Source organism: Rutidosis leptorrhynchoides, chromosome 11 (assembly GCF_046630445.1).
Source record: "Rutidosis leptorrhynchoides isolate AG116_Rl617_1_P2 chromosome 11, CSIRO_AGI_Rlap_v1, whole genome shotgun sequence".
Lineage (NCBI taxonomy): Eukaryota > Viridiplantae > Streptophyta > Magnoliopsida > Asterales > Asteraceae > Rutidosis > Rutidosis leptorrhynchoides.
Window position 1 is genome coordinate 384,083,777 of NC_092343.1, and position 72,089 is coordinate 384,155,865.

The 72,089-nt window shown below is 33.2% G+C and overlaps 3 protein-coding genes across 4 annotated transcripts in view; 2 read left to right on the top strand and 1 right to left on the bottom strand.

Moving 5' to 3' along the window:
• Window positions 1-27,807: 27,807 nt before the first annotated feature.
• LOC139876004 (uncharacterized) lies at window positions 27,808-29,144 on the top strand. Its single transcript, XM_071863302.1, has 3 exons — window positions 27,808-27,822; window positions 28,276-28,281; window positions 28,383-29,144. The coding sequence occupies exons 1-3, from the start codon at window positions 27,808-27,810 to the stop codon at window positions 29,142-29,144; spliced, it is 783 nt and encodes a 260-aa protein (XP_071719403.1).
• Window positions 29,145-34,299: 5,155 nt separating this feature from the next.
• Window positions 34,300-34,954, top strand: LOC139876005 (uncharacterized). Its single transcript, XM_071863303.1, has 2 exons — window positions 34,300-34,536; window positions 34,607-34,954. Exons 1-2 carry the CDS (start codon window positions 34,300-34,302, stop codon window positions 34,952-34,954), a joined length of 585 nt encoding a protein of 194 aa, XP_071719404.1.
• Window positions 34,955-71,593: 36,639 nt separating this feature from the next.
• Window positions 71,594-72,089, bottom strand: part of LOC139877336 (uncharacterized) — a 13,244-nt gene continuing 12,748 nt past the window's right edge. For both annotated transcript variants that reach the window (XM_071864754.1, XM_071864753.1), the window contains one exon: window positions 71,594-72,089. This exon is cut by the window's right edge and continues 388 nt beyond it. In XM_071864754.1, coding sequence (XP_071720855.1) covers window positions 71,743-72,089 — 347 coding nt within the window. In that variant the 3' untranslated portion in view covers window positions 71,594-71,742.

Here is a 72,089-nt window from a genome sequence, read left to right on the forward strand (position 1 = left end):
TTACTGTAGCAAAGTCGTTTTCACTGTAGCAAATAGTGTTTTACTGTAGCAAAGTCATTTTTACTTGTATATATATATATATATATATACATACATATAATTGTTCATGAATCGTCGAGAACAGTCAAAGAATAATTGATTACATGAATATAGTTCCAAAACTTGAGACTCAACGTTACAGACTTTGCTTATTGTGTCAAAAACATTTAAATCATTTAAAGATAAAGTTTAAATTTGGTCAAAAATTTCCGGGTTGTCACAGTACCTACCCGTTAAAGAAATTTCGTCACGAAATTTGGTTGGGATGGTCATGGATGACAATAAGTACGTTTTCATGACTCATACGAGTTGAAAATTAGAGTTTTATTATCATTGAGTAATATGGATAAAACAATTTGTTTATGTGAAGTGTACGAGTGAAGTTATCACAAAAGAGTGAAATGAGAAAATGTAAGTTTCGTCATATCTTTTGACGTAGATGGGTTGATTTCCGGGATTCAAGAGATTTGGAGAAAATCTTCGTAATAAGATTTGATTCTTCGGTAATTAAGGAAATTATGATTCTTTTCGATTTAATGCGATGATCTGTCTCGATTTTCCTGTCTGATATTATACTATAAATCTACCCCCTTCGTTTCCTTATTTTCCACAGCTCATACATTTTATTCTTTCTCCCTCAATTCTTATTTTAAAGCATTCGTCAATATGCTCCATCCAGTTCTGATTCTTGATATACTTCTAACCTTCATATCCGTCATTCTTCTTTTCCATCTACCGCCAGAAGAATCTATTCACTTCTACTATAGTCTTGGTTTTATAGTTATTTTAGTCCTCCCTTGTCTTTATATTGCTATATTCATCGATATATACGGTTTATAATTTCTGGGTGGTTGTTGAGTTTTATATCTTCCCTTATATTTCGATGTCTCTGCTTCTGTCTTTCCATAATCATTGACATCCACAGTTAATACTCTCTCCAATTTAGTGTGATTTATATATACTCCCATTGATATTTTGAAGCTTCATGCTTTTGTTTTATCTTCCCGACTTTAAATCAAGCGAATAATGGTCCAGAATTCGTAGGTATGAAATTAGGAATGAACATAATTAATATTCTAAGAAAGAAACGGTAATAGCACAATCTGACTTGTCAAATTACCAGAATACCTCGAAAAAAAGACCGAATCATTAAGAAAATATTTTCTTAATAGTTTAGAGGTTAAATAGAATGAAAGAGTTATGTAACATGGTTCATGATGAGGGTGGGATCTGTGAACCTTTATCACGTTCCATTAGAAACTCAGCATGACTTACTGTAATATAATTACGTTGATCAAGTGTCATTATATTATACTAACTCATGCTTCAATTCCCAACATTACTTCAAAACATCCATTTTTCGAATTTTTCAGATTTTTGAAACTGAAATAGTTTCTTTTATGATGTAACACATATAGTGCGAAGAGATTAATGGTTTCAGATAAGAATAATTATGAAAATATCTTCAGAAATATGGAGGATATTTAAAATGGAAGATACGATGATATCTTAGAATATTTAAGATAAGATGATGATGAAGAATATTGTCCGCAAGGGTTTTAGAGTAAGGAGCAAGATATTTGCTAAGGATTTCAGCAGACACTGAATCATTTGTATTCTTTGAAGGTAGATTTCGTCTTTGTGATTTGTCCACAGCCTCCTTCATGGTCTGCTTAATCCGTTTTCCAGTTCCAAACCTTCTCTTTACTCAGCTTTACTACCATACTATTCTTTATCATCACACTTTTGACTGTTAAGGTCGTTTACAGTTTTTTCTGCTTCTTCAGCATTTTTCTGAAACTCGAAGAACTAGTTTCGTAGTTTGGGGTGTTTTTCAGAAACTTCACATTCGAAGTATGTAAGTCTAAAAGATAGACATTATATGTATATATAACTGTTGGCGTAGAATTGCTACGAAATTCGAAATACTGATTGCTAATTCCCAGTAGTTGGCATGGCAATTATTGTTACAAGATGTAGGTGAGTACATGATGGGGTTTTAATGAGTATAATGATTTTTTAGAAGGTCATAGATCAATGAAGTTGTTGGTAAATTTACTGCTAATGTGGTGGAACATGAAAGATTCCCCAGTAACAAGAACATATATGTCAAGGTTATAATAAGACTAATATGAAAAGTTGAAGTTGACTGGTTGAAAGTGTGGTAAAAGTGGATACTTTGAAAAGGGATTGCAAGATTATTTTCGGTAATAACAATGCTAAAGGATCTTTCACATTTTTGAAGTCAAAGTATAGCTTTGAAAGATGTAGAGATCTAAGAATGATGTCACCCGTTAAATCTTGACTTGGATTCTGATCCGTCAATATCAGAATATGTAATTGAATTTGTATGGAAACGATTGTATATCGTTGTGAGCATAGTTAATAATTTTTGAATCAAAGTTGAAGAATGTACAGTATAACATATTAATTGTGAACTTATATATTTTCTGGGAATTACCTACCCGTTAAAGATTTCACAAGTAATATTTTGTACAAAAGAACTCTCATTACAGTCTTTATGAAAATATATGTATGTATATTTCTTCAGATGTAATACGGATTTAATGAGTTAATATCATATTAAGCTCATTTGATTTTTGGCTTGACTTAGAAATGATTAATCTCTAAAACATTAAAGATTACATAATCTTTGCGGAGTTTTTCACTAATGAAATCAATACTTCATTATTTATTCTTATTGATATTCCCCGGTGAAGGATGTTGGTGCTCGTGGAATTTTTGTGAACCTTACAAGGCACAGATGATGTTTTCTGGAAAGTTTCGAGTATATCGAAATTGAAAATTTAAAATCAATTATGTAATTGATTAATACACTTGCTTTATTATGAAATGAAATTCATTGGGTTGAAACAGAGATTGTAATTAACAATGGTTAAGTTGTTAAGGAAGGATGTACATCATTGCATATTAGTAATATGAACGAACCGAGTAGTACCTACCAGTTAAGATTCACATGTAATAGCTTAGTACGAAAAGATTTATTTTGATTTTAAAATTCATATATATTAAATATACATAGGGGAAATGAGTTAATACTTCATCGGTTATTGTTGCTGGTATTTCTTGGTAACTACGGTGCGTATGACGTTGATGTTCGTGGAACAGATTGTGAAGTTGAGGTTTGCGATGCGGATGTTGTTGGTGGTGGTAATGGTACTGTTGGTGTTGTTGTCGGTGGTACTGTTGATGCCGGTGATGCTGCTGGTGCTTGTAACCATTGCACCATATTCTCCAAAGCCACTACCCGAGCGCGAAGCTCGTTGACTTCTTCTACTACACCGGGATGATTGGCGGTTCGGATGAGCGGATGAATAAGATCCAGAATTTGAGATAGTATATTATCGTGATGAGATACTCTGGAAATGAGAGAGAAAATGGTGTCTCGAACAGGTTCGCCGGTAAGTGCTTCAGGTTCTTCGCCAAGAGGGAAATGTGGTGGATGGAATGGATTGCCTTCTTCTTGTCTCCAATAATTAAGCAGGCTACGAACCCATCCCCAATTCATCCAGAATAGGTGATGGCTGATTGGTTGATCCATTCCGGTTACACTGTCTTCGGAATTCAGGTGAATATCTATATCGGAATAGCTGTCGGAGTTTAAGGAACTTGAACTAGATACGGGATCCATCTTGTATAATTAGAGAGATGATTTTTGATATGAAATAGATTATAGAATTTAGATTGGTACTCTTCAATACATAATTTACATATGTATATATGATACCAAAATTCCATAAATCACGGAGGAATTTTTGGAAGATGTCAGGAAAAGTTTACAGTAACAGATACGCTAAGATATGAATTTTGTCTATACACTATCCATGCAATCAATGCAATAAGACGCGTTTAGATTTAAGATGATAAACATGTAATTTCCGACAAGGAATGATAAGCAAAACTTTTAACATGCAGACACGGTCGAAGTCCAGACTTACTAATGCATCCTAACCACTATCAGTTAGACACACTCATGCAAGACCTGGTTTGCTGAGACCAACGCTCTGATATCAACTGTGACGATCGCTCCAAATCCATATGGATGAACACGTCATTCATCGATTTCATTGCGAGGTATTTGACCTCTATATGATACGTTTTGTAAACATTGCATTCTTTTAAAAAGACACATATAAATGAATATTTAAATCAAAGGTTTTCGATAGTTGATGATTTCTACATATAGACAATCACCGTAAATAATAGTTTACAATAGTACTTCCGTTGACAATGCAGTCAAAATAAGATACATGGTGATGATTTGGTGAATCCAACGTTTCCATGAAAAATATGCCATGTAAGACTCCATGCACATAGCTTGTCTAACATATAAGCGAACAGCGGAAGACTTCTAGGGAACCTGAGAATAAACAAGCTAACAAGTGTCAACACAAAGGTTGGTGAGTTCATAGTTTTAATGTTTTGCATAATCTGTACATAAAGGTGGATCATAAGATTTCAGTTGTTTCATCCAGAAACGTTTATCAAAATATCCTACGAAATTGAGCACCCTGGTAACTAAACTTAACGTATATATAATTTATACCATTTGTATAATCATCTTAATAATACACGCAAACCAACGTGTATGCTTCTCAAATAGCATACGTCCGTTAAAAGGCTAGTGCTCTAGCTCGGACGGGGATATCAAGCCCTATGGATCCATATACTACTACTCGCGCCCACCAGTTCTTATAACCGGCAGTTACTAGTTACCAAAGCTAAGGGATTTTCGGTTCAAACTCAGTATAGAATTTAGTATGTACTTGTGTCCATTGTTTTTAAAATAAAGTGCATGTATTCTCAGCCCAAAAATATATATTGCAAAATCATTTAAAAGGGGAGCAAATGAAACTCACCTTAGGCGCATATAAAGTCGTTCACCAAAATGTGACCGAAACTCGGATTACCAAATAACCGTAGATCTCAACCTAGAGAACATATGTTGGTCAATAATTGTTTATCAAGCTAGGTCAGGTCATAGTGTATCACAATCCTAATGCTCGAGATCAACATACAATAGTTAAATGATCATGGCAATCGAATCATTTTAATATTTCACATAGTTTTCCCATTTTTGTAAAATTAATCTATAGTTTTTATAAGGCTTTAAAATATGATAAAACAATCAGTTTTGACAATTGTTCAACAAAACGAGACGTGCCTTATATAAGATTTCAGTTACTCGGCTGGTAATATTTAAAAATCCATTTTATCAATCTCGTAAACAAGTTGTTTAAATCTTAATTGCAGATTCAAAAACAATTTCAATTAACGTCAATCATAATTCAGTTGATCATATCATTTAATCCGTTCATCGAAACTATTTGATATCTAAATGAAAAGTTATTGATTTTTCGCCAGCTTTCCAAAAACATGTAAATCATATACCTTTTACCATTAATATTTGTATTTAATTCGTGATTCATATAACTGTTTAACGACGAAATTAAGCATACAAGCATGTATAAATATATATACTCGAGCACTGGACATGGATATACAATTAATATATAAAAGATAAAATATGAGTGCTTACGTATCAATATTGAGATTCAATATTGTAGGAAAGTACGTAAACATAACGGAGATGATAAACACTAGGTTTGACTTTACGAGCATAATCCCCAAATCATACCCATAACCTCCATAGCTATAACCCATAATTTTCTTAGCTCTATCCCGCTCGAAAAACCATTTTGAAAGTGACACGCTCATGACCTCGTCGTAGTATTTTATGTATAATACAACTAATAATAATAATAATACTAATACGAATATTAATAAGATTAATAATAATCTTAATAATAATAATATAAATAATTTAAATAATACTGAGTAAAATAAATAATGAAATAAACTAGAACCAGATCGAGCTATTTATACTACCTGGCCTGAAACAGTACCCCATGCGATCGCATGAGTTTTCAGTGTTTTTGCCATGCAATCGCATGGCCGCCTTATCCGTTTTTGTTTGCTAGTTCGTCGACATCAAATAGTGTTTACTGTAGCAAATAGTGTGTACTGTAGCAAATAGTGTGTACTGTAGCAAATAGTATTTACTGTAGCAAAGTCGTTTTCACTGTAGCACTGTAGCAAAGTACGGTTCACTCTAGCAAATAGTGTTTTACTGTAGCAAATAGTGTTTTACTGTAGCAAAGTCATTTTTACTGTAGCAAATAGTGTTTTACTGTAGCAAAGTCATTTTTGCTTGTATATATATATATATACATACATATAATTGTTCATGAATCGTCGAGAACAGTCAAAGAATAATTGATTACATGAATATAGTTCCAAAACTTGAGACTCAACATTACAGACTTTGCTTATTTTGTCGAAAATATTTAAATCATTTAAAGATAAAGTTTAAATTTGGTCACAAATTTCCGGGTTGTCACAATTATCATTTTTATTATTTTATTACTAATATTACAATTATTATATTATATTAAAAGTATTATTATTAATATATTTTAATATTAATTATTAATTATACATATATATATATATATATATATATATATATATATATATATATATATATATATATATATATATATATATATATATATATATATGTATATGTAAAAAAAAATCTGATACTAATCGTAATCTGTTTCATATCCTTTTCAAAGCTGTAGTGATTTGTCCTTCTGTCCAAATAAATTGTACAAATCACTGCTTAATCACAAGAGTAACTCCAAAATCTATTTCCAGTCACTTTCATTTTTTTTTATTATATTATTTGTCCTTTTGATTGACTCCTGTCTCCGATTAATACTTAATCCATTCAATGCAAACAAAATTCGTTAGCTATCCCTATTATCTTTATATTTTATTTGTTTTCTTCTCCTTGGTTCGAATAAGATTGTCTGACTGCTTCTAATCTATATAGCAAATGATCACTTAAGTTGTTAAAGAAATTCAATCGAATTCTTATCATTTTCCACCCTATAGTTCAACCTCTAATCACTATCTCTTGATACTTAATACAAACACAAACCCGCCACAACCATCATATTCATGAAACCCATGAAACATACAGCTGCTATAACTATTTTTTCTTTCTGTTTACGCTATATCTGCTTCCCATTCTGTCAAACAGACACATCATCGAACATCACATATCCACTTTCGTTTCCAGCCTATCGATCACCATTGCTGTACTGTTGATTGTGACACAAAACACCACCACTAGTCGCTACAAATTCACTTGCAGCTATAATGGGACATTGTGAACTACTGTACTACTTTGGTGTTTCTATTTTAATCGCCATCGAACCACCACCTTCTGCAGCTGCTATTTTTCTCTAATTGCTGCCATTCTCGTTTCTATTCCATTTATAACCTTCCCTGGCTCCTTCTATCTGTCACGAGCATATATGATCATGATCATCGAAACCACCTACAATTTATTTTGAATTATGTATAGGTTGTTGTTGTTCCAAGACAAAAGCAAATTCAAAACATTCATGAAGGTAACAAATTATATTAATTGTCCTTTGAACCAAGGCATGCGATTGGAATTATTAAAGCAAGGAGTATGACCGACATCTTTTTAAAAAAGCAAGTATTACCTATCTATTCTTTTATTCATTAGTGGGTTAGTATTACTCATTAAAGAATTTTACACTTAATAAAGACAACTAGGAGGGTATCGGCCAACATATCATTGTCTACCTTTATCTATCACATTTTTTTTTTAAAGTAATGAGGACATGATGATGTAATGATAAATGTTGAAGGTGGCCATGATAATGATGATCATATGGGGCGAAAGAGGTTAGAAATGTTGAGAGGGTGAAGATGAAATGAATCTGTGAGATTATGATGTAATGGATGAATAATAGATTAGATGATGAATATATATTAAAGGTGGTGACGATATAATGATCATGGAAGATGATGATTATGATGTAGATGATGATTAAATGATGCTGTATGATGATGATAAATGTTAACTGACGATATAACAGCAAAGATTATAATAAAGATTAGGATAGATGGTGGTTACGTGATGTTATGGAAGTTAACAATAGGATTGATGGGTGATGAGGTAATTGATCTAACAGTGTATAACCAGAATGAACGAACGGTTTGTTAGGCGTTTGATTAAGTAATAGGTCCTGAGTTCGAGCCTAGTCTCCTCCTGCAGCCTTATTTTTTTTTTAGCAACCTGCTTATTTTGTTGGGCCAGAATTGAGAAGTTGGGCCGAGAACTAGTTCTTTTCAGTTGGGCCGAATACTGAATTGTTTGGGCCGTGAATATTGAATTAAATGTTGGGCCAGATTATTTAGATGATGGATTAAATATAGTTGGGCTACGAAATTTAACAGAAAAACAAAAATGGAGGAGTGGTCTTGGAGTATTATTGGTGAGCGAGAGGTCACGGGTTCGAGTCCGGTCCCGGGCGTTCCTTTTTAGAGACCCTTCTACAAGGGTATACCCTTTTATTCTATTTCCATTATTATTATTATTATTACTATCATTATTAGTATTATTGTTAACATTTTTATTATTATCATTAATATTATCTTATCAAATAACTATTAAGTTAGGTAAAACTATATTTACTACCTATAACATAACTATATTAATATCCTTATAATAAATATTAATATAAATAATTTAGTAGATTTTTAATGAAAAACATAATTAAAATAACAATTAAATCACTAATAATATATAAATTTGTTCGATTACCATTATATGTGTTAATATATATATATATATATATATATATATATATATATATATATATATATATATATATATATATATATATATATATATATATATATATATATATATAATGTTATAGGTTCGTGAATCCGAGATCAACCCTACACATGTTCAATGTCGTAATATGTATTTGTACTATAAAATACATTAGGTGAGTTTCATTTGCTCCCTTTTTACTCATTACATTTTTGGGCTGAGAATACATGAAAATGCTTTATTAACTGTTTTACAATATTTATATGCGTGAGTTTCATTTGCTCCCTTTTTACCCTTTATATTTTTGGGCTGAGAATACATGCGCAATTTTTATAAATGTTTTATGAAATAGACACAAGTAATTGAAACTACATTATATGGTTGAATTATCGAAATCGAATATGCCCCTTTTTATTAAGTCTGGTAATCTAAGAATTAGGGAACAGACACCCTAATTGACGCGAATCCTAAAGATAGATCTATTGGGCCTAACGAACCCCATTCAAAGTACTGGATGCTTTAGTACTTCGAAATTTGTATCATGTTCGAAGGAGGATCCCGGAATGATGAGGATATTCTTATACGCATCTTGTTAATGTCGGTTACCAGGTGTTCAATCTATATGAATGATATTTTTGTCTCTATGCATGGGACGTATGTTTATGAGAAATGGAAATATGAAATCTTGTGGTCTATTAAAATTATGAAATGATTATTTATGATAAACTAATGAACTCACCAACCTTTTGGTTGACACTTGAAAGCATGTTTATTCTCAGGTACGAAAGAAATCTTCCGCTGTGCATTTGCTCATTTTCGAAATATTACTTGGAGTCATTCATGGCATATTTCAAAAGACGTTGCATTCGAGTCGTCGAGTTCATCAAGATTATTATTAAGTCAATTATAGTTGGATATATTATGAAATGGTATGCATGTAGTCAACTTTCATTGTAAAGAAAGATTGTCTTTTAAAATCGAATGCAATGTTTGTAAAATGTATCATATAGAGGTCAAGTACCTCGCAAAGTAACCATCTGTTGTGAATCGTTTATAATCGATATGGACTTCGTCCGGATGGATTAGGAAGGGTCTCTACAGTTGGTATCAGAGCTGGTATAAAGCCGTCCATGTGTGGCGGGTTAGTCGTAAAGGAGGTTCTCACAGTGTTACCTGTGACGAAGCATTGGCTCTTACTCCTTGCGATCCCTTACGAGGGTTGGCAGTAGCCGAGAGGCAGGCCCTAAAATCAATATCTGAGGTACACTCAGTGGTCACCAGGCGGTTAGCTGGGAAGGCACTGGGTGGGACGGTGGTTGTCCCCACTGTATCTACAATTGGTATCAGAGCGGTGGTCTTAGCCTATCAGGTCTTGCATTAGTGAGTCTAACTGATAGTCGTTAGGATGCATTAGTGAGTCTGGACTTCGACCGTGTCTGCATGTCAAAAGTTTTGCTTATCATTTCGTGTCGAAAATTACCTGCTTATCATTCTTAGTCTAGACACATTTTACTGCATTGACTGCATGAATAGTGTATAGACAAGATTCATATCTTAGCGTATCTGTCACTTTAGACTTTATTTGACACGTTTCCTTAATTTTCTCCGTAATTCACGGGATCTTTGGAAGTATGTATAGATATTATATATATAATTAGAATATCATTCGATATTCGAAAATCATTTCATATCAAAACCCGTTAACCGATCGTGAGAGATGGATCCTACACCTAGCTTGGATTCCATTAGTTCTGGAAGCGATTTCGAGATGTATATTGAAGCAGACTTCGAAGTCAATGAACCAGAAGTGCCTCAACCATTTAGTTATTTTTCTTTCTGGAGGAGATGGGGGTGGGTCCGGGACTTACTCACTCGATGGAGAAATGAAGAAGGCGAGCCCTACTGCGAACCAAACTTACCTCCTAACATCGGAGAAAACAATGTACTCACCGGTGAACCTATGCGCAACATTGTATTCACCCTTCTTGCTAAAATATTCCGCCTCGAATGTCGCATTACTGCAATCTCAGAAAATATTCAACCTCTACTTCCGAATACCAATCGAAGGGGAATATTAGAAGAAGTTAGGGAACTTCGAATCGATAATCAAGATCTATCGAATCAGATGAGTAGATGGATAGAAATGATAGAGGGTAGGATAGAAAACCTGACAAGAATGGTGCGTGATCTACAAGCTATATTTACTACACCAACATCATCACCAACCTCAGCACCAACAACACTTGTAGCACTGACAGCAACAGTACCACCATCAGCAGCACCAGCAGCACCAGCAGCACCAGCAGCATAACCAGTACCAACCACAACAACATCATCACACATCTCAATCTCGCAGTCTATACCTCAAGCATAATCATCGTTCTACGAATCGTTCTACATAAACTATCTTCGTCCTTCATGGCGATTATGTAATCTCTAATGTTTTAGAAATTATGTACTCCAGTTCTAGCCGTAAATCTGATGAGTTTAATATCACATTGACTCATTAAATCCATGATTACATCTGAAGAAAATATATATGTATATATGCTTTCATAAAGATTTTAATTAAAAATTCTTTTGTACAAACTATTAATGGTGAAAATATTTTAACGGGTAGGTAATACCCGAAGAATATTTAGATTTCACATTAATAAGTTACACTGTGCATTCTTCGAATCTGATTCAATGGTCATCTACTATCCTATTTACATCCTCAGATATACGAATCCGCTCACCACAAAATAACCATTTTCATTCAATTTCATATTTGGATTTTGACCTATCAGAATCCAACAAGTGGCATAATGAAGAAACATTTTACAAAATAAAATTTGTTAGAAACAAACAAATTAACTATGAGAAATTTTACTAAGAATCCACGCTAATTGTTCTTAGCTAATTGTTCCTAGCTAACTGATTACACTTTATTTATCGCAATTTAATTATCACAATTTACATTCTCGCAATTTTATTTATCGTCATTTAATTTCTGCATTTATTTTACGCACTTTAAATATCGGGACACGTATACGAGGTTTTGACATATCATATCGACGCATATATATATATATATATATATATATATATATATATATATATATATATATATATATATATATTATTTGGAATAACCATAGACACTCTATATGCAGTAATGATCGAGTTCTCTATACAGGATTGAGGTTGATTCTACAATAATATATATAGTTTGAGTTGTGATCGAGTCTGAGACGAATACGGGTCACGATACGTATTAATTAATTCGAATATTATATATTAAACTATATATGAATGATTGAATTGCTAACTGTGGACTATCAACTGTGGACTACCAACATTGGGCAATTAAAATGAATTAAAATATTGACTATAACATATGAAACTAAACAATTCTTCAAGTTTGCCACTTAATTTCAACTTAAACCTCATTTGTATCTTGACGATTCCAATCTGCGTTCAAACTTTCATAATTCCTGAAAACACCTCAATCGAGAGGATGAACCAACCGCATTTCATCTACGTAAGAAGAGATTGGTGCATATTGTTATGCACCTGAAAACTCTCGAAAACTGAGTAAACGTTTAACACATAGCTGTGTTAATTCCTTTAGTATTATTATTACCCAAAATAACCTTGCAATCCCTTTCCAAATTAGCCAATTTTGTCATAGCTCCAACAAGTCAACTTCGAATTTTCACTTGGATTAGCTTATTATAACCCTGATATATAAGTTGTCTTTCGTCATCGATACCGGGAAACCTTTTATATTCCGCCACATTAGCAGTAAACTTACCAGCAACTTCATTACTCATTGACTTAAGTCTCTTCGAAGAACCATTATATTTGTTCATTAAAAACCTTATCATATATTCGTCTGCATCTTGTAACGAGTACTGCCATACCAATTACCGGGAATCAGCAATCAGTATTTTGAATCTCGCAATAATTCTACAACAACAGTTATAGGTATACATATAACCTTTATCTCTTAGAATTATAACCTTCCATTCTGAAATTTTGAAAAGCACCCAGTCTACAAATCGATACCACAAATTCTGAAAAAGCTAAATACAGCAGCAAAAACTGTACACGACCTTAACCGTCGAAAGTTTGATGAAAAAGAATGGAGTATTGGAAACACTCAATAGAAAAATTTAGTACTGAAAGGCGGATTATGCGAAACTATGAAGGAAACCATGGACAAGTCACAAAGAATAAGTTTGACTTCAAAGAATCCAAAAGATTCAATGTCTGCTGAAGTCTTTAGCGAATATCTTGCTCCTTACTCTAAACTCTTGCGGACAATAGTCTCCATCATCCTTTGATCTTAGATATTCAAATATATTATCGTATCTTTCATTATAAATATCTTCGATATTTCTGAATATATTTTCATAACTAATCTTATCTGAAATCATTAATCTCTTCATGATATCAGTGTTACATCATATAGAAACTATTATTTTCTATATTCTGTAAACTTTCGAGCTTAAAATATGAATGTTATTGAAGTAATGTTGGGAACTGATGCATAAGTTAGTACAATATAATGACACTTGATCAACATGATTATATCACAGTAAGTCATGCTGAGTTCTAATGGGACGTGATGATTCACAGATCATAACGTCATCATGTGCCATGTTACATAACTCTTCCATTCTGCTTAACTTCTGAACATATCAAGAAAGTATATTCTTGATAGTTCTGTTCTCAGTGATTCTGGTAATTTGACAAATCAAATCGTGCGATTTCGTTCTTTCTTATTTAGAACATAAGTTCATTCGAGGTTACATACTTATGAATTCTGGACCGTTACTCGCTTTACTAGAGGTCGAGAGGAGAATAAAAAGGCAGAGAGCTTCAAAATATAAGAGAAAATATAAAGCCCAATAACAACACGGAGGTCACAAACCATGGATATTAATAAGAATAGCAATATAAAAACACGGTATAATTAAGAATAGTATCACCCCAAGGTAATAGCAGAAGTAGACAGATTTTTCTGGTGGAAGATTGAAAGAAGGATGACAGAAATGATAATTAGAAAAATATCAAGGATTAAAACTGGATTAAGCATTTTCACAATCTTTTGGATGTATGAACTAAGAAAGAAAGTATAAGAATGGTGAGAATAATGGAACAGAAGAGCTTAATTTATAGTGAAAATATCAGACAGAGTAATCGAGGCAGATCACCGTATTTAATTATAGAGATCTTAATTTCCTTACTCGCCGAAGAATCAAATCTTTTAGATTTCGAAGATTTTCTTTAAATCCCTTGAATTCCGGAATTCAACCCTGACTCTGTCAAAAGTTAAGACGAATCTTTACTTTTCCTATTTCAATCTTTTGCGATAGCTTCACTCGTACGCTTCAAGTAATCGAAATTATTTTATCATTATTATTCGATGATGATAAACCTCTAATTATCAACTCATATTCGTCATGAAAATATTTTTATTGTTAGCCATGACCACCTCACTCAAATTTCGGGACGAAATTTCTTTAACGGATAGGTACTGTGACGACCCGGGAATTTCCGACTAAATTTAAACTTGATCTTTATATGATTTCGATATGATAAGCAAAGTATGTAATGTTGAGTCCTAAAATGCTTGAACTATTTTATGAAATCATCTGATCTTTGACCACTCCCGACGAGTCACGAACAATTGTTTGTAAATAAGTGTACATAGATATATATACATAAATATAAATATATGTGTATATATAATAATGTGAAATAATAAAATATAAATTAATCAAGAGAATTAAATATGTAAAATGAATAGATATAAATATGATATTATTATGAATCTATATATGTACATATATGATTTCTATTATTACATTGTATATATATAAAGTATATAAATGTTAAACTTATTACTTTTATTATTATTGTTAACATCAATATTATTAATATGATTATCATATTTAGTATTATTATTATTCATAGACAATAATACAATTTATTATTATTATTGTTATTATTACAGTTATCATTTTTATAAAAGTAATACCATTTATTAATATTATTACCATTTATCATTTTATAGTTATTATTATTGATATTTTTACCAAAATATATATTATTATCATTATTAATAATATTGCTAACAATTATCATTTTTATTATTTTATTACTAATATTATAATTATTATATTATATTAAAAGTATTATTATTAATATATTTTAATATTAATTGTTAATTATATATATATATATGTATATATATATATACATATATATATATACATATATATATATATATATATATATATACATATATATATATATGTAAAAGAAAATCTGATACTAATCGTAATCTGTTTCATATCCTTTTCAAAGCTGTAGTGATTTGTCCTTCTGTCCAAATAAATTGTACAAATCACTGCTTAATCACAAGAGTAACTCCAAAATCTATTTTCAGTCACTTTCATTTTTTTTAATTATATTATTTGTCCTTTTGATTGAATCTTGTCTCCGATTAATACTTAATCCATTCAATGCAAACAAAATCTATTAGCTATCCCTATTATCTTTATATTTTATTTGTTTTCTTCTCCTTGGTTCGAATAAGATTGTCTGACTACTTCTAATCTATATAGCAAACGATCACTTAAGTTGTTGAAGAAATTCAATCGACTTCTTATCATTTTCCACCCTATAGTTCAACCTCTGATCACTATCTCTTGATACTTAATACAAACACAAACCCGCCACAACCATCATATTCATGAAACCCATGAAACATACAGCTGCTATAACTATTTTTTTTTCTGTTTACGCTATATCTGCTTGTCAAACAGACACATCATCGAACATCACATATCCACTTTCGTTTCCAGCCTATCGATCACCATTGCTGTACCATTGATTGTGACACAAAACACCACCACTAGTCGCTACAAATTCACTTGCAGCTATAATGGGACATTGTGAACTACTGTTCTACTTTGGTGTTTCTATTTTAATCGCCATCGAACCACCACCTTCTGCAGCTGCTATTTTTCTCTAATTGCTGCCATTCTCGTTTCTATTCCATTTATAACCTTCCCTGGCTCCTTCTATCTGTCACAAGCATATATGATCATGATCATCGAAACCACCTACAATTTATTTTGAATTATGTATAGGTTGTTGTTGCTCCAAGACAAAAGCAAATTCAAAACATTCATGAAGGTAACAAATTATATTAATTATCCTTTGAACCAAGGCATGCGATTGGAATTATTAAAGCAAGGAGTATGGCAAACATCTTTTTAAAAAAGCAAGTATTACCTATCTATTCTTTTATTCATTAGTGGGTTAGTATTACTCATTAAAGAATTTTACACTTAATAAAGACAACTAGGAGGGTATCGGCCAACATATCATTGTCTACCTTTATCTATCACATTTTTTTTAAAGTAATGAGGACATGATGATGTAATGATAAATGTTGAGGGTGGCCATGATAATGATGATCATATGGGGCGAAAGAGGTTAGAAATGTTGAGAGGGTGAAGATGAAATGAATCTGTGAGATTATGATGTAATGGATGAATAATAGATTAGATGATGAATATATATTAAAGGTGGTGACGATATAATGATCATGGAAGATGATGATTATGATGTAGATGATGATTAAATGATGCTGTATGATGATGATAAATGTTAACTGACGATATAACAGCAAAGATTATAATAAAGATTAGGATAGATGGTGGTTACGTGATGTTATGGAAGTTAACAATAGGATTGATGGGTGATGATAATAATTTGAGAGGATAATAGGTTAGGTAATTGATCTAACAGTGTATAACCAGAATGAACGAACGGTTTAGTGGTTTGTTAGGCATTTGATTAAGTAATAGGTCCTGAGTTCGAGCCTAGTCTCCTCCTGCAGCCTTATTTTTTTAGCAACCTGCTTATTTTGTTGGGCCAGAATTGAGAAGTTGGGCCGAGAACTAGTTCTTTTCAGTTGGGCCGAATACTGAATTGCTTGGGCCGTGAATATTGAATTAAATGTTGGGCCAGATTATTTAGATGACGGGTTAAATATAGTTGGGCTACGAAATTTAACAGAAAAACAAAAATGGAGGAGTGGTCTTGGAGTATTATTGGTGAGCGAGAGGTCTCGGGTTCGAGTCCGGTCCCGGGCGTTCCTTTTTAGAGACCCTTCTACAAGGGTATACCCTTTTATTCTATTTCCATTATTATTATTATTATTATTATTATTATTATTATTATTATTATTATTATTATTATTATTATTATTATTATTATTATTATTATTATTATTATTATTATTATTATTATTATTATTATTATTATTATTATTATTATTATTATTATTATTATTATTATTACTATCATTATTAGTATTATTGTTAACATTTTTATTATTATCATTAATATTATCTTATCAAATAACTATTAAGTTAGGTAAAACTATATTTACTACCTATAACATAACTATATTAATATCCTTATAATAAATATTAATATAAATAATTTAGTAGATTTTTAATGAAAAACATAATTAAAATAACAATTAAATCAATAATAATATATAAATTTGTTCGATTACCATTATATGTGTTAATATATATATATAAATGTTATAGGTTCATGAATCCGAGATCAACCCTACACATGTTCAATGTCGTAATATGTATTTTTACTATAAAATACATTAGGTGAGTTTCATTTGCTCCCTTTTTACTCATTACATTTTTGGGCTGAGAATACATGCAAATGCTTTATTAACTGTTTTACAATATTTATATGCGTGAGTTTCATTTGCTCCCTTTTTACCCTTTATATTTTTGGGCTGAGAATACATGCGCAATTTTTATAAATGTTTTACGAAATAGACACAAGTAATTGAAACTACATTATATGGTTGAATTATCGAAATCGAATATGCCCCTTTTTATTAAGTCTGGTAATCTAAGAATTAGGGAACAGACACCCTAATTGACGCGAATCCTAAAGATAGATCTATTGGGCCTAACGAACCCCATCCAAAGTACCGGAAGCTTTAGTACTTCGAAATTTATATCATGTCCGAAGGAGGATCCCGGAATGATGGGGATATTCTTATATGCATCTTGTTAATGTCGGTTACCAGGTGTTCAATCCATATGAATGATATTTTTGTCTCTATGCATGGGACGTATGTTTATGAGAAATGGAAATATGAAATCTTGTGGTCTATTAAAATTATGAAATGATTATTTATAATAAACTAATGAACTCACCAACCTTTTGGTTGACACTTGAAAGCATGTTTATTCTCAGGTACGAATGAAATCTTTCGCTGTGCATTTGCTCATTTTCAAAATATTACTTGGAGTCATTCATGGCATATTTCAAAAGACGTTGCATTCGAGTCGTCGAGTTCATCAAGATTATTATTAAGTCAATTATAGTTGGATATATTATGAAATGGTATGCATGTCGTCAACTTTCGTTGTAAAGAAAGATTGTCTTTTAAAATCGAATGCAATGTTTGTAAAATGTATCATATAGAGGTCAAGTACCTCGCAAAGTAACCATCTGTTGTGAATCGTTTATAATCGATATGGACTTCGTCCGGATGGATTAGGACGGGTCTCTACAGGTTGTGTATGACCAACGTTGAGTGTTATCATCTTGGCAGTAATAGTATGGGGTTAAGACCCTAAGTAGGGGAGTATGTACCCGGAGGGTACGGTGTTACCTCGGTGTGGTAGGCGTGTTCGAGTGATTTGTCTGAAGTTGTCCCGTTTGATGAGCGAACTAGGGAAGTAGAGTGTTGATTTGGACTGTCTCGTGTAGAGATATGTTAGTATAGAGCGCGTTCGAGAGTGAGTTCTTTAGAATATTGAGGACTTGTACGTGCGAGAAGTGACAAGATCATCCTTAATGGACGATCGAAACGATGTTTAAAGCGTAATGGTGGACAAGTTATGAGTTGTGTAAAATTGCGTGTCGGCGGGAGTTATCGAAAAGCTGGAGGGAAATTTCATCATCGTGTGACTGGTGCGGATGACCCGATTGGATTGTCGATTGGCGGTAGAACTCTAAGTCGTGAGTTGGAGTGCGCCAAGGAAACATGGAGGATTCTTGCGGGGATGGAGCATTGTGTGATGAGAAAGTGTGACCGATAGGATGCAATGGCGGCATCGAAGGGTCCTAAGATGTGTGGGAACTTGAAGAGCCGAGAAAAGTGTACTTTCTCGACTGTTATGCGACTAAGATCAGGAGGACGTGATCCAATTTAAGTGGGAGAGAGTTGTAAGATCCTGATTTTTGGTTCAGCAGCAAATGCATGCCGCGCAACTGGAAGCGCGCTGCGCAAAATGAGCTGACAGTCTCATTCGTGATTTTCATATTTTAAAAGGGTCATTTGGGTCTTTTCGCGTGGGGGTCGGTTTTGAGCCACAAAACTGATCAAATCCTATCCTTATCTTCATTTCCACCTCATCTCCACCTCTCCAAACACTCTCAACCTTTTTAGAGAAAGGAACCCATCGCGTGGGGGTCGGTTTCGAGAAAGTGTGACCGATATGATGCAATGGCGGCATCGAAGGGTCCTAAGATGTGTGAGAACTTGAAGAGCCGAGAAAAGTGTACTTTCTCGACTGTTATGCGACTAAGATCAGGAGGACGTGATCCAATTTAAGTGGGAGAGAGTTGTAAGATCCTGATTTTTGGTTCAGCAGCAAATGCGCGCCGCGCAACTGGAAGCGCGCTGCGCAAAATGAGCTGACAGTCTCATTCGTGATTTTCATATTTTAAAAGGGTCATTTGGGTCTTTTCACGTGGGGGTCAGTTTTGAGCCTCAAAACTGATCAAATCCTATCATTATCTTCATTTCCACCTCATCTCCACCTCTCCAAACACTCTCAACCTTTTTAGAGAAAGGAACCCATTTTAGAGTGAGAAAGTTGCATTTGGGAAGAAGAAGGGCGATTCGGGTGAAAGCTCAAGTGTTAAAGTTGTTCATCTCGTTTTTGGCTACATTTTGGTAGTGGTGGTAAGCTCTAACTCTGAATTTCATTCCTTATGATTATTGTCCAATTTAGGGTTTAAACTTGTAAGTTCTTGAGAAAATCCATTTAGCTCTTTAATGGAAGTTTGGAGCTGGTAATTAGTGTTGTTGACCCTTGTTGGTGGATGTTGGATGATTTAACTATGTTTAAGACTTGAAATTGGGTTTAATCACTATGATTAGTGATTATGGATTGTTGGAACCCATTTGGGTGTATTTGGAAGACTAATTTTGAAATAGGTCAAAATTAGAGTTTATGGGTCAAATTGAGGAAGACAAGTATTTAATACTTTTGTTTTGTTTTAATTGGTGTATTAGGACCATTTTCACTACTGTTAGTGATTATTGGTTAGTTTGGGCACGGGTTGTGCTTGGAAGTGCAATTGGGTCAAAATTGCATTAAGTGCTAATTTGGGTTGGTTTGTAATCCACCCTAATTGTGTTGTTTGTTATGTGAAAAATGGAATAGGTAATTTCCATTGACGTGTTGCGGATTATTCGGTTACATTCATCAAGGCGCTAAGGTGAGTGTAAATATATTATATGTGTATGTATGCATAGGATGGATGCGGGTGGGGTAGAGTGATCCATGGGTGTTCGGGTTCAATTTACATGTGCGTGAGATGATGGACTCTATGAGTTTTGAGTCCACACGGTACGTTTATGCGTTTTGGGTTACCACCCTTAGGGTAGTGAATCTCGGGCGTTACGAATTCACATTGACAAGTAGGTCATCCCCGTTGATGTTAATGTCGTGGATGAGGCGTGTTGGGATGGTGAATCTTGTGTAGTTCAGATTCACGATGTCGTGTGTAGTTCCGACATTCCCATTTGTGTTGTTATGACTTAGGGTGTGCATCTTGTGTAGTTCAAATCCACTCGGGCGTGTGTAGTTCCGCCGATCCTATAGTCGTTTAGTCGAGGTATGAATCTTATGTAGTTCAGATTCATAAGGCATATGTAGTTCGGACATCCTCAGTCGTAGTCGGGAGGAAGGTAGTGAATCCTGTGGAGTTCAGATTCACTTAAGCATGTGTAGTTCTGCCAACCTTCTTATGTTTAAGGTTAAGGGGTTAACCTTGTGTTTGGCTATATTCGCATGTGTGTGTGTGTGTGTGTGTGTGTGTGTGTGTGTGTGTGTGTGTGTGTGTGTGTGTGTGTGTGTATATATATATATATATATTATTGTGTTGTAGCTAATCTTGCGGTTTTGGATTGGTGGTACGTAATGTATAGCTTGCTAGTTATACTTGGATGCGGTATGTGTTTATTATTTGTGTTGGTGATACGTATTCATTTTATGCATATGTATGTATATAGTATGTTTACCCTCACTAGGCTTTATAACTTACCCCCTCGTTGATATTATTTTTATAGGTTCTCAAGGTGGCGGCTTGGGTAAGCGTGAGAACTAGTGGACTTTTGTAGGTTGCTTTAGAAGACGTGCTTTCAGATTGATTTAGGATTGGGTAGTGTGTCCTCAATCGTCATGCTCGGTCTTTTGTTGTGTTTAAATGAAACGAGTCGAAATTGTCACGTTCATGTAATTATGGGTCGTTGGAGTCCCAAGGGTCGTATTACATTTTTGTCAATTAAAGCCCGGTTATTTATATTTTGAAAAGCGTTGGTTGCGGTTTGGAGTTAACGAAACTTGTTTTGGGCGAAAATGGTTTGTTTTGTGTATTAAAGGGGCTCACCCTATTTTCCAGTTGATATGCGCGCCGCGCGTTGGTCTGTGCGCCGCACAAATGGCCAAATCTTGGTGGGTCGCCCAGTTGTCCACTTCTGGATTCATTTTGCGTTATAGACCGCGCCGCGCAACATTATGCGCACCGCGCATTTGGTCTGGCCAGAAACTGTTGTTGTTTGTTTAAAAAAAAGCGTGTTTTCTCGTATAATGTTTTGGGTCGTTACAGTATGTCATTAATTTGAACCGCATTGTATTGTCAATACGTTATAATTCAAAAACCCTATAAAACTCACGAGCACGGTCTGGAAAAACAAGAAAGTTACAACAATCTAGCTGCATATCTTCAAACATTTGGACCTCACGAATTGGTTGGGACAGGGTCAAGATCGACGTTGACTTTTAAATAATATTAGGTTTCTATAGTTATAGTGTATTTTCTAATTTATCTTTAAGGGTTACTATATGTCTTTTCCGTTAATATTTGAATGGGGTTTCAAAATTTTGTTTATACTATAATAAGGCCATACAAAGTCAATTGTAGACCGATGTTGACCGATGTTTCTCGACTTTGACCTGATTTTCACTACTAGAAAATCTGGAATTAGGGACGGCAAAATCTGTCCCTAATCCGTCCCAAAACGGGTTTAATGACGGATTTCTGACGAAAATAGGCCGACCCTAAAAACGCCCTCGGCAAAATTTAGGGATGGATTTTGGGACGACACTAAAAATTAAGACATAAATGTATTCTAAGACATTTTAATACTTATATGCGTGCATTTGTGCTTATAAACTCGATTAAATCTCAATTAAACAACAGATGTCCCAAATGTGTCCTTAATTTTCTCATTTACCGACAGATTAGGGATGGACTTATAGTTATATATATATATATATATATATATATATATATATATATATATATATATATATATATATATATATATATACACACACACATTACGAGTTAGACAAAAATGCATGGCCATCGTAAATCCGTCGCAAAACATTATATTTAGGGACGGAATATGGATGGATCTCTAGACGTAGCTAATCCGTCGGTAATCTGTCGCAAAATCTATATTTAGGGACAGATTACCGACGGATGAGTTACCGTAGTTAATCCAAAGCTAAACCGTCGCAAATGTGTATTAACTTTATTTTTTATGAGTTCGTTGGAAAGTCGTCGGAAATCCGTCGGTATTTAGGGACGGATTTATAGGCCGTTGCAAATCCGTCGCTAATTTCAGATTTTCTAATAATGTTTTAGCGTTGACCAACTAACGAAACGGTTTTAGGCGAAATGGGACCGGCTAGTTACCAAACCGTCGTATTTGCCGCTGCAACCATCGTTTGCAACGATGGGTAAAATACAAAAGGAAAAAAGGTATAGGGTAGAAAGGATACCTTAATTTCCAATTTAGATTCCTCTTCCGTTAAATTAAACGTGTTGGTGACATGATCATATACGTATTTGGCATTGTTTCTTAGTTCTGACCATGCTTTATACTTGGATTTGAGATTTGAGATAAGAGTAATGATTCTTCATTTGTTTTTTATCAACTATGCATTATACGTGTTAGTAATGACTAATTTGTCGTTTGCCTTGTGTCTCCATATCGGAAGCTTTTGCAAACATATCTTTCACTGAAGAACATGTTTATTTTGTTTTGGGTCCATGAATATTGGAACTATTCTTGAGGAGGCACATGCTATAATAATGAACATTCATTCATTTATTAAATGTATACATATAGGCAAAAAAAAAAAAAAAAAAACATGATGGCTACCAATTCCTCTCACCCTTTCAAACCCACCTTCCCTAATTCCATCCCTATCAAAGCCAACCCCTCTTATTTTCAATCAACCACTCCTAAATATTCCAAGAAACAATCTTCCTTTTCACAAAAATCCACCATTTTCTTGGGAAATCTCTCACGTTTTACAAATCCTTCAACTATCCGAAATATCCTTCAAGATTTCGGTTCTATTCAGGGTATATCATGGAGAAAAGATCGAACCTTCGCCTTTGTCAAATTTCAGAATATTGTGCAGGCTTCAAATGTTATTGCTTCAATGAATGGCAAGATTGTTAATGGAATGAGGCTTACTGTGGGTTATGCTAAGAAAGAGTTGAATCCAATCACTCCTTCATTCCAATCTTCTCAACCCGTTGACAAAAAAATAAGTCCAAATTCCCCTTCTTTTAACCTGTTACGCAACTCTGCAGTTTGCAAACGAATCCACTTAACGGCTATTATCGTTGATAAAATCCCAATTACTGCCATGAAGCTTTTTAAGTGGCTTAAGAGTCGATTCATCGCCATAGATTCGATCTCTGCGTGGGGTCTATTCGGGTACATTGTCCAATGTTCGGACGAAGAGAGCTTCAAAAGAATGACGATGGGTCCAACGTTGAGCGAAGACGAATTTCTTGATGTTATTCCAATGACTCAACGCAAACTAAAGTTTTCAAGGTTTGCTAAAGTCGCGATTTCTGGCATACCTTACGAATGTGTATCATCAAACTACTCTATTGAAGTTGCACAAAACTTTTGAAGAGTTCTCCATATTAACAGTAACTCACATAACGTTAAGCGGGCCGATGTAGTATTTGCTCTAATCGAAGTATTCAACCCTGGTCCCATCGAAAAATTGGTTACCGCAAATGTAGACAATTGCACTACGTGTAGTTTATGGGTTGAGGAGATCAATTACAACGAAGAAATTGAAATTGTTCCTGAAGAAGCTATTGTTGAGTATAACTCTATTTTGCAGCTTTCCATTAAAGCTGCGAAGGACATGAAAAAACGATACTCAAAACGATGATCAAAATTATTCTCCTGTGCCGGAAAAGAGTCATCAGTCGCCGGAAAAGCAAGCCTGATAAACAGCCTGAGATGCCATTGGAAGAAGGTGAGTTTATTACCGTTACCAATTTGAATTACCAAACCCCTTCAAAAGTCAACTTTTCTGTTGATGTACACAACTCTTTGGAAAAGGTAACTGAGAAGGTTTCGAAAGCTGTTTTGTCTCATAAAGATAAGGGGTATGGGTCTAGGTCAGCTGCAGAAGATATAAAAAGGACTCTTTTCAAATCCCATGATAAGGATGGTTCATCTGACTTTTTGGATAACAATAACACCACTCCCACGTTTGTTGACCCTACCAAGTCCTAAAAAACTCCTTTTGTTTTTAAACAAAATAACTATCCTGCCCTTGAACAAATCTCTCCAACCTCACCAAATCTTTCCAATATCCCAACCGAATCTTTACCTAAAAAAACTTCTTTCATCAATACTGACATATCTTTTGCTGCGAAAGTGAATGAAAATTCATCCACTCCTGTGAGCTTAAACGAGTTACGTTTAAGTGGTTCTTGTAATATTCGAAACAACATACCTTCAAGAAATAAAGAGGTCATTCTATAACCCATCGTTGCTCCCAAAAACAGTAAAGATAGGGGTTCCAAATGGATAGAAGAAATCCCCAATCTGTCCAATATGTTTGATACTAAAAGTGAAATAAATAATAAGTTCAATCAAGGTTCTTCTAACTTACAACAGGTGAATGGTGGTTTTGGTTTTAAGAAAATGTCTTACATAGAGGAGTTGTATAATTTCGGTATTTTAATGGGTAACATGCCGGAGGATACGCCTGAAAAATCTTCAAGGCAATGAGGCTCGCCTCATGAAACATCCGCGGCCTAGGCAACAAGTCTAGAGGTCGTTTGGCGGGTGTAATCGTTAATCGTTTTCAAGTACAATTCTTTGCAATTCAAGAAACAATGGTACTCGGTTTGTTTGCCTAAAGATCTAGGTGGCTTCCGTGTTAAAAATCTCGCAATGCTTGCTAAGTGGTGGGCTCGTTTAAATTCCAATAAGCTATTTTTATGGAAATCCATCGTTGTCTCCTCGTTCGGTCCCTCGTTTCGTGGTAAAATTATGAATAATGTTTCTTCATTACAAATTGCACAAATTTCTCCTATTTGGAGAGACTTGATTAATCTTTAATTGATTGAATCCGCTCAAGGTATTGTTGGTCCTAATATTTGGAAGTGGAAATTAGGGGACGGGGCGAGTATTTTATTTTGGTATGATTCGTGGGTAGATGGACGTATCTTAAAAGACGAGTTTCCCGCGTTATTTTTTTGTCAACAAAAGTTTGAGTGTGTAAAAAGCTTTCGTTTCCCCATTGATATTAGCACACCACAGTTGAGATGGTTCTTGCATTTATCCCTCCCACTGTCCGATTTCAACTTGGCTAAGGTACAGGAGCTTCACCTCTTGCTTTCTAAATTTTGGTTGAAAGATTATGTAGCAGACCATCTCTCTTGGGCCGCAAGCCCATGTGATTCTTATTCTGTTTCTGATGCGGTTTAATTACTGGTCCAATCGGGTCATATCGAACCTCCCGTGTGGCCTAAGGTAGTTTGGGGTATTAACGTTCCTTCAATGATTATGATTTTTCATTGGCTCGCTATAAAAAATAGCATCCCAGTCAAAGATGTGTTAGCAAGAAGAAGTATTTTGCCCTCTAACCAATCTACATTATGTGTTTGGTGTTTGATTGAAGTTGAAACCTTCGAACATTTATTACTTCATTGCAAATGGTCCTCTCTCATTTGGGCGGATTTATTTCGTTGGTGGAACATTCGGTGGTCCATGCCAAAGTCTATTGTCGACTTCTCTTTTGATTGGTTTCGTGGAATGGGTATTAAGGCTTCAAAGTTTTGGAAGTTAATCGGGCCCGCATCTATTTGGACTATTTGGATGGCTAGAAACGACGTTATCTTCAATGGCAAGTTCACATGTCAATCCGTCGTGGTTCGGCACATCAATCTAAAGGTTTTTTTATGGGCGTCAAATCTCAAGTTGGAGCATACATTTGGGAGCAAAATCCGTTTTTATTTAGCCTTTAGGATCTCTCTTTTGTTGTAATCTTTCTTTGTTGTTATATTTCTTTGTTCTTGTTACAATGTGTACCTCTACCGGTAGCCTTCATTGTTTTGATGAAACTATCGTGTTTTTATAAAATAAAATCCTTTCTTTCGCCAAAAAAAAAAAAAATACATATAGGCAAAGCCATGTTATAATTTATGTGCCACGTGACGTGACCCTCTATTTTGGTGAGTCTAATAATATTTGTGGTTCTTATGAAGTAATCCTACTTGTTATAATATCTCTAGTTAGAAACTTAGTGTGATATCAGCCACATTAAATATCATCAAAATAGTAGGCAATTTTATTGTGCGCCTTTTATTTTTGTTATTGTGTGAAGAAGAAGAAATCTCGATTTGAGACTTGTTGTATTCGTTTTTTTTTTTTTTTTTTTCGTTTTATATAGCTTGCTTTTCAAAAAAAAAAAAAAAAAAAAAAAATTGTTTGAAGAAGAAATACAACACTCAAAACGATAGTAAATTAGTGTGTTGTTGGTGTCATAGAAAGATAAACATTTGAAAGGTTTACAGATGAATAAGTGAAGCATTTACAACGAAATAAATGTCACAAAAGACTTTTTGTTATAAAGTATAATTTATTATGTTTGTATCCGATGAAGCACTTATGGAGCGATTTCAACGAAATAAATGTGTTGTAGGACTGTAGGAGGTAAATTGTTTCTCTTTGTATGTCTCGAATCACGTGTTGTTAAATTGTATGGCTCAGCATTTTTCGACATTGTTTTTCTCACCAATGATTTAATTGGTTGCACCATTGATATACAGAGTTAATGTTTAATGAAACCACGTGCAAAACTTAATAAACATTTAGATAATAGTTATTTTACATGTTAATTTACATAAAAAAAAAAAAAAAGGAAATTTCGCCCAAATACACTTTTTAAAAAACTTTTCTTCCAAAATACACTTTCGGGAAAAAAAATTGTCTATTTACACCATTAGGTCGACCACCATTTGGGTCGACTACCCCTTTACCCGGTCGACCATACCAAATTTCAATGTGGTCGACCCCCGTTTATAACTGGCAAGGTCGACCACCATGTGGTATCGGTCGACCATTATATTCGACCCCAAAAAACACGGGCGGCCTTAATGATGGTCGATTATACAAAAAGACACTAAAATAGCGAGTTCACAATTCAAATTACACATTTAACAAAATTTCGCTCCACAAGCCCTAAATCCATCGTTGCAGATTCTCTCAACCCTGATTCATTGCAGATTCTCTCAAGAGATCCCTTCAATAGTTTGTAGATAAACCCTAAATCCATCGTTAGATAAACCCTAAATCCCTTCATTGCAGATCCCTTCAATAGTGTATCAATCAAGAGATCCCTTCAAAGATGACAGATATTGAGGTAAACCTTATTTCGTTGGTGTTTCTATGTGCTAGTTTATCTGTCTGTGTATATATGTATATGTATGTATGGGTCCCTGTATGTATATGTATATGTGTGTATGGATGTATAGGTATATGTATATGTATATGTATATGTATATGTATATGTATATGTATATGTATATGTATATGTATATGTATATGTAACTATAGATATACATAGGGATCCCATATACATATCTCCCATTTTTTTGTTATAGTGTATATATCTGTATATGGTGATATGGTGATGGGCATCCCTTAGGTCAGAAGATTACTTGCATACTCGACCAGGCAAAGGGTCGAATGCCAAAAAAAGTCAACTATAGTCGACCCCATATTGGGGCGACTATAGTTGATTTGTTGCTACAGTAGACCAGAAAGAAGGTCGACTATAGTTTATTTTGCTTTTCAATTGTATGTACATGTATAGTTAAATGTATGTATGTATGTATGTATGTATGTATGTATGTATGTATGCATGTATGTGTATGTATATTAACATTCATGTATAATGACATTATCATTGTCTGATTACAGGTTTGGTTCGAGGCGAAGGTCACCATTCGAAGCAAGATGTCTCTTATTCGGGAGATTAAGAACAAACTCACTCCGGCTCAGATAAAGATTTTCAGAGAGACGTGTTTTGGTCATTGGTTAGATATAAAGTGTGATGACAATGATCCTGGATACATACATTGCTTATTAATGAATCAGATTGACCGTCCGAAAAAGTTTGTAATCAACGGACGCGAAATATGTGAGGAGCCAAAAGAGCTATGGTTTCGAGTTACCCGAGACCATGTCATTAGGTGTGGTAGACGTGAGTTTTGCTTGGTTATCGGGATGCGGTTTGGTCTAGTTACATCTTTTATAGATTGGATAGGTCAAGAGAGGTCTGATTTTGACCACTCGGTTTCATCTCGTGTTTTTAGTAAACGACATAGTGGTCCCCGTCATCTTTCAGAGTTTCACGAAGCCTTTTTTAAAGATGAGTTGAAAGGAACTGACAAGGATAAGGTCATAGTCGCCATTGCGTTGATAATTAACTTATGCTTCCTTGGGAAGCAGTTGCGGGATAGTGTAAACGATGACATGCTTCTTTTATTAGAGGACTTTGAGTTGATGAACAAGTATCCGTGGGGTTCTTTCTTATGGACCAAACTTTACAATTGTTTGCATCACTTGTTAGTACCTTATAAAGAGAGGGTAGCAGATAAAACCCAGAAGGGGGTAATGACATACCATTTGAGCGGCTTCACTTGGGTGTTTAAGGTAGTAATCCGTACTTTTAAATTTTAAGCAATTAACATGTTTCATATTTAACCAAATTTGGTTTTTGATTGAAGATGTGGATATGGGAGGCATACAAACACCGAATAGAAGCATATGCTTTCAAGCCGGAAAGTGATGGCATACCTCGTGGAATCCACTGGAAACGGAAGAAGAAAGTCATGGGCTGGAATGAGTACGTTGAGTTGATGCAACTCCCGGTGAGTATAATTATACCAAAAAGTTTATATATGTGTTATGTTTATATGTATGTGTATATCTACCATGTATGTATATATGTAACTGTATATGTATATGTAACTGTATATGTATATGTAACTGTATATGTATATGTATATGTATATGTAACTGTATATGTATATGTATATGTAACTGTATATGTATATGTATATGTATATGTATATGTATATGTATATGTATATGTATATGTATATGTATATGTATATGTATATGTATATGTATATGTATATGTATATGTATATGTATATGTATATGTGTATGACAGGATGATATCCCGGACGAAGAACGACCTCTCAATCGTTTGAGGCCCACCAAGACAGAGGTTAAGTGTGAGTGGTGGGTTGCTAGTGTAAACTATTTCAAGAACCCCGATGCTAAAGTACCGGTGAAGAAAGTTGATGATCCGAAGAAATTTGATGATGAGACGAAGAAGGAGTTGACGGATATGATTAAAAATTTGACAAAGAGATTAGATGATCAGGAAAACAAACATGCCAAGGAGATTAAGGAGATGAGTGATCGGGTTGAGGCTGGCATCCGTGTTACACGTGAGACACTAAAGATAGTGCAGAGTTTATATGTTTCTAGAGGCATCCATCGGACAAGTATTTTAAAACTCCATTCTATGATACAAAACCTACAACAACAACAACAACAAGAGCAAGTAATTTCTTATTATATAATTCATTTATTGTGCAAGTTGTAAATTTATATAGAGTATAAACTGTCCAGTGTGCAGATGTGTAGTCGACCCTTCAATGGATAGACTATCACAATATTTTCATTGTAGTCGACCATTAATGGGGTCGAGTATATTAAATTTATACTAAAGTCGACCCTAGTCAAGGTCGACTATATTCATCCATTTCTGTTGACATATTGCTATGTGTTTCTGTGACAGGATGTTGGTGGTTTCATTGGTGGATATGTGTCAGATGTAGAAGTTCAAACAACCAAGAAAGATATGTTTGATAATGTGAAGGTTGCTTCACCGGTTTATGTGAGGAGAAGCAAAAGGGACCGTCGGGTTGCACGGGCAAGGATGTCTCCTTTCATTACACCGTCACAGATGATCAAAAAGGCTGGTAAAAGAAAGCCTGACATAGAAGAGAAAGAAATCCCAATAAAACAACAGAAGACGGTGAGACTGAGGGCTCCGGTAGTGCCTGATAATGTTATTCTAGAAATCATTGATGATTTGATTCATGGATCTGGACTTATCTATCCCAGCCCTTCCACATTATATGATGATGAAAGGAATCTGGACGGCCCTAAGACACCGGAAGAGATGATGACTCCACATTACGAGTGCATTTCAGTATTTGTTCGGGGCCTATCTGACGGATTTATATTCATCACTGACGAGTTTTGGGAGCGGATCTACAACAAATTTGAAGGCGGTTACTTAGATAACTTTGTAAGTTTTTTATAAACTTATTATTAATATCGTAAATTTTGGCTAACAAAAGTTTGACTAACTGTTTGTTAATTGCAGAATATTAATGGTTGGGGATCTATGTTGTTGTGGTGGAGCTACCGTTTAGATCAAATGGATTTTTAGGCGCTAAAGGACAGTCAAAGATGTACGATCATGCCGGTCCACATGATTAAGTGGATGGGGATTCTTAAAACGGGTGTAACACTTGACCCGAAATACACCAATCCCAATATTACTTGTTATGCAGATGGTTCGAAGCTCCCTTTCCCACATTGGTCGAAGTGTCAAAAGGTTACAATGCTTTATACATATACATATACAGTTTAAATATGGTATACATAGACATATACATTCAGATTATAGTTATTTGTATAACTTTAAATTGTAGGTCCTATTCCCAACATGTTTGGAAGATGCGGATCACTGGGTGCTTATTGTGCTTGATCTTAATGATTTCACCGTCGTCATTTATGATAGTTTTGTGAAGCACAATTCAATTGACCACCGCGCTTATTATGTTTCCGAGTTGGGTAAGTGTCTGCCAGAGTTTTTGAGGGAAATTAACTACACTCCTCCACCACACGTCTCGATTCCATCTACATTTACGTATATCGACTCACCTCAGCAGTCAGGATATTACGGGGACTGTGGTGTATGGGTTTTCATACACATGGAGCGTGTATTTTGTGAGCTAACCTATCCATTTAAGGAAGATACTGCGAAGGTTGCATTTGAATACAGACACAGGATGGGGAGGACATTCTTTAGATCTCGAATCGAAGTACGTAAAAGGTAGATCTAATGTTTGTGTTAGTTATATAGTGTTGCTCATGTTGTATGTATTTGTAGTGTGTAGTTGTATATTAAGTCAGTAGGTTGAACTAGTGTTGTATTTTGAACAGGCTCCATTGTAATGTTTGGACAGGCACATTTTGACTGGTCGACCATTAGTGTTAATTGTGGTCGACCACTGCTTAAATACACTATAATCGACCATGTTGTGGGTCGACCACCTCAAAAAAAATGCTTTAATCGACCACAAACTATGAAGTGGTCGACTATTACGATTTTCATGATTAAAAAATCAACCTAGGTCCCACATTTAGATAACATTTGTTATCCTGATTACCTACGGATAGGGAATCCATCTTTCATGAATTTAATTGGATAATGTGTATCCAGTTTTATTCCTTGTATCCTTTTTTACTCTATAAGTAATTCCCATAACTAATACCATATCGATATTCAAACACACCAAATTCATATTCACACCAAGTTAGTAGTTGAAGTTATTCAGAGGTCAGTTTGAGGTCATCACTTACTGGTGAGTAATACTTTTACATTTTTAGTGATGAGTAAGTTAAAGATATATATTTGTTCAGGAGGTTATTTTGATAATGTCAATAATCATATAGTTTATATGCCACTTAATTGTCCCAGAGTACCTTTGAAACTTCTAATCGCGCCAAACAAACCCTTTAATCGTACGATTTTGTTAAAAAATGTTTAAAAAAGATTGATGTTTCACAAGATTTAGTTATATCTATGAAATACATTGTCGATAACTGTGTCTTGGATATCAATGACGATGAAGATGATTTTAATGATTTTTTGAATTTTGCCATCTCAAATCAACCCATTCACATATATCTAGAAGATATTACGAATTCAATGCATGTTTTAGGTCGAAACCTTACTAATCCTACTGATCAGTTCAACCTACAACAACAATACAATAATCAGTTAAACCTACAACATCCGACCAATAATCAGTTCAACCTACAACATCCTTTCAATAATCAGTACAGCCTTCATCATCCATCCAATAATCAGTTCAACCTACATCAGCAATCCAATAATCAGTTCAACCTACATCATCCATCACATAATCAGTTCAACCTACAATAGTCATCCATCAATCAGTTCAACCTACAACAGTCATCCATCAATCAGTACGACCCATAATACCAAACTGACAATCAATTCAACCTACACCACCCGTACACTGATAAGTACAACCAACCACATCCATACACAAATCATTTGAACCTACAAAATCAATCTGTAAATCAATTCAACTTACAAACTCAAACTACAGATGAAATCAACCAACGAATACAATACACCAATTTGTTGAACCCAAAACCACCACCAGTTGAAGAAAACGAAGATCCTTACATCGTTGACCTACCTACATCTGATCAAAGCGAATCCGAGCATGATGATATGGAAAATGTGAATCCAGTCAAACCAACAAAACGCCCTTTTTCTAACTACATAGTTGATGAGGATGATGTTCCTGATAGTGATGATGAATACGAAGATGAATACGTCGATGTAACACAAACTTATGACCAGCCAATTAAGTATAATCACCAACCAGATGATATATTTTGGAACATGCCACCGTTACTGTCGAACACCCAACCCGAAATGAAACTTAGATCAATTACAATATATGAAACCTCAGATCTAGTTAAATTGAATCAGACTTTCAAAAACAAGGAAGATTTTCTTATGCAATTACGTACAAAGTGTGTTACTGAAGGGTTCCATATAAAACCAAAGTACTCAGACAAGTCAAGGTATACAGCTACATGCATATCACCAAATTGTTCATGGCAAATTACTGCTAGGTGTATACAAGATAGCAACAACTTTCAAGTACGGAAGTTGAATGATCTACACACATGCTCAAATACCCAAATTCTTCCGAACAATAGGCATGCCACCAAGAAGGTCCTAGGGAATATATTGAAAGAGGTGATGAAACAAGAAGGTCGTGTCTATCGACCGAATGATATAAGGACTGATATGTCGGCGCGATTTAAAATAAGTCTATCATACCACCAATCATGGAAAGCCAAATGTTACGCAATTTAGATGTTGAGGGGTAGTCTTGAATATTCCTTTCAAATACTACCTAATTATCTATATAATCTTAGATTGTCTAACCCAGGTAGTGTAACCAACATTCGAACAGACAACAAAGGCAGATTTGTTATTAGTTACATGTCCATTGGTGAAGCGGTATGTTTAATGCTCTATTCATTTACTTATTAATTTAACTCGCATTCATTAACAATGTTTCAATACTTTTATATGTAGACACGTTCGTTTGTTAACTATGCACGACCAGTTATCATAGTCGATGGGGCTCATTTAAAAAGTCGTTACTTGGGGACTAACTTGATTGCTGTCGCTATGGATGCTAACAATGGAATCCTTCCATTAGCCTACGGTATTGGAGCAGGAGAGACCACTGATCATTGGACATGGTTTTTTGGTAATCTAAGAGACTCTCTACAGTCTTCGGGGTGTTGTATTCATAATCTTACCATTATATCTGATAGGGCACCTGCAATAGCTGCTGGCATATCAATTGTATTTCCAGAAGTATTTCATGCACTATGTGCTAGACATTTGTTTGGAAACCTTAAAAGTGTGTCTAAACGGGTTAAAAGTTACGAGTGGCACTACTGAAAAATGTGCAAAGCGTATAGAAAATCTGATTTTGATCACCACTATGGTATACTAGCACGACGTATTCCAGACAGTACACGTACACTCACTACTGTTGGCCTCAACAGATGGTCTAGACATCATGCAGATCGTGTTCGGTATGCTTATCTGACTACTAATAGTGCAGAGTCAATGAATGCACTGTCAGTTCATGCGAGGAAACTCCCGATTACAATGCTTCTTGAATTCTTTAGAGCTTCAGTTCAACAATAGTTTTGGGAACACCGAAACACTGCACATGGTTTAACAACACCTGTCACTTCATATGCAGAGCGTAAGCTGGGTAAAACAAAATCGCAAGTCTCTTACTTGGACTGTCAAACCGATATCACAAGTTAAGTTTGAGGTAATGGATATGAAAAAAGGCGGTAAAGTCAATCTACAAGATAAAACTTGCACATGTAAACAATGGCAGTTTTCCGGTATACCTTGTGGACATGTAATGGCAGTAGCAAGGTATTTTGTACTACGTGACGTCACTACACACGTTCAGAAGTATTTCCACACTGAAACGTACAAGTCGGCATACAATGAAGATATTAACCCGCTAGATCATATTTCTGAATGGATAGATCCAGGACACCTACAAACTGTCCTACTGCCATTGGTTACAAAATGACAATCGGGTAGACCGAAGAGTACTGCTCGTATACCGTCCCAAGGAGAGGACAAAGACAATTTCAAATCTAAAAGAAAATGCAGTCGTTGCTTGGAATATGGACACACAAGATCAACTTGCACCGCACATTATGATCTATCTGAAGGCACACAAAGTCCAAGTGTAACTCAAAAACAAAGGCAAAGCCGAAGGGGTTGGTAAAGGGGAAGGGTAAAGGAAAACGTGAAGACTCATGCTCAACACAATTTGGGTCGACTTACAATTTGAGTGATGATTAGCTTCTTCTTTGTGTTTTAAATGTGTTTAACTGCCATGGATGATAGGTATGTGTGTTCGTATGTTTTTTGCCGTTTAACTGTCGAGTATGTGTTGTGTCTGTAACTTGTGTTATTTGTTGTGTAATCAATAAATGTAGTATGAGATAATATATAATATTTGTTGTTCAAATGAAAGTTTATTTCACTAAATTGGATGGCAGGCTACATTGGAATTCCGAAAAATCTTATCTGATATATCTTATCCAATAGTAGTATGAGTTATGCTTAGTCGACCCACTTATCGGTCGCCTACAACGCAAGTATGGTCGAATATGGTTAGTTGATCCACTTATGGCTAACAAATCGGTCGACCTTGAAGTCGACCATCTCATTGAAGTAGTCGACCAACATCAATGAAGAATGTTGGTCGACTACCTTGAAAACTAAAGTGGTCGACCTGGTAAAGGGGTAGTCGACCCAAATAGTGGTTGACCTAATGGTGTAAATAGACAATTTTTTTCCCGAAAGTGTATTTTGGAGGAAAAGTTTTTAAAAAAGTGTATTTGGGCGAATTTCTCAAAAAAAAAATATTGATGTAGATTCGTTAGAGGACTTAACCAGAGCCGGTTCCGAGTTCCTAAGGACCTGGAATGAGGTGAAAAAAGACCTTAGGCCCTAATGAATAATATAAATTATTTAAAAAAAAGTCTCCTTAACATTGCTAGAATGCTAGTGGACTTTGAGTTCTTTTTTTTCTGGGGTCTTTGATTGTTGTTTTTGAACCTATTGTATTTTGTTTCCGCTGCTTCAGTTGTGTTTCCCTAGTTACGATTATGTCTATATATATATATATATATATATATATATATATATATATATAATTGGATCCCTGTAAATCCTGGACCCTGAGCGGTCGATCACTTTATTCTCCCTCCGGGCCTTCCCAGGACTTGACTAAACATCTCACGAAACGAGCTAACGACAGCCATGCAACACCTATATGAAATTCAGTACCATCTCATTAAGAACATATTTTCTTGTTCATATATCAAGGTTAAAAGTATTTCAGTTTGATAGAATCACAAAATCTAATTTATATATTTCCTTCGTAACCAAGTCTGTTTCGATTTTGTTGCAACTTGGGCCTCATGATCACCCAACATTCACCCGCGTAATCTTGAACCAAGTCTGTTTCGATTTTTTTGCAACTTGCTAAATGCATTCTCGCAACTTGCTACGAGAAATGTTTTGTTGTTACAACCCGTTGTTGCATCCTGCTTCTGATCACTCACTGCATGTGATCAATCTTGCTACTTCCTGCTTTATCATGTGCTTTTTTGCTACTGTTTTTTTCCTGATCAAAAAATCATGATTGTTCCTGCTGCAAGCTACATATTACTTGCTTTTGATCACCGATTGTGATCACCAACTGCATCGATGCGTTAACTACTGGTACCATTATCAGCTGCTCTGCTAAACTACTTTAATTCTTGCTGATTTTGTTTTTCACAAATCAGCCACTACTATTACTTCTTCTTCATCTGATCTTCCTGCTTTGATCAGATTGTTGCTTGCTTTGCTTCTGCTTTTCTGATGATCAAATCAAAGGTGATCATCCTTGCTACTTACTCTACTTATGGCTATTTCTTCTTTTATCTTGCTGCGAACCAGGATCTACTACATGCTCTCGATACCAATCATTGAAACGTATAACTTCACAATACTTGCTTTTGTTACCAAGCGTTGTAACCAAGGTTGAAAAAGACGCGAGATGGGGCCGAAACTGTAGCGACCTCAAAACGCCGCAAAGGAAAAAAGGGAGCCGAGACGGGGTCGAAACGGATGTTGACTAATATTGACTTTTATATATATAAATATATATTTACACATATTTTAGAGCTAAAAAACCTTTGTTGACAAGTTTGTACCTATAATTGCTATTAGCGTTAATATAATACAAAATGGAATACTAAACTAAGTCAATTTTGATTAATTTGACCGACTTATGACCGATTTTAACAAAATTTCTGACTTTTGACCGACGTTGACCTAATTTTTCCTGCATTTGGCTTGACTTTTGACTGTTGACCTGCTTATAAGAAAACGGGACTGGGTCAAAACGGTTTAGTCACCAAAACACCGCAACGGGCGTCGCAACGAATGACATTTACAACAGTGGTTGTGACTATCCTACATACTATAAACACAAACAAGATAATACACACACTTGGGACAATTTTCTTATATTATTACTTGCATGGAAAAAATGCAAATTATAATAAGAATAAACAACTCCTTTTTATAAAACTAATAATAACCTCATATAAAACTATGACCCATGTACTACATATTATTAAGTAACCCATTACCTCTTAACACACGTTTAATTAAACTACTATGTTGACCCTTACTATCTACCAATGAATTGGTACACTCCACCTCTCCACGTACACTGCCCACTATCTCAACCTTGACTGCATATGTCACTTCATTACTTTAAACATACTACTCATAACATTTAATTAAACAAAACTAAATAAAGGTTCACATTTTTTTTTTGGCAAAAAAATGAGGAATAATATAATATTAATAATATTTTTCACGAAAAAGTGAAAAATTAAATATTACAATAGAGAAGTCTACTGGGCTGAACAGAAACATTGGGCTTACATTACCCTGACCCATAAACTGTTATAAGATTAAATACAAACACAAAAGAGGCACATGCTCTATCATACATGAAACATACATATAGCAATCTGTAGAAGATTTTGATTCTTGCTCAACATGTCACAGTAGCATTTTCGGGCAATTACTCCATACATAGATTTGATGAGATTCACATACTTTTGCATTCAAGCCATTGAAATACCTTTACTTTGATACGTTCGAACGTTGCGGCCCAACAAGTATATATTCCATTAAACACCAATTCGTTTCTAGCATTCCAAATAAACCAAATAGTCGCAGGACCAATTAAACTCCAAAAAATTTCGGCCATAATACCAACTCCATTACACCAATCACTAGAAAATTTTATAATAGAAGAGGGGATAATCCAACTTACTTTCCACCAATTAAATAACGCCATCCAAATCTTGTGGGCCCATGAGCAATGAAGGAGTAAATGATCAATGGACTCTACTCGTTTCAAGCACCATCCGCATTTGTCATCCGCTTCATCTCTTTAACATCGCCTATAGCTTAACACTTCTTTGACCGAAATACCCCCTTGGATTGTTAACCAATGAAAAATAGCAATCTTAGATGGAACAAGTCTGTTCCATACCACCTTTATCCAATCGAAATTACTATCTAAATTAGAAGCCAACATTACCCGAACACGTTCCGCTACCTTATAAACTTTATCCACCGAATGTACCCATTGAATCTCATCCTCTTTGGAAGGATCAAACACCACATGACTCAACAAAGCTTTTAATGTTACAAATTGGTTAGCCTCATACGTGTCTAACAAAACAGTGAACCCAAGGTCCCAAATGTACATATCATTAGCATCAAACTGTACCATATCCGCTATACATCCCTCTCTTTTAGAAGAAAGACGATAAAGAGCCGGGAATTAATCACTCAATTTTGACACCCCCACCCAAATGTCGTCCCAAAATAGGATACACGAACCATTTTCAATCTTCCATTGCCAACTTTGTGGGCTAAGAATATTAAATAATTAATCTGTATTTTGTAATTTGAGCATTTCGCGCCAAACCGTAGATATTTTTTGTCTATTGACTTGCGATAAGTCAAAGAGCATGTTACCAGGGGTATTTATTCCAAAAGAGGTTGCAACAATACCTCTCCAATTTGCATCCTTATTCCCATTGAACCTTAACCACCACTTGGCCAATACTGTTAAATTTTTTAATCTTAGAGGAAAAATGCCGAGACCACCACACTCCTTCGGGAGACAAACTTTACTCCATTTTACTAACGCCATTTTTCTAACGGACGAATCTCCACTCCACACGAAGTTACGCCTTAAACTCTCCATCTTTTTTAAAACGCCTTTTGGAACTTTAAATAAAGACATGTAATGCATGGGAAGACTAGAAAGAACCGAATTCGCCATGATAAGCCTTCCACCCGAAGATAAACACCTCCCTTTCCAACCCAAAAGTTTCTTTTTAAACTTGGATAAAATCGGTTTCCATGTCACTTCTCTATCAGGTTTTGCACCAATTGGAACCCCTAGGTAATCAAACGGAAAAGTTCCCACCTTACAATCAAAGGCATCCGCAAATGCTTCCATTTTCTCACTCGACACATTTAAACCATATATAACCGTTTTACTAGCATTCATTTGGAGGCCGGACACTTGATAAAAGCGGTCAAGTATATGTCATAGGCATCTCATTTCGTCTAAAGTAGGTTGTGCAAAAATGATGGTATCGTCGGCATATTGAGAATGATTCACACTTTTATGAATGTCAAAGTTAACCCCTTTAAGCCTTCCACATCGCATTGCATTCGATAATAATTTGCTTAAAACTTCGGTAACAAGGATGAATAAAAAAGGGGAAAGTGGATCACATTGCCTTAAACCCCTTTCCATGACCCTTCTTTTGTTGGCGAACCGTTGAGCAATACCGAAAATTTTTTATTGGAAATGCACGTTTTTATCCAAGAGATAAACTTTGAACCGAAACCCATATTATGTAAAGTTTGTAATAAGAACGAATGTGAGATACAATTGTATGCCTTTGCGAAATCAATCTTCAAAAACAACACTCCTTTTCTTTTCTTTTTTGCAAAGTGCCAAATTTCATTTACAAGCATAACTTCATCAATTAAAAGTCTTGAAGGAACGAAACCATTTTGGTTTATACTCACCACTTGAGCCACAACCGACCTTAACCGATTAGCTATCGTTTTTGCAATGATTTTGTATGGGACGTTTATGAGACTAATGGGCCTCATGTGTTCAATCTTTTTGGGACAATTGGATTTGGGGATAAGAACAATGAAAGAAGAATTGAACCCGCATGGAAAAGAGGCATTAGCATGAAATTGTAAGATAATGGACATGACGTCGTCTTTTAGAAACTCCCATCCTTTCTTGAAAAATTTCAAAGTAAAACCATCGGGACCCGGAGTCTTATCCCCATCAAAATTCTTGACAACACCCCACACTTCATCTAAAGAAAAATGATTTTCTAAAGCAATGGCCTGTTGTACAGACAACTTGCGAAGACCCATTGCATGCCAATCTATATCTTGTTCATTCACATTTTGGGCCGCAAACAGAAAACAAAAAAGGCACAATACATGATTTTTAATGATTGAAGTGTGACAACCCGAAAATTTCTGACTAAATTTAAACTTAATCTTTATATGTTCTGACACGATAAGCAAAGTCTGTATTGTTGAAATCTCAAAAACTTTGAACTGTGTTCATATATTCATTTACCTTTCGACTGCTCTCGATGATTCACGAACAATTATGTGTGTATAGATATGTACGAATATATACATATGTGTGATTATTAAATTAGGAAGTATTAATAAAACATTTAACAGTTTGGTTGATATGAAAATAAGTTATGAAATTATTATATAACTTGAAAACGTTAACAAAGTATTTGATGAATAATACTTTACATAAACGTATTAGTTTCCATATATGTTTATCGATGAAATTAAAAGATAATAGCAAATGATTGAATTATCATATACATTGTGATATGATTACAAGTCTCTGTTGAGAGGTCCACTTTGATTTAGGAAACCTTTCCTTTTTAACGGTATTCGGAATAAATGGTAAAGTGATCTTCGAGTAAGGACAAAGTGTCAAGTAGCGAGAGCTAGACAGATTGGTGGAAATTCCTGTTGATTTCCAATACATGCCTTACAATAATTGCTTTGTGACTTTTGATAAGATAAACTATTTAACTTTCATATTATTTAATGTAAAAGTAAAAATGGGGAATATAGATAACTTAGAGAATGAATATCGATAAGTTAAGTAATCGATAGTAACACGTGTTTATTGATTCAATTGATTTATAGATATGTAATTAGAACATTTGAGAAGTTAAATTAAACGTTGGCACATAAATGAATCATATCAAATTATGTACTAGAGCGTAAAACGTAAGGTGATATAATAATATCTAACATTCAAACAATTTTAAATATATTAAACTTTATTAGTTTTTGAAAAACTAAATATTATATTAGCAAATAAATATTTCTAAAATATATAAGTTTATATTTTTTTGATAATATCATTATTTTACAAAGTGATAAAATATAATATTAACTTGGTCGTAAAACGTTTTGGATTTAAAATAGTATTATTATAATATATATTGGTAAATAACGAGACATCGATTTATAGAAGCAAATGACCAAAACACTCAAATGAATAAGTTACACTTTGAGTGGGATAATTTTTCATTGATTTGGGTCTTGTTATGGATAAAGGTACATTACACGAAACGAAATATAACGACCCTCATTTTTTCATCTATATTTTCTTCCGTATAATTTAAAATGCCCGAAAAAAAAAATATTAAGTATTAATGAATGGTCGTTATATATATATATATATACGAAACTAACAAACGTTAAACGGATAAATATTATTCAACAAAGTACATCTATAAGTTTATATTATATAACGAAACCTAAACTTATCAAGTAATTTATATAATGTATACTTAAAATAAATAAGTTTACAACATATAAATTCATATCAAGTAACATAAGTTTATTAGTTAAATTTATAAACTTTATACTTGACAAAGTTATATATACATATATATTTATATATAACTAAAAAGTATATACATATTTATAAGATGTAAAGTTTATGTAAATATGTTACCACTTACAAAAACTAATATATACAATGATATCTTTTATAAAAATGAAGGTTATAGTCATTGTAAAAAAAATATATATATAAAAAAAAAGTTACTGTAGTGCCGAATAGTAAACAAAAAAAATTAATACTTTTTGCTTTTTATTTTTTTAATTTTATTCTAGATCTAGATCTAGATTTATAAAAATACTTTTCTTTATTTAATACAAATTATGGGCTGATACAATTATTAATATTTTTCTTTTTCTTTTCTTTTTCTTTTTATTTCTTTTATACATTTTTTTTATACCAAGTTTTCACCTATAAATACTAGTCATTTCTTTCAAAATCCTTTACACCTTAAAAATTAATTTTCACTTGAAGATCATATTCTCAAACCTCTGCAAAAATTATTTTTGTAAGTTCTCTATATTATTTTTATAGTTTTTATTTAGTTTTTATCATATTTTTGTGCTAGTTTTATGTTAAATACCAAATAAATACGAAATTAATTATAATAAATAATGTAAATACATGATAATTAGTATTAAGTATCCTAATGACTATAAAAATTATTTTTATGAATTATACATTCGAATTTATATTTATTAAAAATCAAAAACTGACTTTTTTTATATTCGGTATATATAGATAATGAAGAAATAAATAGTAAACAATTTTATATATTATGTTTTATAATTTTCGCTTGTTCCTTAGGTCATAAAAGTAATTATAAAAATTTATTTTTGATTTATTTGTCATTTTAAATAATTAATTTGTATTTTCTTCTACTTTTGCTACAGTACCGGAAAATCTGTTTTAAAAAGAAAAATAGAATTTAATGATATAAGATGTTTATGACTACAATAATCAATGGAAATTACTTAGGAACTAATAAGAAAGTTATAAAAATTATTTTTAGAATTAATAATTATATATTTCTATTTAATTCCAAATTTAAACTAAAAACAATACAAAAGTTGAATTAAATAGTTAAACTATTAATATAAATGTACAAATAATTTTTCTAAGTTTAATACACTATATTAGGCATACGAAAATTTTAGATGAATTAATTGAGTTGATATAATAATTATTACTTTATAAACTTTGATTTATCTTGAACTGAAAAAGAAATTAGAAATAAATACTTTTACACCATAACAAAAATTTATAAATTTTTCCTAAGTTTATTTTGGTCATTAGAACCTAAGAAAAATATAAAATGTGTTGTTAAACTTGTTTATCTATTTATTTGTATTTTAGCTATAAAAAAAATTTAATATTTAATACATAAAACTTAATATTTATGTATAGAAAATTTTGATAATGTTTTATACATGTCACTTACTGTTATGAAATCAATAAAACACTTGTTAGAATTTTTAGATAATTATTGGTACTTATATTGACATAAAACTTAAAATTAAACTATACATATTTTAACATATAAGATATATATATATATATATATATATATATATATATATATATATATATATATATATATATATATATATATATATATATATACATATTAACTTGATATTAATACATACCCATTCATAAAACACAATTTCTATGTATAACACTTGTTTACCTAGTTAAATATATCCTACTTATTATTAGGATTTAAAAACCAAACAATCTTAATAACGATAATACAATCGAACTTAAGTAAATACTTATTGTATAAAGTATTTAAAGTGTTGTATTCCTATACGCACCTAAAAACGTATTGGAACGGTATATTAGATGGGTATAGATCTTGATCTTTCTTGAGTGGATGGACGCTCGAAAGTCTAGGCGGAGAGTTTGGATTACCGAGTTAAAGGATCCTGTGGCTCAGAAACCTATGACCTGAAAAGGCCATTTTAAATTGAAAGTGTTAGATTGGAAGCTTGTCTAGTATGAAAAGCCTTTCCAAAACGATAAACCTTCTTTAAACTTACTATAAAAGAAAATACGTACACTTATCATAATACGGGCAAAACATCTAAACTATTCTCAACTTATTCTTAGGTTGACTTATTCCGTGCTTCAATCATCCATACTTCCTCTTTAAGGATTACTTTATCTCATCGAATTACTAAGGTGACTTTCATAGCCCCACTCTTATTGCTATAGCACTTTTTATACTTACTGGGATGAGACACATGCTGCTTTTATACTTTAAATAACTTAGACACAAGTACGAACTTAAACTGTGCTATGACTAGCTTATGCTACTAAGACCCCACAGTGATATTTTTTAATTGCTTTCAGGATAAGGCATTCTTAATTATTGAGGGTAGGCCTATCGGGAGTAACGTCCCCGATACATTTGACCGCGATGTCTTTGTATTACTTAATAATGATTTAAACATGGTGATAAGGTACTGTCAACTTATCATCAGGGTAACAAAACAAACGTTTAGTCTAAAATATCACGAATCAGTACTACTTTTGGATCTGCGTGATCTACTTTTATAACAAATCTTGTGGTCTAAGAACAAACGGTCAATCATATTTGTTAAACCTATGAATTTCACTCAACCTTTTTGGTTGACACTTTTAGCATGTTTGTCTCAGGTACTGAATGATCAGGACCTCTATATCTACTGCTTACGTGATGACTTACTTGGCTAGGATCAAGACTTATAGCATATTTACTTTTCTGCATTTGAACAATTTATAATTCTTGTAACGACATTATTAATCCTTCCGCTGCAAATTTGGTTTTATTCATATAGTATTTGTTCTCATTTTATAATATATTGGTATGTATTATGATATTGAATCACATTTCGCCCAGGCCCTAACTGGGGGTGTGACAGATTGGTATCAGAGCATAACCAGGCTGTTATAGAGAACCAGGATTGCATTTTATGTGTGCCTTACTTGTTAGCTAGGGTACCTTAGCGATCTAGGAAACTATAACCTTTCCTGCCTTAGACTTTAAATCACTTAGGATTACCTTAGAATGTTAAAGCAAAGAGTTCAACCCTACCTCTCATTCTTTACAATCCTAGCTTAAAAATCTAATCAAAATCTCTATCTTAATGTTAGAATGTCAAGCTATCATCAAATAAACAAAATGACTCTTTTCAAACCAGCTGAGAAAGATACTGAAGGATCTTCTACCGAAAAATCAGTTCAAAGCCCACTTTATAGTCCTCCTTCACCACCAATGAACTATAGCCCGAACACTCGTTACAACTCGCGTGGGTCTCCCGAATATTATACAACCCCGAGAAATGAAAGCAAAGAAAAACATCATGCCAATACTGCTGACTCTCATCAACCGATAAATACTCCTAAACGGAATGCTCTTCAAGACCTCCCTAACTACGATAGTGACTTCTCAGGTTATGAGCCTGAAGAAGAGCCTATTAAAGAATCATCTGAAAACTCATCTCGAAAGAGAAAACAACCCGAACCCGCCGCCACTAGAGAAGCCGATCCATTATTTTGTAATAACATGGAACACGTAAGGGTGAAGTCTGATATCCTCAACCTTCAGAGTAGTTGTGAGAAGAATAGGGAGTTTAGTAGACGTCATGTTGCTCGAATAGAAGTGCGTCTAAACAACCTAGAAAAAGAAAACACAATCTTGAAAGAAATCATCAAAGAGTCCTTCGACTCTCAAACTGAAAAGCTAGAAAAACTTGTGAAAAATAACATGGACAAAGTGATGGAGACAGTAATGAAAGTGAAGACTGAGGAAGAACGGAATACCCGTTGGGGAAAGCAATCTCTTGCCTACCTCCAAGAACTAGTTGAGTCTAAGATGAAAATAGAGAAAAACCGAATCAATCATCAACTGGCTATCAAGGATTTCAACAACAACTTTGTCAACAGCCGCATCACTAACCTCTACGATAATTTTGAATACCTCCACGAGAAACAAAAGGAGAAAAATGAAAAGATAGAGAAATTTATGAAGGAAGCTGAGAACGAGAAAAAGAAGAACTAAAACCTATCTTTTGTTTTCCTATTTTCCATTTACCCATCTATGTAAAGGCTTATGCCTAAACTTTTTCCATTCCAAACTCGTGTAATAAAGGCTTATATAATGCCTCGTTTCCAATAATGTTAAGTGTTTATTTAAGCATATTGTCTTATTCACCTATGTGTGTTGTGCAAACGTTATAAATCATGATTGTAAACTTATAACACCTTGATTCTTCAACTAATAATGTATTTATGTATTGAAGATCAATGGCTCACTCAACTCGTGGCCACAACAACAACAACAACAATCTTATACCAAATGTCACTCTTTCTACTGAACAATTTCAATTGTTGCTAGCGGCCGCCCAAGGCAATAACAATAACAATCATAATGTTCCTTCAAAAACTTGCTCCTATAAAGATTTTAAGAACTGTAACCCACCCACTTTTAGTGGAAAAGAAGAAGCCGTAGAACTGGTCCGATGGTTTGAAAAGCTAGAATCAATCTTCCGTGTCTGTAACTGCGGAGATAATGATCGAGTGAAGTTTTTCACAAGTTCACTCACTGGCAATGCTATGACATGGTGGACTGCTCATACCAAATCTGTGGGAATAGATAATGCTAATGCTACCCCATGGGATGAACTCAAAGGAATGATGGTCAATAAGTTTTGCCCAAGAAGTCAAGTCCAAAAGCTCGAAGCTGAGTTCTGGGAACTCAGAGTTAAAGGAACCGATATCGAAAGCTATACCAATCGTTTTCTGGAGCTCTGTAACTTATGTCCCGAAATGTTCCCAACTGAAGCCCGCAAGATAGAGCGGTATATAGAGGGTCTACCCGAGGATGTTCAAGGGAATGTGATTTCTGCCGAGAAGGTTACTGTGGATGCTGTGATCCACATGGCACAGAGTTTAATGATGGCTAAACGTAGGAGAGTTTCGGCTAATAAACAAGTCGAAGTTAAAAATGGTGACAATAAGAGGAAATTTGAACCATCTCAGGGTTCAGCTCAAAATGTTAATAAGAAACCGGCGAATGGTACGAGACCCGGTTATCAGGGTACTAGTCCGTTTTGTTCTAGATGTGAAAGGCATCATCCGGGAAAGTGCACTGCTGTGTGTACAATATGTAAGAAGATAGGCCATGCTGCAAAGACTTGTAGAACCCTACCTCAGAATAGAGCCATTGTTCCGGCTAGAGCTCCTCCAACATGCTATACTTGTGGTGAAAAGGGGCATATTAGCCCGAATTGTCCAAAGAAGAAAGATACTCCAGCTACTGGAGCAAATGCTACTGTCAAAGGTCGTGCTTTTGTGATTACTGCTGCAGAAGCCAGTGATGAGGATGAGGTCATTACCGGTACGTACCTCGTCAATAATTGTTATGCCACTATTTTATTTGATACGGGAGCCGATAAGAGTTATGTGTCAAATGAGTTTTGCACCCTTTTTACTGAAAAGCCCCAAACCCTACAAACCAGACGATTAGTAGAAGTGGCTAATGGGAAGTTAATGAAAATTGATAAAATATATAAAAACTGCAACCTAATTCTAGCCGATAAGGAATTCAAGATAGACCTTTTGCCGGTCGAGCTAGGTAGTTTCGATGTAGTGGTTGGAATGGATTGGTTAGGTCCATTGAGAGCAGCCATCATATGTTTCGATAAGACCGTTCAAATTCCGTTAGGAAGTGGAGAAACTATTATTATCCAAGGCGAACGAAGTTGTTCCAATCTTAATATCATCTCATGTCTTAAAGCCAGTAAGTACCTTGTGAAAGGTTACTCCGCCATACTAGCTCACGTTAAAATGATCAAATTCAAAGAAACGCGTATTGAAAACGTCCCGGTTATTAAAGATTTTCCCGATGTGTTTCCCGAAAATCTCCCTGGTCTTCCACCACCTCGTCAAGTTGAATTTCAAATCGATTTATCTCCAGGTGCTGCACCCATTGCTAAAGCACCGTATCGTTTAGCACCTTCTGAAATGAAGGAACTTTCTAACCAACTCCAAGAACTTTTGGATCTAGGTTTTATTCGTCCAAGTACGTCCCCGTGGGGAGCTCCTGTCTTATTTGTCAAAAAGAAGGATGGTACGTTGAGAATGTGTATTGATTACCGAGAGCTCAACAAGCTTACCATAAAGAACCGTTACCCGTTACCTCGCATTGATGATCTATTCGACCAACTTCAAGGGTCAAGCGTTTATTCTAAGATTGATTTAAGATCCGGTTATCACCAGCTCAGAGTCAAGGAATCCGACATTCCTAAGACTGCATTCCGCACCCGATACGAACATTACGAATTCTGTGTTATGCCTTTCGGTTTAACCAATGCTCCAGCAGTATTTATGGATCTTATGAACCGTGTTTGCAAGCCTTACCTTGATAAATTTGTTATTGTTTTCATCGACTACATCTTGATCTATTCTAAAAGCGAGAAAGAACATGAGCAACATTTACGATTGATTCTTAAACTCTTAAGAAAAGAACAACTCTACGCAAAATTTTCTAAGTGTGAGTTTTGGCTTAGAACCATACAATTCCTTGGACACGTTGTTGATAGTAAAGGAATACATGTCGATCCAGCTAAGATTACCGCTATCCAGAACTGGGAGATACCAAAGACTGCGAAGCATATTCGTCAATTTTTGGGACTTGTCGGTTATTATCGGAGATTCATAAAGATTTTTCCCTTCTTGCCAAACCTCTTGCGAAGCTAACTCAAAAAGGGAAGAAGTTTGAGTGGTCCGAAGAACAGGAATCTGCTTTCAAGATTCTGAAGGAGAAGTTGACCACAGCCCCGATTCTATCTTTACCTGAAGGTACTGAAGATTTTGTTGTTTACTGTGATGCCTCAAAGCAAGGCTTTGGTTGTGTTTTAATGCAACGTGAAAAGGTTATTGCCTACGCATCTAGACAGTTGAAGAAACACGAGGAGAACTATACCACACACGACCTTGAGTTAGGTGCCGTGGTATTTGCATTAAAGATATGGAGACATTATCTCTATGGTACCTATTTTACCGTGTACACTGACCATAAAAGTCTTTGACACATCTTTGATCAAAAACAGCTGAATATGAGGCAAAGCCGATGGCTCGAGACATTGAACGATTATCATTGTGAGCTGAAATATCATCCTGGCAAGGCGAATGTAGTTGCCGATGCCCTTAGCCGAAAAGACGATGTTAAACGTGTTCGTGCTTTAAACCTAAAAATCAAATCGAATCTTATTTCACGAATCTGTGAAGCTCAATTGGAAGCTATTAAACCGACACTTATCGAAGGTGAAGGACCTATAAATTTCGAAAACCAACTGCAAGTTAAGTCCAATGGTACAAGATACTTTGGTAATCGAATTTGGGTTCCTCGTTATAGTAATCTCCGTGAACTAGTCTTGGATGAAGCACATAAGACTAGGTATTCTATTCATCCCGGTTCTAGTAAAATGTATCAGGATATGAAAGAGTTCTACTGGTGGCCCAACATGAAAGGCGACATTGCTACTTATGTGAGTAAGTGTCTTACTTGTTCGAAAGTCAAAGCCGAGCACCAAAAGCCTTCTGGTCTTCTAACTCAACCCGATATTCCACAGTGGAAGTGGGATGGTATAGCTATGGACTTTATCACAAAATTGCCTAAGACTGCAAATGGCAATGATACGATTTGGGTCATAGTTGATCGTCTCACTAAGTCTGCACATTTCATACCAATCAAAGAGACTGACAGAATGGAAAAGTTAGCTCGACTCTATGTTAAAGAGATTGTTACTCGTCATGGTGTCCCTACTTCTATTATCTCGGATCGCGATAGTCGATTTACTTCCAATTTCTGGAAATCCTTGCAAGCGTCTCTTGGAACTCGACTCGACATGAGTACAGCTTATCATCCGCAAATGGACGGTCAAAGTGAACGAACTATCCAAACTTTGGAGGATATTCTACGAGCATGTGTTATCGATTTCGGTAAAGGGTGGGATAAACACCTACCTTTAGCCGAGTTTTCATACAACAACAGCTATCACTCTAGTATTAAAGCTGCACCATTCGAAGCTTTATACGGTCGCAAATGTAGATCTCCGTTGTGTTGGGATGAACTCGAGGACAGACAATTAACTGGTCCTGAACTTATTCATGAAACTTCCAAAAAGATCGTGCAAATCAAGAAGCGTTTAGAAACCGCTCGTAGTCGACGAAAGAGTTATGCCGACCCTCACCGAAAACCGTTAGAATTCCAAGTTGGAGATAACGTTATGTTGAAAGTATCTCCTTGGAAGGGTGTTATCCGCTTCGGTAAACGAAGTAAACTCAGTCCGTGTTATGTTGGACCTTTCAAAGTTATTCAAAGAATCGGTCCCGTTGCGTATCGATTAGAACTTCCAGCTGAACTAAGTCAAGTACATGATGTGTTTCATGTCTCAAATTTGAAAAAGTGTCTCGCCGAAGATACTCTTGTTATTCCTTTGGATGATATCCGCATTGATGAACAAATGCACTTTATCGAAGAACCTATAGAGATTATGAAAGAAGAGGTCAAAGAAACTCGTAAGAGCAACATACCTATTGTTAAAGTCCGTTGGAATTCTCGTAGAGGCCCCGAATATACCTGGGAACGCAAAGACCAAATGATACGAAAATACCCCCATCTCTTCCCAACTGTTGATGAAGCAGACGGGAACTCCACTTAAAACTTCGGGACGAAGTTTTCATTAACGGGGAGGTACTATAACGACCCTCATTTTTTCATCTATATTTTCTTCCGTATAATTTAAAATGCCCGAAAAGAAAAAAAAAGATTAAGTATTAATGAATGGTCATTATATATATATATACGAAACTAACAAACGTTAAACGGATAAATATTATTCAACAAAGTACATCTATAAATTTATATTATATAACGAAACCTAAACTTATCAAGTAATTTATATAATGTATACTTAAAATAAATAAGTTTACAACATATAAATTCATATCAAGTAACATAAGTTTATTAGTTAAATTTATAAACTTTATACTTGACAAAGTTATATATACATATATATTTATATATAACTAAAAAGTATATACATATTTATAAGATGTAAAGTTTATGTAAATATGTTACCACTTACAAAAACTAATCTATACAATGATATCTTTTATAAAAATGAAGGTTATAGTCATTGTAAAATATATATATATATATATATATATATATATATATATATATATATATATATATATATATATATATATATATATATATATATAAAAGGTACTGTAGCGCCAAATAGTAAAAAAAAAATTAATACTTTTTGCTTTTTATTTTTTTAATTTTATTCTAGATCTAGATCTAGCTTTATAAAAACACTTTTCTTTATTTAATACAAATTATGGGCTGATATAATTATTAATATTTTTATTTTTCTTTTCTTTTTCTTTTTATTTCTTTTATACATTTTTTTATACCAAGTTTTCACCTATAAAAACTAGCCATTTCTTTCAAAATCCTTTACACCTCAAAAATTAATTCTCAATTGAAGATCATACTCTCAAACCTCTACAAAAATTATTTTTGTAAGTTCTCTATATTATTTTTATAGTTTTTATTTAGTTTTTATCATACTTTTGTGCTAGTTTTATGTTAAATACCAAATAAATACGAAATTAATTATAATAAATAATATAAATACATGATAATTAGTATTAAGTATCCTAATGATTATAAAAATTATTTTTATGAATTATACATTCGAATTTATATTTATTAAAAATCAAAAACTGACTTTTTTATATTTGGTATATATAGATAATGAAGAAATAAATAGTAAACAATTTTATATATTATGTTTTATAATTTTCGCTTGTTCCTTAGGTCATAAAAGTAATTATAAAAATTTATGTTTGATTTATTTGTCATTTTAAATAATTAATTTGTATTTTCTTCTACTTTTGCTACAGTACCAGAAAATCTGTTTTAAAAAGAAAAATAGAATTTAATGATATAACATGTTTATGACTACAATAATCAATGGAAATTACTTAGGAACTAATAAGAAAGTTATAAAAATTATTTTTAGAATTAATAATTATATATTTCTATTTAATTCCGAATTTAAACTAAAAACAATATAAAAGTTGAATTAAATAGTTAAACTATTAATATAAATGTACAAATAATTTTTCTAAGCTTAATACACTATATTAGGCATACTAAAATTTTATATGAATTAATTGAGTTGATATAATAATTATTACTTTATAAACTTTGATTTATCTTGAACCGAAAAATAAATTAGAAATAAATACTTTTACACCATAACAAAAATTTATAAATTTTTCCTAAGTTTATTTTGGTCAGTAGAACCTAAGAAAAATATAAAATGTGTTGTTAAACTTGTTTATCTATTTATTTGTATTTTAGCTATAAAAAACATTTAATATTTAATACATAAAACTTAATATTTATGTATAGAAAATTTTGATAATGTTTTATACATGTCACTTACTGTTATGAAATCAATAAAACACTTTTTAGCATTTTTAGATAATTATTGGTACTTATATTGACATAAAACTTAAAATTAAACTATACATATTTTAACATATAAGATAATATATATATATATATATATATATATATATATATATATATATATATATATATATATATATATATATATATATATATATTAACTTGATATTAATACATACCTATTCATAAAACACAATTTATATGTATAACACTTGTTTACCTACTTAAATATATCCTACTTATTATTAGGATTTAAAAACCAAACAATCTTAATAACGATAATACAATCGAACTTAAGTAAATACTTATTGTATAAAGTATTTAAAGTGTTGTATTCCTATACGCACCTAAAAACGTATTGGAACGGTATATTAGATGGGTATAGATCTTGATCTTTCTCGAGTGGATGGACGCTCGAAAGTCTAGGCGGAGAGTTTGGATTACCGAGTTAAAGGATCCTGTGGCTCAGAAACCTATGACCTGAAAAGGCCATTTTAAATTGAAAGTGTTAGATTGGAAGCTTGTCTAGTATGAAAAGCCTTTCCAAAACGATAAACCTTCTTTAAACTTACTATAAAAGAAAATACTTACACTTATCATAATACGGGCAAAACATCTAAACTATTCTCAACTTATTCTTAGGTTGACTTATTCTGTGCTTCGATCATCCATACTTCCTCTTTAAGGATTACTTTATCTCATCGAATTACTAAGGTGACTTTCATAGCCCCACTCTTATTGCTATAGCACTTTTTATACTTACTGGGGTGAGACACATGCTGCTTTTATACTTTAAACAACTTATACACAAGTACGAACTTAAACTGTGCTATGACTAGCTTATGCTACTAAGACCCCACAGTGATATTTTTTAATTGCTTTCAGGATAAGGCATTCTTAATTATTGGGGGTAGGCCTATCGGGAGTAACGTCCCCGATACATTTGACCGCGATGTCTTTGTATTACTTAATAATGATTTAAACATGGTGATAAGGTACTGTCAACTTATCATCGGGGCAACAAAACAAACGTTTAGTCTAAAATATCACGAATCAGTACTACTTTTGGATCTGCGTGATCTACTTTTATAACAAATCTTGTGGTCTAAGAACAAACGGTCAATCATATTTGTTAAACCTATGAATTTCACTCAACCTTTTTGGTTGACACTTTTAGCATGTTTGTCTCAGGTACTGAATGATCAGGACCTCTATATCTACTGCTTACGTGATGACTTACTTGTCTAGGATCAAGACTTATCGCATATTTATTTTTCTGCATTTGAACAATTTATAATTCTTGTAACGACATTATTAATCCTTCCGCTGCAAATTTGGTTTTATTCATATAGTATTTGTTCTCATTTTATAATATATTGGTATGTATTATGATATTGAATCACATTTCGCCCAGGCCCTAACTGGGGGTGTGACACGTAAAGTACCAGTTTTCTAAGCGTACGAAAATGCGTTCGAAAAATCGGAACTGGTACTTAAGTCGATGGTCAACGTACAACACATCGGTGTAAAAATTACAAATTAACTATGCACGAGAATATAATATAATATTTAATTAATTCTAAAGATTTAATATATTATTTATTAAATATATGTATATAAGGTTTCGTTGGAATATGAATTTGCGAAGTGTGCTGGAAAGTGTCCTCATGCGATCGCATGAGTTCACACTCACAATCTCATGCGATCGCATGAGAGGGGTAGGTGGCTAAAATCCCTTTATAAACCGAATTCGTTTCACTCTAATTCATTTCATGTTTCCTTTCATATTACGGAGTATTACTTATATTATTTAAATTATTATTATTAATTAAGATTAATAATATTATTAATATTATTATTATTAGTATATACATAAAATACTACGACGAGGTCATGAGTGCATTAATTTCAAAACGGATTTTATGAGCGGGATGAAGCTAAGGAAATTATGGGTTATAGCTATGGAGGTTATGGGTAATGTTCGGGGGTATGCTCATAAGGTCAAACTAGTGTTTATCATCTCTGTTGCATCTACGTACTTTCCTGCAATATTGAATCTTAATATTGATACATGAGCACTCATATCTTAACTTTTATATATTATTAGTGTATCCCTGACTAGTGCTCGAGTAGATATGATTATGCATGCTTGTATGATTAATTTTGTCGTTAAATAGCTTATGATAGATTATGAATTAGATATATATGCGATTGAGATAAGATATATGATATGTATGTCGTTGGAAAGCTGGCGAAAAATTAATAACTTTTCATTTAGAAAGTGTATGATCTCGATGAACGGATTAAAAGATATCGTCAATTGAATTATCTATAATTTTAAAGTATTATTGTTAAAACCATTATTATTATCGTTATCGTTATCGTTAACGTTATCGTTATCGTTATCGTTATCGTCGTTATTATCGTTATTATTTTTATTATCTAATAATCAATATTATTATTATTATTATTATTATTATTATTATTATTATTATTATTATTATTATGATTATTATTATTATTATTATTAATATTTTTAAAATAATTAATATTTTTATCAAAACTATCATTTTATTATTTTTATCGTCATTATTATTATTAAAAGTATCACTAATATTAAAACCATCATTTTTATTAAAATTATCATTTTTAATAGAAATATCATTTTTATTATAAAATATCATTAGTATTATCATTTTAGTATTATTATTAAAAATTATCATTTTGAATAGAATTATTATTTTTATATTATTATTACAGTTAATATTAAAAGTATCGTTATTATTAAAATTATCATGATTAGAATTATCATTTTATCATAATTAATATTATTATTATTAAATATAAATAATGTTATTATTATTAGTAGAATAATAATTATTATTATTATTACAAAATAATACAACTGTTATCATTATTTTTTTATCAAATAGATATGTGATACAAAGATATTTTTACCACGCGTAATATAATTACATTAATAATACCTATCACTATAGTTTTACGATATTAATTCAACTTCATAAATTATATTACTTAAGATATATAAAAGTATATTTTTAGCATATATAAATTTTAATATAAATTTTAAAATAAATTTTTATTTATAAATGACTTGTATTATTTTTTTTTACTCTAATAAAGATCTGATAGATGTATTTAAATATATAAAACGACTATTTAAGTTATATAATAAACATGAATAAGATTTTGTAAATCACCTTGGGTCAAATTGACTTTTGTTGACTTTTGCATATTAGACTCGAGCATTAGGATTGTGATACCCTACGATTTAACCTAAATTGTTTGACAAATATTGACCAACGTATAAATATATATAATTAATATAGGTTCGTGAATCCGAGGCCAACCTTGCACTTGTTCAATGACGTCATATGTATGTTTACTACGAAATACTGTATTGTGAGTTTCATTTGCTCACTTTTTAAATGATTTTGTAATATATATTTTTGGAACTGAGAATACATGCACTACTTTTATAAATGTTTTACGAAATAGACACAAACAATCGAAACTACATTCTATGGTTGGATTATCGAATCGAATATGCCCCTTTTTAGCTTGGTAACCTAAGAATTAGGGAACAGTACCCCTAATTGACGCGAATCCTAAAGATAGATCTATGGGCCTAACAAACCCCATCCAAGGTACGGATGCTTTAGTACTTTGATTTATTATTATACAGACGAGAGGATTCTGTTTTGGGGATATTCTATATGCATCTTGTTAATGTCGCTTACCAGGTGTTCACCATATGAATGATTTTTATCTCTATAAAGTTTGCGAAATGCCTGATATGAGATGGATGTTTATATAAATGAAATCTTGTGGTCTATTAAAATTATGTAAATGATCGATTATGATAAACTAATGAACTCACCAACCTTTTGGTCGACACTTTAAAGCATGTTTATTCTCAGGATTGAAAGAAATCTTCCGCTGTGCATTTGCTCAATTTAAAGATATTACTTGGATTCATTCATGGCATATTTCAAAAGACGTTGCATTCAAGTCATTGAGTTCAGTAAAGATTATGATTAAGTAAATGACAGATTAGATCATTTATAGTTGGATATTATGAAATGGTATGCATGCCTGTCAACTTTCGATGTAATGGAAGTTTGTCTTTTAAAACGAATGCTATGTTTGTAAAATGTATCATATAGAGGTCAAATACCTCGCAATGTAATCATATGTTATTGTATTCGTTCTTATGGATTAGGACGGGTCTTTACATGTGGTATCAGAGCGGTGGTCTTAGTGAACCAGGTCTGCATTAGTGTGTCTAACTGATAGTTGTTAGGATGCATTAGTGAGTCTGGACTTCGACCTTAGTTGCATGTCAAAAAAATTTGCTTATCATTTCTTATCGGAAATTACCTGCTTATCATTCTTAAGTCTAGACACATCTTACTGCATTGATTGCATGAATAGTGTATAGACAAAATTCATATCTTAGCGTATCTACTAATTCATATCTTAGCGTATCTGTTACTATAAACTTTTCCTGACATATTCCGGAAATTCCTCCGTAATCTACGAAATCTTTTGCTCTATATATATAGATATTCTATGTAATTAGAATACCACCCGATTGCCGGAAAATCATTTCATATCAAAAAATCCTTAATTCAATCGTATGAAATGGAATTCGTCATTAGTTCAAGTCCCTCGGATTCCGAAATGGAATCCCACTCAAGCTCTGAAAGCAGTGTGACTGGAATGGATCAACCAATCAGCCATCATCTATTATGGATGAATTGGGGATGGGTTTGTAGCCTTCTCAATCATTGGAGACAAGAAGAAGGTAATCCCTTCCATCCACCACATTGCCCTATTGGTGAAGAACCTGAAGCACTTACCGGCGAACCTGTTCGAAACACCATTTTCTCTCTCATTTCCAGAGTATCTCGTCACGATTATATGCTACATCAAATTCTAGATTTTATTTATCCGCTAGTCTGAACCGACAATCACTCCGGTGTAATAGAAGAAGTCAACGAGCTTCGCGCTCGGGTAGTGGCTTTGGATAATATGGTGCAAAGGTTACAAACACCAGCAGCATAACCAGTACCACCATCATCAACACCAACAGTACCATTACCACCCTCAATCACAACCGCGTCGTAAACCTCAACTTTACAATCTGTACCCCGAGCATCAACGTCATACGTACCATAGATACCAAGGAGTACCAACAACATTATCCGATGAAGTATTGATTCAAAACTTCATTGAAGAAGCATCCTGCGACGATTATATAATCTCTAAAGTCTTAGAGATTATCTATTCTAACCCTAACCATAAATCAGATAAGTGAACCAAAATGATAGAAGGAAGAATGGAAACCCTGACAAGAATGGTGCGTGATTTACAAGCTAGACTTGTTTTACCAACAGCATCAACAGTACCGTTAGCATCATTAGCACAGTCAGAGCCGTCAGCATCGTCAGAATCAGCAGCATCTATAACATCACAAGCTCTGCCAGTTCAAGAATCACCGTCGACATTATTACGAATCAACAACAATTATATTGTATCAATGAATTATGAAGTATTAACTCATTTCCACTGAAGGATTTATATGTATATCTTATATATATAAATTTTTAAACCATAATAAATCTCTCCGTACTAAGCTATTATGTGTGAATCTTAACTACTCGGTTAATTCATATTACTAATATGCAATAATGTACGTCCTTTGCCCGCAACCTAACCATCAATAACTACAATCCCTGTCTCAATTCAATAACTTCCAATTCATAATAAATCGAGTGTGTTATTCAAATATATGTTTGATTTTGATTTTACACTTTCATCACCGATGTACTCGAAATTTTTCAGATAACATTATTCGTACCTTGCGAGGTTTACAAGATTTCCACAAAACACCAACATCATACATCAACGAAGTATTAATTCATAAATTCAATTTCAGTGAATAAATACTCCGTGAAAGTTATGTAATTTCTAAAGTCTTTAGGGATTATTCAATTCTAATTTCAACCGTAAATCAAATGAGTTTAATTTAGTATTAACTCATTAAATCTATGTTACATCTAAAGAAAATATACACATATATATTTTCATAAAGATTGAAATAAAAATTCTCTTGTACAAAATATTATTGTGAATTTTTTTTTAACGGGTAGGTAATGCCCGAGAGATATATATAAACTCACAATTAATATGATACATTCTTCGAATCTGATTCAGCAATCACCAACTATACTCACCATTTTCACAACAATATACATTCTTTTATAAAAATCAAAACAACCATTCTCATCCAAATTTGATTACATATTCTGATTTTGACAAATCAAAATCCAAGTCAAGATTTAACAGAGGACATCACTTTTAGATTCTTACATCTTTCAAAGCTATACTTTAACTTCAAAACTGTGATAGCACATCATTTCTATTCATAAAAACCAGAAAAATATTCATATCATTAAAAATTCTAGAACATCATAGGTATATTAACTGTGACGCCCCGTACAAAACCATCGTGTACGATTTGTCAACAACAGGATCTTTACACGGTTGAATACTACATGCTGTTTGAAAACCAGTTTGCATTCATAAAAAGATAACGTTTTACATAAGATGAATAGGAAACATTAACATGATACTAAGGTCATTACAAACTATTTTTTTGAAAATAACATAAGTTGCGAATGCAAAGTAAAAGTTCCATGCTTGAGACATCTCTAAGTAATGCATCGGAAGTCTAACACAGCAAGTCTGTAACAGCAAGTCTAATAGCAAGTTTATAACACCAAGGCAGCAAGTCTAATAGCGGAAGCAACAACGTCTAAGCACCTGAGAAATACATGCTTAAAAAGTCAACACGAATGTTGGTGAGCTATAGTTTGTTTGTAATCAGTAATGTAATGTAGGTCACGAGATTTCAGTACTGCAAACAGCGTATCAAAATAGTATGAAAAGTATATGCATAACCGTGGGCACCCAGTAACTAGACTTAACGTTTATAACCCCCTGAAAGTACACTTGGCGAGTGCGTATGTTCACGAAGTATTAAACACCCGTTAAATGCTAGCGCGACTAGCCCGAGTGGGAATGTCAAACCCTATGGATCCATATCTAAGATTCGCGTTCATCGGTTCAAAAACCAATGACTAAACGTTACCGTGCTAAGGGGAATGTTTATGACGTTCTATAACCCACACACATATAAGGTTTAAGTACTCGTGCCTAGTATGTAAAATGTAAAAAGCGCATGTATTCTCAGTCCCAAAAATAGTAAAAGTGGTAAAAAGGGATGATATAACTCACAGTGATAAAAGCGGTAAAGTCGGTAATGAAAGTACGCAAGTAGTAAGTCGGTCCGAAAGGTCGTCAACCTAAATCAAGGGTTACTAGGTCAGTAGGTTATCTTTATAAATTCTAATAGTGCATAAAATAAGTTTAAGTGTCATCATCATCATCATTCATCATCATAAAAGCTAAGTAAGTTCGACAAGAATAGAGATCAAAACAATAGGCTGACTTCGGTCAGCTGCTACGACCTCTACGTAAATCGAAAAGATGTATAGTCAGTGGGTATGGCTCCGTATATGAGTCCCCTAACAGCTGACAAATTTTCAGAACCTAACTCGTCTTCGTTTGACCGTGGCGACGGTTTAAGTGCGAGTAGGTCAGAAATTTCAGCACAACGTTAATAGGGTGTAGTGACTCTCGGAGGCCCATAAATCCTAAACCGTAACTCGGATTAAGACGAGGCCTAAACGGAAAATCATCTACTCGAACCGAAATAACTGAAAATCAAATTTCCAGTAGCGCAGGTGGCCTGATCTGATACAAAAATCAGTGTACAAGTGCTCCAGTGGGGTTCTTGGTGCTTGATGCTCATCACGGTTCTCATCCTTGATGCTTGTAGCTTCAAGTGTACAACTCGTTGATGGTTTAGCATCACTTTTGGCAAAGATTCTACCATCAATACACAATATGTTAAGACCAAGTGGTAACACAACTCATTTAAGAGTCTTAGATGGATGATGAACCAAGGTTACATCATATCCTTAGTCTTAACACAGTTACAAGTCCTATTTACAACAAAGTTACAAACATTACATCAATCAAACAAGTATGAACATGATCTAAGTCAAATGAAGGGATGGAACCCTAAGCTAGAGAGTTTGGATCCATTTCACACAAGTTACAAGGTTACAAAGCTAGAAAGCTTGAACCTTTGAGTGTTCTTGAAGATCTTGAAGCATAAAGCTTGGATCTTGAAGATACATGAAGATTACAAACAAAAGTTTGAATCTTTTTCACAAAACAACATGATCAAAGCAAAAATAACTTAGATCTAACAAAAAGATATGAAGATTCAAGCTAGAAAACTTGCATCTTAATTGTTCTTGAAGATCTTGAAGCATAAAGCTTGGATCTTGAAGATACATGAAGATTACAAATAAAAGTTTGAATCTTTATCACAAATAACAAGATTAAAGTAAAAGAAAGATGAATATACAAAGTTGGTGAAGATTCAAAGCTAGAAAGCTTGAATCTTCCATGTTCTTGAAGGATTCATGCTTGAATCAACAAGATATAATCAAGATCAAGTTAAAGGAACTTGATCTCCATGAAAGAATGATGATGATGCACGAAATTGGAAGGGAAAAGAAGAAGAAAAAGAGAAAACTTACAAGTAATACTAGAAAGGAAAGAAAGAAAGAAAGAACAATTGTGTGTGAAAATCAAATGAGAGCTAGTGTTTGAATGAGGGAAATTGGCTAGTATTTATAAGCAAAAATTGACATGGATTGATGACTTGGAAGGGCCTAGGGCCATAGGTTTTAGGGGAGGGGGAGGGGAGACACCTTTTTGCTTTTTGGTTAGTGGTTGTCTAAAGCATGTACTTATGCTAGAATCCTAAGTGACAATATGGATAATCCTTATCCAAATGACTAGTATGACTCATTAATTAATTTCTTTCTTTATTTATTTATTATTATGGGTCACTAGTAATAATACTTGGGCTAATTAATTGGGTCACTAGCTAGAGTAGGGTGGGCTTGAGCCCATTAAGGTAGAAAGTCCAACAAGACTAATTATTGGGCTCTAGCAATTAAATAAATAAAATTAAGCATCCAAAGGCCCAAGTAATTATTATTATAAAATAATAATTAATATTTCACAGTCATAATATTCCGATTACGACAAAAGTCAAACGTGCGCGCAGTTCGCGGTTTATTCGAAACGTCAAATAACACTAACGGTTATAAAAGCTTCCGGTGAACAAGTTAAGTATCCTACGTACTCTAAGGCATGTTTTAATATATAAATGGAAGTAAACCACTTATATCAAGATTCCATAATATAAAGTAACATAGTACATGCAAATACGCAGTTTCGCTAAAATACAAAGCACAAAAGCAAGTCGAAAAAGTCGGGTCGTTACATTACCCACCTGTTAATGGAAATTTCGTCCCGAAATTTAAGGAGTGACTAAAAATGGTACCGTATTTAAATAAGAAGTAGCGTATCAAGGTTTCGTGAGACTCGTGAGCTCAGAAGTGAGTTATTTACCTCGAAAGGTACTTGGGCGTGTAAAAGTAAAATAGGTATATGCCATTAACTAAGTCTCTTGTCCTAAGAGATCAACAAATTGATTTCGTTTCTGGTTAACATGTGTATGCCATCTGAATATATACCCACATTAGGAAAGATGATGTTTTTAGCCTTACAGGCATCTTCAGTAAGCTGGATGCATGAAATACATCATGAATGTTTCTAAACTCATCTAAAACATTAAGCGCTTATGTTGCAATACAAATCTGACAGGTAGGATGGAAAACATGGTGATCATAACCATGCGATTTGATGTCTGGATAGTGTTAGCGACGGATTTTACTAACCCCTTGATTTCGGAAGGAGACCATAGGCATAAAGAACTCGATATTTAAGAACGTTTTATTTGACTATATGAATTGAAACTTTTGCTGAAAGTGAATAATCGGACTTATATGCAATGCAAGCCATAATTATCTATAGTGCCTTCATGACGGTCTGAACGAACAATGAAGGATATCACCCAGTTTACCATACTGCAGGTGAACTTATCCTTAGATGGAATGAAAGAACAGTTCCATAATGTTACTTTATCCTTTCAATTACATGTTGAAGTTAGGGTTAACATTAACTAGAACAACATATAGTTGCAACCAACGAAGGAAGGAATGTGTAGAGTAACCATATCCGTATTACAGACGTTTTAAGCAGTCCCTTCCAAGAGGATAACAAGGTTCATATATTCCTAAAGTATGTTACTTTACATTTCCGAAAGAGAATCGCACGAAAGGTGTGATCTTTGAACCAGGGTGAACTCTTCGAGCGGTTTGTTCTGAATTTATCCTTATACTTAAGGAGATGCGCGGACAAGAAGATACGTGGACCCTTGGTCGTAAAGAACGATTTACTCCACGTCAAGAGAATCTCCAACAATGATTTCTTGTACCTCAACATAATGAATCCTAGAGATGACGTTTACGATGGTGTTGCGATTAGCCGTGAAATATTGAGAGTAGAAACCTAACTAGTTCCTTTCCTAAAATGGGGTGACCACTGAGTGTTCCTCGGAAAACTGATTCATCGGCCCGCGTTTTTGCCATGTCTAACCTTAAAAGGAACATTTCATGAGCGCAGAGACTTTTATTTTTACAAATTTTATAAAACCGCCATCCAAAGTGGCTCAAGAGTTTTTAAAAAAGATCTTAATGGTAAGCTTCATCCCTAACGGAGGGCGAGAAAAAGTGTGATCCATACATGGTGTAGTCTAATACGAAAAATCTTTAATAAAATCAACCAAGGAAGTTTTGAAAAACTTTTTAACATTTGAGGTAACAACATAAACGAAACGAAGTTCCTAGTAAATTTAGAAGTATGTACAACGTGTACCCTTTTGCATAAAACTAATTGACTTACGTTAACCAACTCAATAAAGGAGCGACTTTTAAACATCCCGAAGGTATAACTTAGTATGTACTAAACCAAAATAAGTAAGGGTAAATTTATACATATATGATTTTATAAATCGTGTAAGTGATAGAAAAGTTTTTAGTACTTTCATTTGTCCATAAATCTCGTGAGGACCGCACAAATAAGCAACGTGTAAATCAACGTGTAAAAATTTTGATAAACATAGTTTTTCGTATTTCAGAGGTTACGAGTTGAAAAAGGTCGAGTGAAAAATCTTTAAATCATCGGTTGACATGTTACTAGGTAATGAAAACTAATGAATTAAATGTAGTTTTGATGATTATCCGAACTTAAGTCTTTGGCTCAAAAATGTTTACGTGCGAAGCCGTTGCTAAAAAGTGAGGTATGAAGGATAGAGCATGAGGATGAGAAGTTAATCGCTTCTTGACTTTGCAAAATGCCAAACAGGTTATGGCCAATTTTAATTCATTAGTTTCCATATATGTTTCCATATATGTTTATCGACGAAATTAAAAGATAATAGCAAATGATTGAATTATCATATACATTGTGATATGATTACAAGTCTCTGTTGAGAGGTCCACTTTGATTTAGGAAACCTTTCCTTTTTAAAGGTATTCGAAATAAATGGTAAAGTGATTTTCGAGTAAGGACAAAGTGTCAAGTAGCGAGTGCTAGACAGATTGGTGGAAATTCCAGTTGATTTCCAATACATGCCTTACAATAATTGCTTTGTGACTTTTGATAAGATAAACTATTTAACTTTCATATTATTTAATGTAAAAGTAAAAATGGGGAATATAGATAACTTAGAAAATGAATATCGATAAGTTAAGTAATCGATAGTAATACGTGTTTATTGATTCAATTGATTTATAGATATGTAATTAGAATGTTTGAGAAGTTAAATTAAACGTTGGCACATAAATGAATCATATCAAATTATGTACTAGAGCGTAAAACTTAAGGTGATATAATAATATCTAACATTCAAACAATTTTAAATATATTAAACTTTATTAGTTTTTGAAAAACTAAATATCATATTAGCAAATAAATATTTCTAAAATATATAAGTTTATATTTTTTTGATAATATCATTATTTTACAAAGTGATAAAATATAATATTAACTTGGTCGTAAAATGTTTTGGATTTAAAATAGTATTATTATAATATATATTGGTAAATAACGAGACGTCGATTTATAGAAGTAAATGACCAAAATACTCAAATGAATAAGTTACACTTTGAGTGGGATAATTTTTCATTGATTTGGATCTTGTTATCGATAAAGGTACATTACACGAAATGTAAAGTACCAGTTTTCTAAGCGTACGAAAATGCGTTCGAAAAACCGGAACTGGTACTTAAGTCGAGGGTCAACGTACAACATATCGGTGTAAAAATTACAAATCAACTATGCACGAGAATATAATATAATATTTAATTAATTCTAAAGATTTAATATATTATTTATTAAATATATGTATATGAGGTTTCGTTGGAATATGAATTTGCGAAGTGTGCTGGAAAGTGTCCTCATGCAATCGCATGAGTTCACACTCACAATCTCATGTGATCGCATGAGAGGGGTAGGTGGCTAAAATTCCTTTATAAACCGAATTCGTTTCACTCTGATTCATTTCATGTTTCCTTTCATATTACGGAGTATTACTTATATTATTTAAATTATTATTATTATTATTATTATTATTATTATTATTAATTAAGATTAATATTATTATTAATCTTATTATTATTAGTATATACATAAAATACTACGACGAGGTCATGAGTGCATTAATTTCAAAACGGATTTTATGAGCGGGATGAAGTTAAGGAAATTATGGGTTATAGCTATGGAGGTTATGGGTAGTGTTCGGGGGTATGCTCATGAGGTCAAACTAGTGTTTATCATCCCCGTTGCGTCTACGTACTTTCCTGCAATATTGAATCTCAATATTGATAAGTGAGCACTCATGACTTAACTTTTATATATTATTAGTGTATCCCTGACTAGTGCTCGAGTAGATATGATTATGCATGCTTGTATGATTAATTTTGTCGTTAAATAGCTTATGATAGATTATGAATTAGATACATATGCGATTGAGATAAGATATATGATATGCATGTCGTTGGAAAGCTGGCAAAAAATTAATAACTTTTCATTTAGAAAGTGTATGATTTCGATGAACGGATTAAAAGATATCGTTAATTGAATTATCTATAATTTTAAAGTATTATTGTTAAAACGATTATTATTATCGTTATCGTTATCGTTATCGTTATCGTCTCTAATAATCATTATTATTATTATTATTATTATTATTATTATTATTATTATTATTATTATTATTATTATTATTATTATTAATGTTTTTAAAATAATTAATATTTTTATCAAAACTATCATTTTATTATTTTTATCGTCATTATTATTATTAAAAGTATCACTAATATTAAAATCATCATTTTTATTAAAATTATCATTTTTAATAGAAATATCATTTTTTATTATAAAATATCATTAGTATTATCATTTTAGTATTATTATTAAAAATTATCATTTTGAATAGAATTATTATTTTTATATTATTATTACAGTTAATATTAAAAGTATCGTTATTATTAAAATTATCATGATTAGAATTATCATTTTATCATAATTAATATTATTATTATTATTATTAAATATAAATATTGTTATTATTATTAGTAGAATAATAATAATTATTATTATTACAAAATAATACAACTGTTATCAATATTATTTTATCAAATAGATATGTGATACAAAGATATTTTTACCACGCGTAATATAATTACATTAATAATACCTATCACTATAGTTTTACGATATTAATTCAACTTCTTAAATTATATTACTTAAGATATATAAAAGTATATTTTTAGCATATATAAATTTTAATATAAATTTTAAAATAAATTTTTATTTATAAATGACTTGTATTATTTTTTTTACTCTAATAAAGATCTGATAGATGTATTTAAATATATAAAATGACTATTTAAGTTATATAATAAACATGAATAAGATTTTGTAAATCACCTTGGGTCAAATTGACTTTTGTTGACTTTTGCATATTAGACTCGAGCATTAGGATTGTGATACACTACGGTTTAACCTAAATTGTTAGACAAATATTGACCAACATATAAATATATATAATTAATATAGGTTCGTGAATTCGAGGCCAACCTTGCACTTGTTCAATGACGTCATATGTATTTTTACTACAAAATACAGTATTGTGAGTTTCATTTGCTCCCTTTTTAAATGCTTTTGCAATATATATTTTTGGGACTGAGAATACATGCGCTGCTTTTATAAATGTTTTACGAAATAGACACAAACAATCGAAACTACATTCTATGGTTGGATTATCGAATCGAATATGCCCCTTTTTAGCTTGGTAACCTAAGAATTAGGGAACAGTACCCCTAATTGACGCGAATCCTAAAGATAGATCTATGGGCCTAACAAACCCCATCCGAGGTACGGATGCTTTAGTACTTCGATTTATTATTGTACAGACGAGAGGATCCTGTTTTGGGGATATTCTATATGCATCTTGTTAATGTCGGTTACCAGATATTCACCATATGAATGATTTTTATCTCTATGCAGTTTGCGAAATGCCTGATATGATATGGATGTTTATATAAATGAAATCTTGTGTCTATTAAAATTATGAAAATGATCGATTATGATAAACTAATGAACTCACCAACCTTTTGGTTGACACTTTAAAGCATGTTTATTCTCGGGATTGAAAGAAATCTTCCGCTGTACATTTGCTCAAATTAAAGATATTACTTGAAGTCATTCATGGCATATTTCAAAAGACGTTACATTCAAGTCATTGAGTTCAGTAAAGATTATGATTAAGTAAATGACAGATTAGATCATTTATAGTTGGATTTTATGAAATGGTATGCATGCCTGTCAACTTTCGATGTAATGAAAGTTTGTCTTTTAAAATGAATGCAATGTTTGTAAAATGTATCATATAGAGGTCAAATACCTCGCAATGTAATCATATGTTATTGTATTCGTTCTTATGGATTAGGACGGGTCTTTACATGAAGGATTTTCAACCCATGTGTCCCCAATTTGTAAACCCGCTATTATCGATGCATTACTTCGAATTCCAGCCATGTTGTGAAAAAATTTCGTGTTCTTATCACCGAAACGTAGCTAATTCACTCGACTTTGAAGCATTCTTTTCCTATCTTCTTTTCTTTGAAGCACCTTTCTTTTAGACTTGAATTCAACCAACTTGGCAACTTCAAAAGGCATAAGGTTTCTAACCTCTTGCGTTTTTTAATGTCATAAATTTGACTTTCGAGGGACGCCAATTGTAACTTATCTTTTACAGCTTGCTTTTCAAAAAAAAAAAAAAAAAAAAAAAAAAAAAAAAAACCTTATCTTTTACAACAGTAGATTCATGCCACACTTTTAAATCGAGTTTTAGCATCTTACACTTAGTAGAAACAACATGTGCCGAATAACCACTCACATTATATGTTAACCAATAATTCTTGCATACATCAATAAACTTAGGGATTTCAAACCATCCATTGAAAAACGAAAAGGTTTTGGACCCCAAAAAAGTGTCTTCTTACCCCAAATTAAAGGATTGTGATCAGAGGTATTTTTATCTCCCGCAATCAACACGGCTCCCGGCCACACATTAATCCATTCAATATTCACGAGAACCCGAATGCTAGTAAAACGGAAAAGTTCCCACCTTACAATCAAAGACATCCGCAAATGCTAGTTTAAGTGAAGCCTAAACACATCGATTGTAGTTGGTAGGGTCTTGTTTAGTTTCATGTCTTAGTCTAGTTGTGTTATTGGTTCTTTTTTTTTTTTTTTTTTTTTTTTTTTGTTAGTCCTGTTTGTTTGTAGGTTCTATTTTGGTTTCTGTATGTTTGGGAGACCGCAAGGTGCGCTTGTGAACGTTGTTCTTATTTTTACCTTTTTATGGGTAAAATACCCTAAAAAAAGTTACCATGTATTCTATAGTTTGTCAAAAATATAAATACTAGATAATATTTGTTTGTAAGTCAGAGCCGGTCCATGGTATTTTAAAGTCCTGGCGAGTCGATCTGAAAAAATTCTACTTGTAAACCACATTCTCTTTTAGTGATTTGGAACCTAGTCTATCTTTACATGATTATCTTCGCACCGATTGTTATTTGTTATTCGAAGTTTGCCTAATTATAACATAATGTGATGTCCTATTTTTTCTACGAAGTATCAAGTTATGAATGAGTTGATATAACTGAAGTAAAAATACACACACATAATTATTAAAAACGATAATAGATCACACGAAGAAAAAAAATATGAAATATTAATTATATGTCATTTTTCACCATGATCATCACAAATAAAAAATTCAATGTGTATGTAATAAGAAAACAACTACAAAAAATAATCATATCGTTCAAAAAAAATTACAAAAAGAATTTAATTCTGTAAATAGAAAACCTAACATTGATATAAAAAAATTACAAAAAGAATTTAATTCTGTAAATAGAAAACCTAACATTGATATCACACGAATAGAAAAGCTTTATGAAAACCCTAATGTTCCTATAAGATTTATACCCGGCCAATTACAAAAAATAATTTATTTTCACAAAGAATGAAAATGCTATAGGATTAACTAAACAAACGGATAAAAAAGGAATTCAAGTCGATCATGCTTGGAAGACTTCACACGTTCGATGCTTGAATTTTTCTTTAAGTTGGTCATGTTAGGGCATCCATGTAACCTAGCCGTTTAAATTCGAATATAACCGTTTGACTAAAAAATAAACGTTCGATTTCAGTCATAGTTGTTTGCTTGTTTCTTTTTCAAATTAGGACACCTGCAAAAGCTTGTTATATATATAAAGGTATGCTTGACTTTCTTGATATGCCCTTACTTTATCATGAACTATACAATTTGATGTTGACAAGGCCTTTTATCAAACAAGCAAGCATCTTTCCTTTCATTTATTCATTTCATTAATTTAACGTACCTCAGAACTTGGTCAAAGTTTTTTAGTGTGTGTAGATTCAAGCAACCAAAGCATACATTAGTAATTAACAATTTAAAAATTAGACTTAACAAAAATGTGTTTAGCATTATATCCTAGAAAGATAGAGAGCAACTCCTACTGTGACTTGCATGACCACTTTGTTAATTACTTGCATTTAAGACAAAGACTAAGATGTTATATTGGTACATAATTATTTTGTCAACACTTGAAGATAAATTCTATGTTGGTTGAATTTTCCTAATCCATAAGATACGAAAGTGTAAGTTTTGAATATTTTAGAATGTCTTCCGAACAAGGTTTCTAAAATATGTTATGAAAATTTTTCTTATAAAGCATTAGTTTATTAAGTTAAATGAAATCAGCATAAATTATGATATGTTGAGCCAGCAGAACTTTTCTACTGCTTCTTATTGTCCAGTAGAGCTTTCGTGCTGAGTCTTCGTTGAGTCAGCAAAAATTTCTTTCTACCTATTCGTTGAGTCGACCGATCTTTCATGTTGCCTCTTCTTTAGATCAGTACAATTCAAGTGATGCCCAACATAACTTTCTGTTGTGTCTTCTATTGGGTTGACACAACTTGGTGTTGTCTTTCCGTTAAGACAGCAAAACTTTCATGCTGACTCTTCGGTACGTCAAGTATTATGATCAATTCATGATTTGGCCGTAGAAGACTTGTTTAACAAATGACTTAAGTAAATTGACTTGTTTTGACATGTTGGAAAAGTGTTGGTCGTTTGCTAGAGAAAATGGAGGTTTATGAACTAACTTTGTTATTTACATTAGTTATACGTATATGTATTTATTTTTCTCATCAAAACACACGACCATCTAACATTTAAATATTTGACATGGCATTATTAACCAATAGTCCATATACATACTAATGTTCAATTACAGTGATAAACATGATAAAAAACTAATGAACTATGGACTAATACATTTATGCACTACCCAAATCACTCATGTGTGGATGCCATAGGCATAAGGTATTTGAACTCCCTTGTTGAATTGTAGCGCCTGCTCCATATTGTTCAATTCATAACTTTTTGGATAATCATGAAGAAACCATATGTCATTCTTCGATAAATTCCTCATCTATCCTGGATCAAATATCCTTATCATCTCCCAATCTTTTCATTTTTTCAACACGATCACAACTTTCTCCGTTCTATTATCATGGTACCATCACTTGAAGTGAGCACCGACGTTCTGACATATCTACTATGGGCGGTGTATACTCTACGATCTTCAGAGGTTGTTTTATTCTCGAATTCGTTTTTATTTTTCTATAACAAATCTTTAGAAACTGCGGAGTCAACATCCTCCAGCCGTCACGAAACTTAATTGTCAATAAGTTCTCTAGATACGTCGCCATGCCATCAGTCTCACTGTATAGCATATTTAGACAGAGCTAGCTGTATCATTCCAAAAAATGGCAGGGACTTGAAATCGTGAAGATTTTTAAATTTATCAATACCTTGCTCCCTCCTCACTCCATAAAACTTCAAATCTTCGAAGTATGCCCAACTTAGAATCATGCCAGAAGTCTTCTTGCCCGTTCTATCATAGTACAACTTGTATTTCATCAAAAGAGCTTCTTTATCAGCAGCAGCTGTACGCATCACTTTCGCATATTTCTTCCATTCAGATGTCCTTCGTCTCATATCTTCTAATTCAACTTCTTCAGCCTTCTCTTCGGCTTGTTTCTCTTCATCTTGACGTTTCAGTTCATCCTCATTTTGTTTTATAATAGAGCAGCAAAGTCCATAATGTCTTCATTTTCGTTAATTTCAGTAGCTGGATTGTCTTCATCAGAATCATCTTCTATTATTACTTCATTAGCATCTTTATCAGCAGTTTGCGCATTCATCTCATAGGTTTGTTGATTTGGATCTTTATCTTTTAAAATATCTTCCGGTTTAAGAACAAATAGCTTTGCAATATTTGTATACTCCAAATTTTTTAGAGAGATATAAATATAAAGAAAATGAAAGGCTGGTAGATTTGTTAATTATGTTTACTTTTGTATCTGGGCTTCTAAATTTTAGTTTTATACGTTATTATTGTTTTACAAGATATTACAACAGTATATTTTACTCTTAGTCTTCTTAGAGTATAATAATAATAATTACTGTATTATAAACAATCCTAAAACCTTTATATAACGACCTGAAAATATAAAATAACTATGCAGCTAGTCTTAACTTATGTCCAACCATCCTAACCCAATCTTCAACCTCATCATCTTCCAGTTGCATCCAAGCATCCCTATAAGTTGCACTTTCGCAAAATATAACGAGCGCCATTTTGTGCAAAGGGTTTTTCGCACCCCAACCAAGACTGCACAACTTATCTCGACAATCTTTAAATGACGGTCCATCGTTTCCAGTAACAAACAGTTTTAAAGCGTTTGACATTTCGTCTTCAGTTACTGAAATAATTGGATTCTTCAAAGTTTTCGCCTTTTTCGCTGGTCTTTTAGGTTCGATGGGAGAAGAACAATTTTGCTTCGAAGTTGAAGTTTCTTGATTTC

Bases quoted from the DNA above. Each gene is read 5' to 3' on its own strand.
- LOC139876005 (XM_071863303.1), top strand. From the start codon at position 34,300: ATGTGCAAAGCGTATAGAAAATCTGATTTTGATCACCACTATGGTATA. The intron at 34,537-34,606 runs GTTCAACAATAG...CTTCATATGCAG, and splicing joins TTGAATTCTTTAGAGCTTCA to AGCGTAAGCTGGGTAAAACA.